This window comes from Schistocerca gregaria, chromosome 8, assembly GCF_023897955.1.
Source record: "Schistocerca gregaria isolate iqSchGreg1 chromosome 8, iqSchGreg1.2, whole genome shotgun sequence".
In the NCBI taxonomy this organism is placed as follows: Eukaryota; Metazoa; Arthropoda; class Insecta; order Orthoptera; family Acrididae; genus Schistocerca; species Schistocerca gregaria.
The window spans coordinates 487,037,368-487,109,456 of NC_064927.1; the positions used below are offsets into that span (position 1 = coordinate 487,037,368).

Below are 72,089 nucleotides of genomic sequence, written 5' to 3' on the forward strand. Positions count from 1 at the left end.
AATAATACTCAACAATCCTGTAGGCCACTTCTTTAGTGGACGAATTACATTTCCTTAAGACTTACTATAAATCTCAGTGTCCGTCTGCTTTTTTTCCTACTTCTTTCATGTGGTAATTTCACTTATAGCCGCTCTGGATATTTATTCCTAGATATTTTATGATAGATACTGTTTCCAGCAATTTGTCATCAGTAGGGTAGTTGTACAATAATGGCTTTCGTTTCCAATGCATGGTCAATATTTTACATTTACTTACGTTCAGGATCAACTGCCACTCCATGCACCATTCATGAATAGGTTGTAAGTCCTTCTTGAAATTGTTGACATCTTCCGGATTTATTACTTACAAACTACCGCATCTTCTGCAAGCACCCTTGAAGAGCTCCCGACGCTTTCTACCACATCATTCAGATAAACAACACCGTAACAGTCCTATCACACTTCCCTGGCATACACCTCCCTCCTACCCCCAAACCCAACGAACTCAACTCGCATCTGTCGATTTTGTTCTGTTAAGAGCGAAGTGATGAGTGCTCTTTGCAAGAAAGTCTTGATTCCAGTCCCACATGCAGTCCCAAAACCCGATAAGCTCCTAATTTGTCACCAGACGGCAGTGAGGGGCAATGCTAAGTGCCTTCTCGAAATCGGGTGACACTCCATCAATCTGAGAATCCACGTCTACAGCACGGTGACTCTCTTGGAGGAACAGAACGAGCTGACTTTCGCAAGATCTCTGTCAGCGAAACTCACGTTGATTTTTACAGGGGAGATTTTCGTTCTCCCAAAATGACAGAATACATGAGCATACACAAGTTGCGTAACTGTACAATAAACTGAAGTCAACGATGGTCTTTGAGTCATCAGTCTTGTGACTGGTTTGATGCGGCCCACCGCGAATTCCTCTCCTGTGCGAAACACTTCGTCTCAGAGTACCACTCGCAACCTACGCCCTCAATTATCTGCTGGATATATTCCAATCTATGTCTTCCTCTACAGTTTCTGCCCTCTACAGATCCATTATCTGCTGGATATAGGGCGGCCAGGGTGACCAAGCAGTTCTAGGCGCTACAGTCTGGAACCACGCTACCGCTATGGTCACAGGTTCGAATCCTGCCTCGGGCATGGATGAGTGTCATGTCCTTAGGTAGGTTAGGTTTAATTAGTTCTGAGTTCTAGGGGACTGATGACCTCAGAAGTCAAGTCCCATAGTGCTCAGAGCCATTTGAACCATTTTTGCTGGATATATTCCAATCTCTATCTTCCTCTGCAGTTTCTGCCCTCTACAGATCCATTATCTACTGGACATAGGGTGGCCAGGGTGACCGAGCAGTTCTGGACGCTACAGCCGGGAACCGCGCAACCACTACGGTCACAGGTTCGAATCCTGCCTCGGGCATGGATGTGTGTGATGTCCTTAGGTAAGTTAGGTTTAATTAGTACTGAGTTCTAGGGGTCTGATGACCTGAGAAGTTAAGTCCCATAGTGCTCAGAGCCATTTGAACCATTTTTGCTGGCTATATTCCAATCTCTGTCATCCTTTGCAGTTTCTGCCCTCTACAGATCCCTCTAGTACTCTGGAAGTCATTCCCTGATGTCCTAATAGATGCCCTGCCATCTTGTCCCTTCTCCTTGTCAATGTATTCTACTTGTTCCTTCCTCTCCGATTCTGGGCAGATCCTCCTAACTGCGCACCTCATCAGTCCACCTAATTTTCAACATTCGTCTGTAGCACCACATCTCCATTGCTTTGATTCTCTTCTGTTCCGGTTTCCCCATAGTCCATATTTCACTACCATACAATGCTGCGCTCCGCACGTAAATTCTCAGAAATTCTCCCTCAAATTAAATCCTATCTTCGAAATAGTAAACTTCTCTTGGCCAGGAATGCCCTTTTTGCCAGTGCTAGTCTGCTTTCGATGTCCTCCTTGCTTGGTCAGTCATTGGTTATTTTGCTGCCTGGGTAGCGTAACTTCTTAATTTCATCTACTTCATGACCATCAACCCTGATATTAAGTTTCTCGCTGTTTTCATTTCTGGTACTTCTCAATACTTTAGCCTATCTTCGATTTACTTTCAATCCATATTCTGTACTCATTAGACTGTCCAATTCATGCAGCATATCATGTAATTCTTCTTCACTTTCACTCAGGATACCAATTTCATCAGCGAATCGTATCATTGATACCCATTCGCCTTGAACTTCAATTCCACTCCTGAACCTTTCTTTTATTTCCATCATTGCCTCTTCGATGCACCTATTAAACACTAGGGGCAAAAGACTACATCTCTGTGTTACACCCATTTTAATCAGAGCATTTCGTTCTTGGTTGTCCACTCTCATCATCCACTCTTGGTTCTTGTGCATATTGAATATTACCCGTCTCTCCCTATAGCTTACTCCTATTTTTCTTAAAATTTCACACATCTTGCACCATTTCACATTATCGAACGCTTTTTATAGGTCGACAAATCCCATGAACGTGTCTTGATTCTTCTTTAGTCTTTTTTCCATTCTCAACGACAACGTCCGAATTGCCTCTCTTGTGCCTCTAGCTTTCCCAAAGCTAAACTGATCGTCATCCAACACATTCTGAGCTTTCTTTTCTATTCTTCTGTATATTATTCTTGTCAGCAACTTGAATACAGGAGCTGATTGTGCGATACTACTCGCATTTGTCAGCTCTTGCAATCTCTTGTGTTGATGAAATTATCCTAAAAGTCAGACGATATACTGCCAGTCTCAAACATTCTACACACCCAATGTGAACAATCGGTTTGTTGCACTTCCCGTAATGATGTAAGAAATTCTGATGGAATGTTATCGATTTCTTCTGCCTTATCTGATCTTAAGTCCTCTAAAGTACTCTTAAATTCTGATTCTAATACTAGATCCCCTATCTCTTCTAAATCTAATCCTGTTTCCTCTTCTGTCACATCAGACAATTCTTCCACCCTCAAAGGAGCTTAAATTTTCTATTTGCTACCATTATTTCTTTCCTCTGCATTTAACACTGTCAATGTTACGATCTGTAATATCCCTATGTAATCTAATATGATTGTAATATTCCGGCAGCAAGTACCAGCGATGATGCGCTCATATATATATATATATATATATATATATAAATTCGTGACACCAATTCTTACAAATTTCAAAACTCCGCCATCTCTCTCCCCACGTCCACCACTGCTGGCGGCTCACCTACAACTGCCAACGCTACGCGCTGTTAGCGTCCAGCTGCCGCTGCCCAACACTACAATGGCAGACAACAATGCAAACCAGCCACAGACTGCACACGGCACAGCCAGTGATTTTTATACAGAGCGCTACTTGGCGGCGGCGTTACCAATAAAAAATCTAAACAGCCTACTTACATAGCCCCCATGCTCCCCACAAAAAATTTATAAATTGTTTTGGGCAGTGGCCAATACAGATTTGAAAAATTTTTTCATAATTACAATGACAAAGAAATGAAATGCACACACTTATCAATACAATGTTGGTCAAAAGCTAAAATTTTCTCACAGTCCATAAAGACAGTCCTGATCATTCATCAAAGTAAAATTGCAGTGTTTTTCTGAAAGTCTAAGTAGTAAAAGAAAATGCATACGGAAGTAGTGGATTTCCATGCAGTCTTGAAGAAGTAGTGTTGTCCTTTCAACGAAAGAAAGTGCTGACTCTCGACATGCAGACAGGTAATGGGCGACAGCAGAGTCAGTCGACTTTGAAGACTATCGGTAGGTAGGTCCTCACAGAGCAGACCCACTGTAGTCCTGGTAGAGATTACTATTGGTGGGCCACCAGAGGTGCAGACCCACTGCAGTCCTAGTAGAAATAATGGTATTGGTGGGTCATCAAAGGTGTAGACCCACTGTAGTCCTTGTAGAGATGGCCAGCAGCCATCTGTTTGACTGTGCAGGCGCACAATCACCATTGAAGAGTCTTGCGGATAACATAGCAAGTCCATAACCCACCACTTGTCCACTCACAAAGTTTTTGGAATTGTCCTTAGAACCAGCAATGCTGTTAACCAGTCCCTTGCTGAATTATCAATACACTTGCAAACACTATCAGTCCCTACTTCTCACATATTGTGCATATACTATGACCAACAGAAACGTGTGCAGTGAAATGTAATTTACAAGTTACTTAATTTGATGAACTGGTGTCAATTACAATTTAATAACATAAGAATACAATAACAAAGGTACAAAATATATCATTACAGAACATAACAATACAGATAACATTTGTAGTAGTACAGGCTTTACAAAAGAATCGAAATAGTAAATATATCAGTGTTACAAAAATTATGACATAAGTACATACATAAAAGATCAGAATAACTTTTGAAACACCAACTTCACACATGAGCAATAAAACAGAACAGATAAATAATGTCTAAACATCTTTACAAACTAAATAACACACTATCATAAAAATTCTACTATGTAACTCTCATCAGATAAACACATAAACACAGGAAGAACACAAATACCCAAGGGTACACAAACACATAGTGGGTTAACACAAGAGGAAAGGGCAGGATTTGTTTTCAGTGTAACATTTGGTACTGCAGTCCAACCCAGAACTTCATTCCTTAGATCTTTCGTCTTATTTCAACATTTGTTTCCACCAAAAAAATCCTATCCAAGCATGCTTTCTGTATTTATATGTTCACATATTTCTTACTTCATCATTTATTTTCCAGTATCTTACCTCATCATTTATTTCCAAGAAAATCCTACCTATACCTGCTTTCTGTACTTTTCTCATATAACCTCTCAGTGCATTTCTTCAAGTCCATCGCAACTCATTCTCTTATATAGGCTACCCCGTCTTAAGCTAACTTAAATCTACTGAGCTCAGATGCTTAACTAAGAGACGAGGCAATGCAGCAGATCAAAACAATTAATACAAACAGCAATAAAAAAAGTGCAGGTAAGCAAAGCAAGCAGCAACAAATGTAATAACTTATATCTAAACATGACAAACCCAAAAGCAGAAAAAATAGTACACTGAAGACAACGCAGATAAGGGAAATGTATTTTCACATCTTAATGTCTATGTAATTAAGATGGTGCACCACTACTTATTCAATGAAATAAATTACCAAGTACTTGAAAAGAAAATTATGTATGTAGTTCCTGTGAAGGGCAATGTCTTTTTGTGCTCCCTCATTTTTTTGGAAGTATATAACGAAGTTATTCTTTACTGGGTCTGTAGGCATGAAATATTTATATTAGTACATCTATAAAATTTTACATTAACCAATGCTGCAGGGCACCTAGAAACTAGATATTAAACAAAATAGGCGAAGCAAGGCGTGAAACGTCGTTCGCTAGCCATAAGTCATTTCATAATGCAGTAAACAATCTTCCAACTAGCAAGACAATAGACATGGAATGTTTCTCATCATTTCATTTCAGTAAATATAATAAATTAAGAACTCCAAAGTGTAATCATATGTTTTCAAGTTTGAGCGTGTCGTATTTGCGACGCTTTCTACAAAGAAATGTCAATAGTGAGCATAATGCCCCCCCCTTTTTTTTTTACCTGTGCCTCTGAAAGGCATACACTAATGGCTTGTTTCCAGGTGGCTGTCGCCCTGGTGGGTGCCCACGACGCATTACGTGCAGGTGGTCACTTAACTTTCTTACCGAAATATTTACGACACCAGTTTTCGGTACAGTAGCAGTCTCATATAAAAAATTTCACACGTCAAGAATTTGCGTTACACATCTGTAGAAACAAAATTCTATTAATATAACAGTGTCCAAAAAGTTTTCGTCGGCATTGTAATACATTCAAGCATTTACATACATTTCATAACTCTTAAAGTACGATTCTTGGTTTTCAACAACCTTTTTCACAAACCAGAGTCCCTAACCTCTACTCATTATTTCTTACCTTATTCGTCGACACTTCTTGAATATTCCATCATAACAGATAAGTAGCATAATCAAATAAATCATATAGCATCAGCTTATTGCTCATAAACATACCACAACAGCGTAATACACATGGTCATCATAACATCATAAAACCTCAGCCAAATCTCAAAATCGTCGTAGCTTCTTCCAATAATTTCAAAACCTAAAAAAAATTCTCTGCTCATGTCAAAAGTGTCATCTTCCTCAACCGTACTTTAAAATCATGATCTCACACCCAATTATGTCATTCAAAGCTCTCATAGTATCACAATGGTTCCGAAAATGTATGAACAGTTCACAAAGTACAGACAAAACACAATCTCGTAAGTGTGAAGTTATCCAACTGTGTAATTACGTAAACATCTGTCACTGATGTAGTATAATAAATGTTTGTTTCTCTCAGTTAAATGACCAGATAGCTGTGTAATTTATGTGTTAGAGAAATATGGTACCGATGTGTAAAGTTGTATAAGCAAATACCATATTAGCTAGGGGTCCTTGTGCTTGCCAAACACATGGTACACAAAGTAGGCGTGTACCCCCCTGAGGATTAATGTAATTATACCCTCAGGTGTTACAGATTACAGCAATGGAATGAAATGTATCAAGAAAAACTTACTTTTTAATTCAACAATCTTGATAAATAAATGGTTTAAGCACCAAATTAATCACTCAAATGCTTGCCCTGTAATGCTAAATGTGCGTTTTGCTGTAAGATAATTCGGTGGAACTGTCGTAGTTATCGTCCTCTGTAAGCAAAGTTCTGCTGAAGTCAATGTACTTACCTCATCATAAACGAAAGTGAAATGATTTCTGTATAGATATCGTAGTTATTACGTACCTTATCATGATCAAGAATGTACTATAATGTAACGTATTGTTGTGCTACGATAAAGGCTGTCCAATTGTTGCTATACCACAAAAGTTACTACTAAAACATGTTTTACTTTCCAGAATAATACAGAAAAACTGTGCAGATATAAAACAGATACACCGCAAAAGCAACAATGTAAATCGTGTCACATATTAGTAGCGTCGTGATATAATCGTGTAGTTATCAGAGAAACCAAATGCTAAGTCATCTTTAATCTCACCGAATGTACTTCAAATAAAGAATGTATTTTCAAGTAAACCAAAATGTTGCATTAAAATCTCTTTAGCAGTACTGGTAAATGTTCTAAGTATGTAAGCCTTATAGTCGTTACGTAATCGTGCAACTAACAAGCAAGAATGTACACACACAATAACACTGTGACGTCTGTTCACTATAACAATGCACTCATAAATACTGTCTAAATAAGTTCTCTAAGTTCTAGACTGGATAGTTAACTTAAAAACATTGTTGCATGTTAACAGATTCTTAGTCTGCCAAAGTATACTAGTGACGTGATGTGAAAAGCTTTATGGCAAAGACAAAGTTAAAAAGCAGATTATCTTTCAATAAACGGTTTTACATGTGAAATGTGGTGTAAACCTTTTACCCTTTATGGTACTCAGAGTTTGAACTTGAATGCAATTATCATGCGGTATACGTCGGTAAAGAATACTGGAATTTTTCTCAAGGTTAGCGCCTATGTTATTTTTCTCTGAGCCAGCCGGCGCACGCGGCTGCCTGCGGTGCGAGTCATTGTCTTTCTCTTTGTAAAGCGCGCCGTTTTTGGGATTAGGAGGCCTAACTTCTACAAAGTGACCTTGACGAGAAGGCCCTGACCTGTTTGAAGCTCGCCAGTTCTGATGGAATTCAGCTCCGTCGTTTTGTCGGTAGTTTACATAGTTTCTTGTTTGTCGGTCATGTGGTGGAGAATTTCTCCCGGAATCGTAACTGCGCGCTTAACTGTTGCGTCTGAAGTTATTCCGTCTCCCTTGATAATAATTACTTTGGTTCCCATCTTGTCTGTTTCTCTGAGTGTCTCTGTGTTATTCATTACCGCAGAGGGGTGATCTTTCCTTGTAATAATTACTACTGTGCCAACGGTTGTCATACGGGTGGTGTCTGTTTTGGTCACGATTTACGTTGTACGAATAGCCTTGTTGTATATTACTTCTGTCATTGCGGAATTGTGACAGGTGTGACCTGTAATTGTTGTGCTCCTGTTTTCGCGTTCCTCGATTGTCAGTGTCAATTTCCAGCTCTTGTAACAGTCCCTGAAAAGCTTCAATGTCGTCTTTGCATCGTCCTGCTAAAACAATCTGTCATAAATGTTCAGGTAATTTGATTAAGCAAATGCGGATGAGTTCTGAGGGGCTGTATGGGTTTGACAGGTACTGATTCTTGTGCAACATGTCTTCAAAATATTTCACAAGACTGAAAAATTCAGATTGTTCGAAATGTTTCATCATTATGATGCTATGTCTTACTCGGTCTTGTGTAGCTTGAGACCAATATGCTGAGAGGAAGGCATGATAAAATTCTCCTTCACTGTGACAATCGTGAATGACCGATCGCGTTCTTACAGCTGGTTCATCCTCCAAGTAGCCACACATAAATTATAATCTCTGTTCTAATGACCAGTTGGGAGGAAAACAATGAGAGAATTGATGGAGCCACGCTTGTGGATGAATGTCGTTGCCAGAATTCTTAAATGTTTTGAATTTACATGTAGTAATGAACAGCTTATAGTCAAAATCATCATGTCGGCGAGTCGCATGTCGGTCATTGTTACGTCGTTTCGGCGGTTCCATCTCAAAATTCGGTGTACCTTGCCAATTTCTTTCATAATTTCCGAAGTGCCCTGTGTTATTATTTTGTGGCTGTTCCGTATTTCTATGTCCCTCTTCCCGTATTGGAGCGCGAGTGTCCTCTGAAATACGTAATTGTTGTATTATCTGTGTCAGCTGATCTTGTACTTCCCGGATTTCTCTTTGGTGTTGTGTACCAATTTGATTCAGACTTTGTTTGAATTTCCTAATTTGTTCGCACTCTTCTGTGTCATTAAAGACTACCGATTTTGTGTCATTCAGATTATCATCTACCTTCGTAGATAAATTAGTGAACTGATCCGAAAGTTCGGCTACTTTCTCCGATAGTGAACACATTTCCTCAGTGTGTTTTTCTGAACCTAGTTTCAGAGTGTCCATTTGTGTTGAAATCGAATTTACTGTGTCCTTTAAGTTTTCCTGAGTTCTTGCAAGTTGCGTAACCGAATCGGTGGATGCAACTGAGTCCATTTTAGCTTGCAAGGTGTCGTGATTTTCACGAACAACAGTTCGCAATTCTTTTATGGCTGCTTCGTGACTCTGTAATGCGTTTTCATGCCGCGAAAAAATAAGGTGGAAAATGCTCACAAATTTGTGTTTTTATGTCATTACAGATTTTTTGATATTTCGATTCAATGTTATGTAACTCAGTAGTTAAATGTTCACGTGTTTGTTCAAGTGTGGTGTCTAACTTCCGAAGATTTTGTTCCATTGTGTCTAACTTTTGAAGCTTTTGCTGTGTTTGTCTCTGATTTTGTTCCATTGTGTCTAACTTTTGAAGATTATGTTCCATTGTGTCCAACTGTTGCTGTGTTTGTCTCTGATTTTGTTCCATTGTGTCTAACTTTTGAAGCTTTTGCTGTGTTTGCCTCTGATTTTGTTCCATTGTGTCTAACTTTTGAAGCTTTTGTCCCATTTGTTGCATTAATTGTAATAACAGTGCACTGGTGTCTGAAACATGTTCCTTAGTGCTATTCGGCAATGTATTTGAACCGGCAATATTCGCAGTTTGAAAAACAGAAAATGTGTCTTGACTTATTTGAGAAACCGGTGAGGACGCAAAACCTGAATCTACAGTATTTGCAAGAATGTGTCCTGTCATTTCAGACTCCTGAGGCGAGCGGTTGCCAACCGATCGATCGATAATGCTTCCCTGTTCACTAATTGTTTCACTGTCTACACCATTGTTTGCAGCCCGCTCCATTTCCCTATGTACAATTACCAAATTACTACTTTGAATATTAGTTAATTCATTACATGGTGGCGCTAACACACTGCTTTCGTCTTCACTGTCATTTCTCAGTTTACTTTGGAGCCTAGTGTTACGTTTTTCACACGCCATTATTGCCACAATATTTCACACGATAACACATAAAAGCACAATTTGAAGAGCAAAAATAAGAGAACACATTAACATAGCATTGAAAATAATATCTAGTTAATTGCAAGCGCAGCTGCGAAATACTTCGTGCAAAACTACATGCATGCCAAAACTGTTTTACTGTACAAAAATGAAAGACTGCAACTACAAAGGAAGTTCTCTCTATGATTACATGCTACCAACAAAAGAAAGCTACACTAATTACACAAACTACAAGAAAAAATCAGAAGATTCCAGTGAGGTATCCTCGGCTAAGGGTCGACGTATGAAACGTCCCCTTAGAACAATTTATACAAGACTGTGCTTAAATTGACACACAATAGTTTTTAGCGCAACGCAATCTGACTTTCAATCATCCCTGCAAGAGAATGGCCCTGACTGACATTAACCTATATGTTTCACAAATCACTTACCTCACAAAAATCTTCGTTACTCGAACTACTGCAATACAGCGAGCGCCACTACTGCCAGCTAACTAAAAGATTCAAACTACTGAAGGCACTAACTACTGATAGGCACAGTTAGCAAATGAAAGATTTTAATACAGAACAAACAATGTATTTACCTGAATAGTCATTATATATATATATATATATATATATATATATATATATATATATATATATATATATATATATATATCAGTTCGTGACACCAATTCTTAGAAATTTCAAAACTCCGCCATCTCTCTCCCCACGTCCACCACTGCCGGCGGCTCACCTCCAACTGCCAACGCTACCCGCTGTTAGCATCCAGCTGCCGCTGCCCAACACTACGATGGCAGACAACAATGCAAACCAGCCACAGACTGCACACGGCACAGCCAGTGATTTTTATACAGAGTGCTACGTGGCGGCGGCGTTACCAATAAAAAACCTAAACAGCCTACTTACAATATCCCTATGTAATCTAATGTGATTGTAATATTCCGGCTGCAAGTACCAGCGATGATGCGCTCCGGAATTTGATACGATAACGCTCTTTGCTCTGACGACAACGCTCTTTGCTGAAAAAAAAGAAGAGCATCTATGTTTCCTTGTAACTGTTGCAAATAAGTAATGCCAATTGGACATTGCGTTTCAAATGGTTAAAATGGCTCTAAGCACTATGGGACTTAACATCTGAGTTCATCAGTCTCCTGGAATAAGAACTACTTAAGCCTAACTAACCTAAGGACATACCCGAGGCAGGATTCGAACCTGCGACCGTAGCAGAAGCCCGGTTCCGGAGTGAAGGTCCTAGAACCGCTCGGTCACAGAGGTCGGCTGGACACTGTGTTTCTGTTTGATGGAGATACGTTTTCATGTAGAAATAATGTGAAGTGCAGAGGTCAAAATGTAATCGCGGTCATCAAGAATAAAAATTGAGTTTGTGAAAAAAAAGGAAGGTAAATATCTTTACGAACCTTTAATCGATGTTGGAAGCCCGGACCTTCATAGAAACTATTAGTGTGTTTAGCAATATAGTGCATAGTGATTTCTTCGCAAACTAACAACACTGGGCGAATCTGCCACTATCACGGTCCGAACGACGCGCTATACTTTGCCGTCAGCTTGCATCTTCAAGACGTTCCCTAAGCGACCAGTTCGTTAGTCAGAAGATATCATACAGCCACTGTTGTTCAACCTTATCATTCTGAACGTTTTTCCCGAAAATAAAATCTTACAAAGACTGTAAATAGCAGTTTTTCTCCGACTTGGCCTGGCGTTCTCTGAGAACCGGAGAAGCAGAAATCGCCCACTCATCCTGTACCTAACCTGTTTCCTTCTTACAGCAGCCTCGAAGTAAACTCATTCATCTATAGTCCATTAAATTTCGGGCATTCAGTCGCGCAAGTGAAATTTTCTCCACTGATATTTCGGCCGCGCATCGTCCGGCCATCCTCGGAGTGAGTCACAAGACTGACAACAAGATGCCAAGCGAGGCCTGAGATCCTCCACCGCGGCGGTACTGTGCATTCGGGTCACAGATGCTGGTCGGCGGCAGCGTTCAAAAGGATTGGAAAAGGGCACAGGTCATCCCCGTTTTCAAGAACGGACGTCGAACAGATGTGCAGAACTATAGACCTATATCTCTAACGTCGATCAGTTGCAGAATTTTGGAACACGTATTATGTTCGAGTATAATGTCTTTTCTGGAGACTAGAAATCTACTCTGTAGGAATCAGCATGGGTTTCGAAAAAGACGGTCGTGTGAAACCCAGCTCGCGCTATTCGTCCAAGAGACTCAGAGGGCCTTAGACACGGGTTCACAGGTAGATGCCGTGTTTCTTGACTTCCGCAAGGCGTTTGACACAGTTCCCCACAGTCGTTTAATGCACAAAGTAAGAGCATACGGACTATCAGACCAATTGTGTGATTGGATTGAGGAGTTCGTAGATAACAGAACGCAGCATGTCATTCTCAACGGAGAGAAGTCTTCCGAAGTAAGAGTGATTTCAGGTGTGCCGCAGGGGAGTGTCATAGGACCGTTGCTATTCACAATATACATAAATGACCTGGTGGATGACATCGGAAGTTCACTGAGGCTTTTTGCAGATGATGCTGTGGCGTATCGAGAGGTTACAACAATGGAAAATTGTACTGAAATGCAGCAGGATCTGCAGCGAATTGACGCATGGTGCAGGGAATGGCAATTGAATCTCAATGTAGACAAGTGTAATGTGCTGCGAATACATAGAAAGATAGGTCCCTTGTCATTTACCTACAAAATAGCAGGTCAGCAATTGGAAGCAGTTAATTCCATAAATTATCTGGGAGTACCCATTAGGAGTGATTTTAAATGGAATGATCATATAAAGTTGATCGTAGGTAAAGCAGATGCCAGAATTATATTCATTGGAAGAATCCTAAGGAAATGCAATCCGAAAACAAAGGAAGCAGGTTACAGTACGCTTGTTCGCCCACTGTTTGAATACTGCTTAACAGTGTGGGATCCGTACCAAATAGGGTTGATAGAAGAGATAGAGGAGATCCAACGGAGAGCTGTGCGTTTCGTTACAGGATCATTTAGTAATCGCGAAACCGTTACGGAGATGATAGATAAACTCCAGTGGAAGACTCTGCAGGAGAGACGCTCAGTAGCTCGGTATGGGCTTTTGTTAAAGTTTCGAGAACATACCTTCACCGAAGAGTCAAGGAGTATATTGGTCCCTCCTACGTATATCTCGCGAAGAGACCATGAGGATAAAATCAGAGAGATTAGAACCCACACAGAAGCATACCGACAGTCCTTCTTTCCACGAACAATACGAGACTGGAATAGAAGGGAGAACCGATAGGGGTACTCAGGGTACCCTCCGCCACACACCGTCTGGTGGCTTGCGGAGTATGGATGTAGATGTAGATGTAGATGTCGAGAAACACGCTTACACATTCGATTCGCTTATCGACGTATGATCGGCGGCGGTGACACCATGACGACTTCTGTGCAATTTAGTTACCCCAAGAGCCGGATTCCATGTGTTGTCCAAATTAAAACCATTATCTCTATTCATTAAATTATTAGCTAATCTAATCTCTATAGATTCGTCGAAGACAGATTCCCAAAAGGAAGAGGTGGATGTTAAAATCTTCACATCACTGTAGTTCATCGAATGACCTGTATCAATGCAATGTTCCGCTACAGCTGACTTGTCTGGGTGTAATAAGCGTGTGTATCTTAGATGCTCCACACACCTCTCATGAAAGGCGCGTGATGTTTTACCTATGTATGACTGCTCACATTTTCCGCAATGAATCTTATACACACCCGCTTTACGAAGCTGTAAATCGTCCTTGACAGAGGCGAGTAAAGCTGCAGTCTTCGTGGGTGGCCGGAAGATCACCTTAACACAGCGTTTCTCAAGAATACGGCCTATCTTCGAGGAAAGAGCACCCACATAGGGCGAAAACGCACTAGATCTGAAGGAATTACTATCTTCTTCCCTATCTCATACCTGCATTATATGTTTTGCGTTGAATGCCCTACGAATTTGTTGCGGAGAAAATCCATTCGATTTAAAAATGCTCTTGAGGTATGGGAGCTCTTCTTGCAAATTATCTTTAACGGATATACAATGCGCCCTAGGCACTATGGTCTTAAGGACACCTATGGTCCGTGAAGGGTGATGGCAGCTACTGGCATGTGGATATAGATTTGTGCGTGTTTGTTTCCGATATACGGTATGTCCTAATATGCCATCAAATTTACGGTGAACGACAACATTCAAATAGGGGAGGCAGCCGTCTTTTTCTATTTCCATAGTAAATTTGATACTAGCATGGATAGAATTCAAATGCTCAAGAAATCGATGTGATTCATCCATCCTGTGCGACAAAACCACAAATGTCTCGTCCAGGTACCTCCAGAAGACCGTTGACTTAAAACTTGCTGAATCCCGTGCCTTGTCCTTTGTGTAAGCGTATTTCTTTGCCCCCGACCAGCACCTGTGACCCGCATGCACAGTACCGCCGGAGTGGAGCATGAGTCGGCGCTTGGCATGTCTTGAGACTCACTCTGAGGATGACCGGATGATACGCGGCCGAAATATCAGTGCAGGAAATTTTATTTGCACGGCTGCATGCCCGACATTTAATGGACTATTCATTACGCCGCGACAGGTAAAAAATTTTATAATTTATGCACCTATTCAAAACATTCGAAAGGGAGTATTTTAATGCAGTACCTATCTTATCTGTGTCAAAGACAAAAGTCAGCAAGCAACTTAATGAATTAATTAATTTTTCTTAATGACGTATCAGTTTCATTTCAGATCTTTGTTTTTAATTTCACCGAAGTTTAAATTGACTTTTCTATATGCTAAGGCTATCATTTCTTTTCCGATCTCTTCACATTTCGCATGCAGCCATTTCGTCTTTGCTTCCCTGCACAATCTATTTATTTCATTCCTCTGCGATTTGTATTTCTGTATTCCTGAAATTCCCTGAACATTTGTGTATGTCCTTCTTTCGTCGATCAGCGGAAGCATTTCTTCTGTTAACTATGGTTTCTTCGCAGTTACCTACTTCGTACATATATTTTTCATTCCAGCTTCAGTGATTGACTTTTTTTAGAGATATCCATTCCACTTCAATTTTACTGCTTATTGGACTATTCCTTATTACTTTATCTACAGCCTGAGAGAACTCGTGTATCTCGTCATTCCTTAGTGTTTCCGTATCCCACTTCATTGCACATTGATTCTTCCTGACTAATCTCTTAAACGTCAGCCTACTCTTCATCCCTACTACATTGTGATCTGAGTCTATATATGTTCCTGGGTACGCCTTACAATCCAGAATCTGATTTCGAAATCTCTGTCTCATCCAAGTGAAATATTCCCCTATCACCCTTCCTTTTTCAAGTATACCTCCTCCTCTTTTGATTCTTGTCAGAGTGCTAAAATTTATTATACAGAAATCAATTAATCTGTGGAAATGAATATAGACTGTGAAAAAGTGTATGAAGTGATTTACCAACTGGCCGTCAAAATTGAAGCAGACAGATGGACACTAACGAAAAAAAGGTGCGCGTACTGTCGTAGTAACTAAAAAACTACATCTGCATCCATATCGACAGATAAAGAATAGTCACGAGGATACATTAAAGTGTTTTCTATCTTCTTGTCACAGAGCCAGCATCCAGCATTATGCTAGAAATAATTGTATAACTTCTAGAAATCATCTGAAGATGAACCTGAAAAGGTTCGAAAACCGGTTTATGGAATAATAAATAATTATTCAAAAAATTGTCTGGTTGCAGTTTTACGTACTTACATTCAATTAACAGTCACTGGTTCTAAAATGTACACTCCTGGAAATTGAAATAAGAACACCGTGAATTCATTGTCCCAGGAAGAGGAAACTTTATTAACACATTCCTGGGGTCAGATACATCACATGATCACACTGACAGAACCACCGTGCACTATTCAGTGTCCCCTCGACGATCACCAGAGGTGTACGGCCAGTGTAGGAGATCGCTCCACACACCATGATGCCGGGTGTTGGCCCTGTGTGCCTCCGTCGTATGCAGTCCTAATTGGGGCGCTCACCTGCACGGCGCCAAACACGCATACGACCATCATTGGCACCAAGGCAGAAGCGACTCTCATCGCTGAAGACGACACGTCTCCATTCGTCCCTCCATTCACGCCTGTCGCGACACCACTGGAGGCGGGCTGCACGATGTTGGGGCGTGAGCGGAAGACGGCCTAACGGTGTGCGGGACCGTAGCCCAGCTTCATGGAGACGGTTGCGAATGGTCCTCGCCGATACATCAGGAGCAACAGTGTCCCTAATTTGCTGGGAAGTGGCGGTGCGGTCCCCTAAGGCACTGCGTAGGATCCTACGGTCTTGGCGTGCATCCGTGCGTCGCTGCGGTCCGGTCCCAGGTCGACGGGCACATGCACCTTCCGCCGACCACTGGCGACAACATCGATGTACTGTGGAGACCTCACGCCCCACGTGTTGAGCAATTCGGCGGTACGTCCACCCGGCCTCCCGCATGCCCACAATACGCCCTCGCTCAAAGTCCGTCAACTGCACATACGGTTCACGTCCACGCTGTCGCAGCATGCTACCAGTGTTAAAGACTGCGATGGAGCTCCGTATGCCACGGCAAACTGGCTGACACTGACGGCGGCGGTGCACAAATGCTGCGCAGCTTGCGCCATTCGACGGCCAACACCGCGGTTCCTGGTGTGTCCGCTGTGCCGTGCGTGTGATCATTGCTTGTATAGCCCTCTCGCAGTGTCCGGAGCAAGTATGGTGGGTCTGACACACCGGTGTCAATGTGTTCTTTTTTCCATTTCCAGGAGTGTATTTAGTGGATAAGCTTAATATATTTTTCTAGTTCTGAATTACGACACGAAGCATGGAATTTATTTGGGAAAACATCTAAAAAAAGAGAGAAAGAACTAATGCAAGTCACGAGTTACTAGAAAAGACAGAAAAACGAATAAACGTATGGGGAAACAGAGTGGAGTGGAAGTTGTAATGAAGATGTAAAGACAAGGAAATGGAATATGGCTAGACCATATAACAAGGCAAGTGGATGATAGATTTACTTTTATGTTCATGGCTGTATTATCATAGACAAGAAAAGACAAAGAAACGGGGGAACGTGAAATTAGCACTCTAATAAGTAAATGCTGCGATGCACATTGGTAACTCCTGTAAATTCGTTAACGCTAATCCTTCTTCTCATACAGAGTATTCCTAGATATTTTTTCTTCACTCTCTCTTCTAGTACCTCACTTTATCTACTCTCAACTTCTTAAATTTTCATGTGACAACACATTACAAATGTTGGCAACAGCCTCTAATCGAACATTCTCGTTGACCAATTTTCATTTTTATACAGCTCTTGTAGCATGACACCAAAAGGTCCACAAAATTTCTCTGTATTCAAACCAAATAATAAATAACCGACCTCCTTCTCGAAGAATGAGGCGTTGTGAAAAGGGAAGACAATTCAATGTGTAGCATTTTCTTCTTCTCCTGGAGCCCACGATAGAGGGTTATTACAATATGAAACATAAAGTGATACAGTTTTTAATATAGCTTTATGGACGAAGCTTAAAGGACACATAATTAAATGAAGTGTGGTATGTTTTGGCAATTACGTTATTAAGTTCACCGTTCTGAATTTTGTTGAATAATATTTTGTGTGCTTCTAAGAAACAGAGGAAAATTAGTTAATATTATACCGAAATAATTTGGGGTTCCTTTAATTTTTATGTAACTATTTTGAGTTTTCAATCAATTGTTTTTATCAGATATGGATTACTCTCCTCCCTTTGTGTGAATGAGGATGCTGTTGGCCCAAGGTATCTCTCTGGGGTGTAGGTGGCGGTTAGGTTCCGTCAGGGCTGTAAAGTACCCGCTGAACTCGTTCAGTAAGTTAATCTAATGTTGTCTCTAGGATCGTTCATTTAAGATGTCAGTAAGAAATACTGTACCAAGAAACTGTACCCTGCTCGTCCTAGCCTCGAGTCTTTGAATGGGATCCTGGAGGACAACCCAGTGGCACTTTGTTTGATTGTATCGCGTGTCCACGAAACTGCTTTTCTAAATATTAGAAATTCTCTATTTTGTAACCTTTACTTTGTTAAGCAGGGGAGCCTGATGGCCTGTACTAGCGCTCTCGTCTTCTTCAATTTCAGCGCAGTATATTACTTTTCTTTACTACTTTTAATTCTGTTGTGCAGAATATATTTCACTAATCGAGAAAAATTTGGGCTCTTCTTGGTATTCTGGGTGTAGTTTGATCATTCGTGTTCACCAGCTTCCGCGTGACTAACACTGATTTACCTACGTCCTATTAACGCCTGATTCACGTCTGTATGTACGTTCGAGTTCATGGTTCTGAAGCTGGCGTTAACGGAATACCCTTCCCTGGGTTAAATTTATTAAGGTTTCACTACTGTACTTCAGAACTCTGGACTCTTTATTTACAAAATTTTGATCAAAATTGTCCACAAACATTTCAGCCAATAAGGACATACAGGGGACCCCATTGTCAACAAATGTTTTTAGATAACGAGCTCATCATTTCTGAAATACAATACTGAACGAGGTTTTTGAACGATGTACTATACTTGTGGATAGCCAGCACCTGACAACCTGTTTTTGACTTTTCAATTCATACCACAGTAAAATTATGTTACCACTGCAACTGTGAGGAGACCTAACCTACTTCTTTGACAATGATGCCGACATTAACACGCAGAAACATTTACTTAACATTTACAGGAAAGTAGCTTCTACAGACGCAGTGATACCTGTCTACTGCCAGCACTAACATTACTAAAATTTTTGGCTATCGATTAACACCCATCACAGAATCCTCTCTTAATCTTTAAAAACCAAACATAGTTCTATTATTCACTCTTGTTAAAGTTGGAGTTATGTTACTCGATCTCATTCTCAAGATTGGAATGTCCTTTTCCTCCCCTTCGACATCCCACCCTTTCCTCTTCCTTTTCCTCTTATCACATTCACCGGCCTCTGTATATTCGTTTATATACCATAGAAATTTATAGCACTGCTCACTCGGTGTACTGTTTGCAGTTGTTGTTGTGGTCTTCCATGCTACTCTCTCCTGTGCTAGCCTCTTCATCTCCGAGTAACTATTGCTACCTACAACCTTCTGAATTTGCTTACTGTATTCATCTCTTCGTCTGCCTCTATGATTTGTACCCTCCACGCTTCCCTCCAGTACTAAATTACTGATCCCTTGAGGCCTCAGAGTGTGTCCTACCAACCAATTCCTTCTTCTAGTCAGACTGTACCACAAATTTCTCTCGTCTCCAATTCCATTCAGTACTTCCTCGTTATTTGCGTGATCTACCCATCAAATCTTGAACATTCTTCTGTAGCATTACATCTCAAAAGCTTCTATACTCTTTTTCTCTAAACTATTTATAGTCCATGTTTCACTTCCATACATGGCTACACTCCATACAAATAGTTTCAGAAACGTTTTCCTGAAACTTAAATCTAACTCAATGTCAACAAATTTCTCTTCTTCAGAAACACTGTTCTTTCCATAGCCCAAACAGCAAAGCTCATCTACTACTTTAAGTGTCTCACTGCCTAATAGAATTCCCTCAACATCTCATTATTTAATTCAACTACATTCCATTATCATTATGTACCGCTTACGACTTTATATTCATATACTTTTAACCTTTTAGTACAATGCAACATAAGTTTTATTTTTATCCACGTTACTCTATATTTGTGATACTCAAGTATGTATATAGTTTATAGACATTAAGTAATAACTGTATAAGTTACGTAGCACAATATATTTAGGTCAGACAACAGTGGGTTTAGGATTTTAAACTCATACCTTTAGATTGTAAAACATTCAATGCACCATTAGATGATATTTCTTGCTCCGTACTCATGTCGAACTCAAGCCTTGAAAATTTCTGTTTTTCGTGTATGCATGATGTTCAAATTACAGACGTTTGGAAAAAAAGTCTTTTTACAGATAGAAACTCTCGCTGATGTGCGACTAGCTGTTCAGTCTTCAACTGCTACACTAGTTTTCAAAAGGCGATAGGAATAAGAGTATGTCGTTATGAAACATTAATTCCTTGTGTCTCAGTTTTTGGTATGTCTTTGTTTCTACAATTACCAACAAAATATTCCATAAACGTTAACAGTCTTCTGTCGTCATAACGATCATCATGAGAGATTTTAGAAGGACTGCAGTTAAGTTTTCAACAAAAGCTTACTGAAGAAAGATATTTATTAGAGTGGCCAGCCTTGTGTGAGGTACAATTATCTTCTGAATTCTACATGTTCTCTGATTTTAGTACTTCAAAGTGTTTAACATTGAGTCATAATATAGACCACAAAATCAGTGCTGAGGCAAGCTGGGACAGTATTGCTGTATAACCCGTTTCTTTGTCATCAACTCCTCCTTTACGATCATACTGCAGGTAAACGCATTCTCACGTATACAAATTCGGTATCTTGCCATGTATCTACTCATTCTTCTGCTTTTCCCTTCATTTACACTTGTTCTTTCTCAGCATGAAGTCGACTTTTCCCATGACCAGCTCTTTCTTAATACCTTAGCAACCTACGCCATAATTCTGAACTGCTGCTTTGCGCTTTCTTTATTTACAGTGCTCAGAATACGCCATACTGCGCTGGTTGTTTCTTGTCTTACCGTTTTCATACTTACATTCCATTCGTTTATCAATAATATGAAATATTTCCTGAGTTATTAAAAGCGTTCTCATCATATTATGTCTCCACCAGTGACAATTATTTCCACATTTATTATAGATCACGAAAATGTTGCTATGCTATGACCCACATTCTTATCGAACCCAGCCGTCATTACTGATGACAATATTCCAGAATGAGATTTTCACTCTGCAGCGGAGTGTGCGCTGATATGAAACTTCCTGGCAGATTAAAACTGTGCGCCCGACCGAGACTCGAACTCGGGACCTTTGCCTTTCGCGGGCAAGTGCTCTGCCAACTGATCTACCGAAGCACGACTCACGGCCGGTACTCACAGCTTTACTTCTGCCAGTCTCCGTCTCCTACCTTCCAAGCTTTACAGAAGCTCTCCTGCGAACCTTGCAGAACTAGCACTCCTGAAAGAAAGGATACTGCGGAGACACGGCTTAGCCACAGCCTGGGGGATGTTTCCAGAATGAGATTTTCACTCTGCAGCGGAGTGTGCGCTGATACGAAACTTCCTGGCAGATTAAAACTGTGTGCCCGACCGGGACTCGAACTCGGGACCTTTGCCTTACGGATACTGGCCGAAGTAAAGCTGTGAGTACCGGGCGTGAGTCGTGCTTCGGTAGCTCAGTTGGTAGAGCACTTGCCCGCGAGAGGCAGTCTGCTTTCGACCGGTGAGCGGCGAGGACGTCTTGTTTACGTCCCGTCCGCAGAGTCGCGAGCGCGCGTAGTTTGTTTACTTCGTCGCCGCAGCCAATACTCTCGCCCGTTAACACTGAGTCGCCATGGCTCATTCGTACAGAAAAGCTACCATCAAGATCACCTTCAAGCCTGACTACGCACGACCACGAGCCTTTGAAGTCGAACGATTCATCCGTGACGAAGTTCAAATACCAACACAGCACATCATCGGTATCCACCTATCCAACACAAGTAGCGTCGTTTACGTCAAGATGGTCGATGACGAGTTATGTCACGCAGTTGTGAACAGATGCGCAAATACTCTCAAGTTCAAACACTCCGATGGTCACATCGGAGAGGTTACTGTTGACCATGCTGGACTAGGATTACGCACACTAAGAGTCTTCGAACTCCCTTTCGAAGTACCACCGGACGTCGTTACCTCAGCTTTCCGACCTTATGGGACGGTAATTAGTCACGTGACCGAAAAATGGAACACCTTCGAGACGTACCAGGTCCTCAATGGCGTCCGTCAAGTGAAAATTGAATTAAAGAAACATGTGCCGTCCTACTTAGTCATAGGTGGCTGTCGAGCAATAGTAATGTACGACGGACAACCTCGTACTTGTTCTGGTTGCGGCCAGGAGGGTCATGTGCGCTCGGCGTGTATTCAACGTCGGGTTACACAACTTCCATTGCATGACACGACACCACCTCCTACGCTCACGGCCCTCCCCCTCAATTACGCAGAGGTGACACGATCGACTGTTATGACAGACGACAACCCCCCCAGGAAGACAGGAAGCGTTAGACTGCGCGCCTGTCGCCGGTCCTGGATTGACCAACACCATTATGGTGTCTGCAGAGGTTGCAGAACGCCGCCCATCGACTCCACATGAAGATTCGGACGAGAGAATGGAACTCGACGCTAGGGTTGTACCAACCTCTGCCTTTCTACCTGAGGGGGTTGCTATACGGGAGCCACAAGCTCTTTCGGACACAGAAACCCACGTCCGCAAACAAAGGTCACCGAGAAAACATAAAAAGCGACGTCGCACACCCTCAGACGATTGCCTCCAGCGGACGTCTTCTCCAGTTGACGACCGGACGGCCGACGAAACGACGAGGAAAATAGATGACACGAGATCGCCCTCACCGGTCACTTTGTCTGATTTTGACAAACCCGATTCCGCTCTCTCGGGCAAACGGATGGCCAACACATTACCCGCCGTTGGTACACAACTGTAAACAACTGCGGATTCACCCTTAGTCACTGAGCCCACAAGTGTTCTACCGCAGCCACCGTTAACTTACGCACGTTGGGCGGATGACATTGAAGACGATTCTACAGCCGCTGTGGTGGATGAGAAGAGGGGTCTCTCCTCCCACAACTCGGCCCCTCCCGAGTAGCAACAGATGACGGCGCGGACGCGGCCAGCAGATCACAGGCCCCACCTTTTACGGCGACACTGACGGCGGCCCCCAACGCAGGAGACGATCTACAGACCTATCGCTTAACGACCATCAACATTAACACCATTCGGACACGTACGAAGCTGTCGCTGCTCCAAGACATGCTCAATGCAGCAGACGTTGACATTGTCTTTCTCCAAGAAGTCTTCGTCGCCGATTTCCGGGGTATGTATGGTTATACGGCTCATGTGTCCCACGCCTCGCCAACTAACAGTGGAGTCGCAATTCTCCTCAGAGAGGGCCTCGAGGCGGACGAAGTCCGATATCTCCCCGACGCTAGAGGAATGGCCGTAACGGTGCAAGGCGTCCGCTTTATCAATGTGTACGCCCCTTCCGGAACGAATCGCCGTCGTGACCGATCGCTCTTCTTCGCAGAAGGAATAGCACCCCTTTTTCAGGGCAGGCACGATGACTTGATATTAGGGGCGATTTCAATTGCACCCAAGCAACTAAAGATCAGCTGCCACGCCATTCACCGTGCCCCGAACTTGGGACACTCATTTTCGATCTCCAGCTGGTAGATACATGGGAACATGTTCGAGGAAATGGACGTGGATACACCCGTTTCGAGAGTCACTCGTCTAGTCGCATCGATAGGATTTACGTCTACCGTTCTCTCGCGCAACGGTGAGTGACGCGGAGGTGTGGCCAGTAGCCTTTTCTGATCACGAGGCCCATATATGTGCCGTCACCCTTCGTCGCCAACGGGTGTGGCATAGCCGACATCCCTGGAAATTAAACCTTGCTCATCTCGCTTCTCCGGATTGTCGACGCGCCGTCGAAGACACGTGGAGTTTGTGCGTCCGCCTCCTCCCAAAGTATCCTACGTCGATTAAATGGTGGTTAACCTGCACCAAGCCGGCCCTACGGCGAACCTTTATTACGTATGGTCGTGAGACTGCTGCTTGGAGGCGGCAGACCCTTGATTTTTATTTCACCGTCCTTCGCGAATGCGCCTCCTTGCCACCCACACCGGAACGACAGTTGACAGTTCAGCGTGCGAAAGCACAGATCGTAGCCCATATGCGCCGCCACCACGAAGGGACGATCATCCGAGCGCGAACACAAGACAGACTCGCAACGGAACGACCCACCATGTACCACGTCATCCGAGAACGTACACTGCGAAGACGGGCGCTGATAGATGCCGTCACCACTGAGGACGGCCTTCGTCACACCACACAACGCGATATTGCTGCAGCCTTCTTCGACCATTACGCAGGACTTTATTCTGCTCGATGTTCCGACCCAACGACGGTGACAGCAGTCTCACAACTGGTTTACGTCGTTGTCCCACAGGATTTACAAACTGAATTATTGAACGACATTACGGAAGACGAAGTTATCGACGCCATCGGTAAAGGAGCGGCGAATAAATCTCCTGGCCCGGACGGGCTCCCTGTGGAGTTTTATAGAACTTACCATTATTTACTGGCTCTTAAGTTAACAGACATCTGTCGGGAACTTATGTCCCCCGCGGTGCCGCTCCCTGCGACCTTCGTAGAAGGAATAATTATACCGGTTCACAAACCTAAAGGTGGGGCTCGAATACAAGATTACCGCCCGCTAACACTCGTCAACTGCGACATGAAGATATTCACCAGACTGTTAGCAAACCGTCTACGACCGACCCTACCTTACGTCATCTCGCCAGATCAGACTTCCCTAGGGGGTATCAACAACATCCACACAGCACTGTGTCGATACCGTGACTTAATAGTCAGGGCACACCGCATCCCGGGAGCGCTGGCATCACTAGATTTTAGCCAAGCTTTTGATCGAGTGGATCACGCGTACCTAACGTCCGTTCTCCAGCATATGCAGTACCCACAGCAATTCACAGACGTCGTGTTGCGCCTCCTCCGAGGGGCGACTTCCAAAGTACTCGTTAACGGGCGTCTCTCGCAGTCCCTCGCGATTTACCGCTCCGTGCGTCAAGGCTGCCCCTTGTCGACGTTACTATATGCTCTGGCACTGGAACCGCTCCTCTGTGGCCTCCGTCAACGCCTCACCTGTCTTACCCTACGTGACGTCACATTTCGCTGTACAGCATATGCAGACGACCTGGTCCTCGTGTTCCGCAATCGCGACGATGTCGACAGAGCACTAGAATGGATTACCACGTACGGTGTGGCTTCCGGCAGCTGTTTCAACGTCGCCAAATCCGTCGCCATGGCCATAGGAGACGGGTTGACCCCAGCGTGTGTCGAAACCCTACAGCTTCGTTGCACTATCAAATGTCTCGAAACAGAGTTTCACAACGACATACGGCGAACTGCGGCTCTTAACTACCGCCGCATATTACAACAAATTCGGGTCCTGATCTTCAACCTTCGTCTGCGGACCATGGACATTCTCCAAAGGACACACTTCGTCAATGGTTACCTCGCATCGCGCCTTCCACACATAGCGCGTGTTCTTCCAATACCGTTACTGATGGCTCGCCGTCTATTAGCGGCATTTGGAGCCTACGTCAGTACAGGCATGCTCTTCAAAGTCAGTTATGAGTCACTGACCCTTCCCCCAGAAAGGGGAGGTCTTCGTCTAGTCCATGTCCACGACGGAGCTGTGGCCCTGTATGTCAGCTCACACATCAAGCTGTGGAGCCACCACCCGGAAGGTTTGACAGGTTTGCTGTTGGAGTCCTTAGCTCCGCCCTCCCTTATGCCCCCACTGACGACGCAAGACCCACCATTCTATTACTTCGGGAACTTTTATATTGAACACAGCTATGTCCGTATCGCAGTAGCACCGACGAAACAGGCGTCGGCGCGGGGTATACACTTCTGGAAATGGATAAAAAAAAACATTGACACCGGTGTGTCAGACCCACCATACTTGCTCCGGACACTGCGAGAGTGCTGTACAAGCAATGATCACACGCACGGCACATCGGACACACCAGGAACCGCGGTGTTGGCCGTCGAATGGCGCTAGCTGCGCAGCATTTGTGCACCGCCGCCGTCAGTGTCAGCCAGTTTGCCGTGGCATACGGAGCTCCATCGCAGTCTTTAACACTGGTAGCATGCCGCGACAGCGTGGACGTGAACCGTATGTGCAATTGACGGACTTTGAGCGAGGGCGTATAGTGGGCATGCGGGAGGCCGGGTGGAAGTACCGCCGAATTGCTCAACACGTGGGGCGTGAGGTCTCCACAGTACATCGATGTTGTCGCCAGTGGTCGGCGGAAAGTGCACGTGCCCGTCGACCTGGGACCGGACCGGAGCGACGCACGGATGCACGCCAAGACCGTAGGATCCTACGCAGTGCCGTAGGGGACCGCACCGCCACTTCCCAGCAAATTAGGGACACTGTTGCTTCTGGGGTATCGGCGAAGACCATTCGCAACCGTCTCTATAAAGCTGGGCTACGGTCCCGCACACCGTTAGGCCGTCTTCCGCTCACGCCCCAACATCGTGCAACCCGCCTCCAGTGGTGTCGCGACAGGCGTGAATGGAGGGACGAATGGAGACGTGTCGTCTTCAGCGATGAGAGTCGCTTCTGCCTTGGTGCCAATGACGGTCGTATGCGTGTTTGGCGCCGTGCAGGTGAGCGCCACAATCAGGACTGCATACGACCGAGGCACACAGGGCCAACACCCGGCATCATGGTGTGGGGAGCGATCTCCTACACTGGCCGTATACCTCTGGTGATCGTCGAGGGGACACTGAATAGTGCACGTTACATCCAAACCGTCATCGAACCCATCGTTCTACCATTCCTAGACCGGCAAGGGAACTTGCTGTTCCAACAGGACAATGCACGTCCGCATGTATCCCGTGCCACCCAACGTGCTCTAGAACGTGTAAGTCAACTACCCTGGCCAGCAAGATCTCCGGATCTGTCCCCCATTGAGCATGTTTGGGACTGGATGAAGCGTCGTCTCACGCGGTCTGCACGTCCAGCACGAACGCTGGTCCAACTGAGGCGCCAGGTGGAAATGGCATGGCAAGCCGTTCCACAGGACTACATCCAGCATCTCTACGATCGTCTCCATGGGAGAATAGCAGCCTGCATTGCTGCGAAAGGTGGATATACACTGTACTAGTGCCTACATTGTGCATGCTCTGTTACCTGTGTCTATGTGCCTGTGGTTCTGTCAGTGTGATCATGTGATGTATCTGACCCCAGGAATGTGTCAATAAAGTTTCCCCTTCCTGGGACAATGAATTCACGGTGTTCTTATTTCAATTTCCAGGAGTGTATATCATGTCCTATAGCAGAGTCGCCCACCAAACATGGTGGAGACCAAAAGCCCTCAGATTAATTGGAAGGTGGTGTGGAAGATGATTCACGCGGTTACACTGGACACAGCCGTCCGATCCACATGGTATATCACAGTCAATGGTAAACAGATCACCCGATCACGGCTCCACAAGATAAACATGGCGGAATCGCTTCTCTGCGTAGACTGCGGGATACCAGACACGGACGAACACCGTCCCACATGTGGCGCGGCAGAAGACGTATGGCGCTTTGTGCGACAAATTTTGTCGTATTTTCTACTAGTGACTCCGGAACACATTACACCTCAGTTTCTACTATTTCCGGATCAACAGTATTTCCCGCGCCAAGACCAACGCTGTTACGTGGATCCGTGCGCATGCGGTACACTACTTATTTCACGATGGACCTAAAGATGTATTCGACTTTTGGAACTACCTACAAGAACGTCATTGCAAGATCGTACGGAACTCAAAATACAGACAGTATTTTTCTAATTACTTAGGGAGTGCCCTACGCGACCCTCCACGCAGCTGGATCATCAACAGGTAGGAGAAGACACCCATTGAGTGAGCTGACAAGACTAAGTTCGATTCTCGGTGGAATAACATGATATACGTGAAGACGTACCTGGATGATGAAGCGTAAGAAGAGTAGCGACACACCCTTCTACATCCTGTATGAAGCACTCTTTTTTTTTCGTTTTCCCCATATATATTACCTCTGTGTAGGAACGTTTTTTTTTTTTTTTTTTTTTTTACTCAGGCCACGATGCGGTGCTAGATACATTTATTTTTGTTGCGGTATAAAATAAAACCACATTACCTTTTTATCAAAAAAAAGTAAGTAAAAAAAAGACAAAGGTCCCGAGTTCGAGTCTCGGTCGGGCACACAGTTTTAATCTACCAGGAAGTTTCGATGATAATATTCTTTGCCCTTTCTTTGTTCGGTACATGTGAAAATTATTTTCCAAACAACTGCTATTTCTAGTCTTGTATGGTAAAGACAGAACGCATTGCTTCAGTATCAAATATACAGACACAGCTTTAATGGAGCTGAAAATAAACGTTATAGTCTCCTTGATGGGCCAATGCTGATTGATCACTGTTTTGATGTTTGTTGTAAGTTCCTGTATTATGCTTGATTTGAGAACCTTTGTTATAAATATGATCCTACAAGCAGTACAAAGATATACAAGTTTACATATTTGCCGACCCACACGGCAGTTAATTGTTTAGACGCGTGTTCCATGGATCATACTGCACAGCATATTATAATATTTATTGGATACTAATGTATATTTTGTGATGTATGAGTGAATGCTGACCATTTATCGATGCGTTCACGTAAGAGAAAACAATATTTGTTATAGTAATAGAGAAATTTATATAACTTTTCAGATAAATAGGATAAATGTTTCTAAATAAACATTCTTTTGTGAAGTAGAAAGAATGGCTCACAAGTAACTGTTTTAGCTTAAGGTTTCTGGTAGCAACCAGTTTCTCAGCTAAAGTCAGTTCTAATTAAGTGTGACGAAGAGTGCTTCCTTTTACTTTTGAGCTTTAATTTTCAGTATCCCTACTTAAAGTCTAATGGGTTAGTTAAACCCAATTTTATGATAAAACATACGTACTGTGAATGTGTCGTTCAAATACCCAACTCCTTAAAGCTATCTACAATACGTTTGTATGTAAGCATCACACATTATTATTGTGGCAGGCTCTGCAATAAAAATGTCGTTCGCAGAGGTGAGTTTCGCTTCAATATAATTCCTTATCGTGTTGTTATAATGAAAGTAATAGATGTACGTTGGGTTAATCATTTATTTCTGTGTAAAGAATTATAATGGAAAGAAGTGCAAAATGGGCCAAACAGTTTTGAGGAGGTTCCACTTATGTTCTTACCAGTTTGTTATACAGTTACTTTTAGGGTTCTATCTTCCGTACTGATGCTTCAAATTTATCCCTTGTGTTGTATCATTCTTTCTACACATTTGAGTATTCCAAGTCTTTTAGATAAGACTGTAAACATTCAATTCCGTAATAATGTAACACAAAACAAGCATAAATAAAAGTAGTGAGATCCTCATAGCATTTACGAACCTGCAGAATATCGATGAAAAATTGTGGTAGAATATGGTGGTTAACACCGAAGAAGAAAACAAGTTCACGAGACACGAGAACGTGCAATGACTTCGAACTCAAACAGTAAAAAATGCTTTCGACAACACTTGCAGGAAACACATACCCAACAATGTGCGAAAGATGGTGGTATGTCTAAACGCAGGTCATTTTACAATATTAGTGCAAACTGGAGGGAAACAAACGTATTGAATACTAAAAACGAGAATTCGGTGCTACGAAGAGCGAAAGCCCTGTTACAAGCAATTGCCACTGATTTGTGTGGATAGAGGAACGAAGCAACAGAAAATTTGAGAATGATGTTAAAACTAAAGCAAACAAACAGTATTGATACTTTTTGTGAACGATATAGTTTCTCTCGCAGTGGAGCGAAAAACATTATTAATAAAGCTAAACGACCAAGAACCGAAGCCATTTTATTATTTGTTTAGCTACGGTATTTTTATTTTGTTCTGCTCAACTTCATTATTGTGTTTATAATTAATTACTGCGCTATGGTAAGAATTCATACACGCATGTCAGTAGGCTATGAAGTCATGAATGTAATACAGATTTCCTCTTTGGTTGCCGGTCTTTCATGATGTCCATATGTTGAACTCTAACCTTCCGTTCTTGCTCTGATGAAGGGTTTCCGAAAGGTGACCCACGTAATGACAGAATTAGTGAGATGCAAAAGTGAAAAGAAAAAAACCCAGATGTATTCAGGAACAATTTACGTGCGATGGGCAATTTTCTCCAGCACTGGTCGGTCCTTCGCACCCGGTGAATGAAAGGGAAAGGGTCTGTTCGACACATGTGCCTTATGAATTTTTGAGGCCTCCGTATTTGCACATCTGTGGGTGGAATAAGCAGTAGCCGCCCACTCCCTCCTCCACGGTGGCAGGGTGTTCTGCATAATCAAAATTTAAATATTGCATCCACTCGGCTGGCTCGTCCACGTCGCCTTTCGAGCGTAAATCTCACACGTAACGTACTTCGCGGGACAGATTAGGTTTAAATTGCCAGCAGTGCTCTCTGGGAATGAACGAACACGGGGCGATGTTAAATGATACTAGCACAAGAGCGGACGGTTTATTCATGGGCGTGTGTGAACTACCACCGTGGAATACCCCGTAAGATTAATTAACGTCATATATTGCGGTAGTAACCAATGTTAAATGATATACATAATTTTACTCTGCACGATTACTGCATCCGTACGTGTATCAAATGTGCACTTTCCAACAGTAGTACGTGGCCAACAAAGCGATAGCTTTATGGAAGGAGTGTCAACAGTGAACGTGGTGGTTAAGTGATGGGAAGGAAACGTTGAACTAATTAGGATTTTATGTGATCAACGTTAATTTTTTTATACAAACGGGTAAATACTAGTATCACGACATGCTAAAATATGTTTGTTATAAAAAAAACTGGCAGAACACCAGGATGAGAGAGGCAAACAAATTGATTTTAGTGAAACGCGTATACTGGCGAAACAACCTCTTACTTGCAGGGAGAAGATTAGAGAGGCAATAGAAATAGCCAAGCGACCCGCCAACACGAACAGAGAAGACGGGTACCGACTTCCGACATCTTGGCTGCCAGCAATAAAGGCGGTCGAGGACGAAAGTTAACGTGAAGCAATACACATAGGCGCGCGGAAGACCGCAGTGGCCTCAGCCGGCGCTAGAAACCAGAAAAACAACGCCACGTCACAAGTGCCACCTGGTGTCCCATTCACCGTTTCCCACTAATAACAAGTAGTAACGCAAAGACCAATCAAAATTTCGGGTTTCCAACAATGAAAAGAAATGATAAACACACCAATAAGGACTCCTAACATACCTCCCCTTCATTCTTAACAGCCTGTCAGAATTAGATATCAGTGACGCCCTCAGGTATAAAAGAAACAAAGGTTTCTCGTTCAGCAGTAAGCAAAAAACAGCCTGAAGAAGGTCACGTACAACAGGGACCGAAATGCTGATAGTCTTACATACTGACAATGAGGTCATAAGCCCAGAAACATTTTACTGAAAAAGCAAATGCTTCCGAATTAAGGAACTCGCATATTATGTCTCCCTACACAGCCAAAAATTCACAGATATACAACACTGATCAACTGTTACAAAGTAAAGGAAGAAAGTAAGTCATGCATTTACAGGGGGAGTCACTAACTAGTGCCACCTAGAATAACTCCGAAAGTATGATAGGAGCTGAAAAGTTTGTGTGATAAAAATTGCACGAGACAACAGGAGCCATAATATGACGTTGCTTTTTTTCCTGCTAGTGGGGTCGCTTCGGCGATATGAACGACAACATTTTTTTTTAATGGGCTGCTATAGTTTGGTACTTATTTTCTGATAGCGGCTATCGAGACGAAGGTCTGAAGGTTATGGAAGGTCAAAATGGTGGCATGAACGTCCATTTACAGAAGGTGTTAGAAGTTATGACCATTGGTATCAGTGCAGTGCTGCACTCGTCTTATCATGGATTGAGTGGTAATCTTTATCACGTCGTCACTTACCGAAGCACACGCTCTGACAATTCTCTCTCGCATAGCTTCCGTTGTAGCTGGAACGTCTTTATAATCAATGTCTTTTACGAAAGCCCACATGAAAATATCCAGAGGCCTCAAGTGTGGCGAACGAGCCGGCCACGACACATCTCCTCCGCGTCCAGTCCAACAATTTGGGAATTGTCTCTGCTACTCATTTCTGGCCATCAGCAAAAAGTGAACCGGACATCCATCGTGTTGATACCATATTCTGTTCCTTGTTCCTAAAGGCATTTCTTCCAATAACAGGCCTAATGTTTCTCGCAGGAATGTGGTGTACTTAATACCATTAAGATTTCCTTCGATGGAATAAGGGCCTATAATTCTGTTGTCCGGAATCCCACACCATACATTCACCGACCACGGTGTTTCGTGTGGAACTTGCCACCGCCAACACGGATTTTCAGTTGCCCAATAATGGATGTTATGCAAATTAACATTTCCATGGTTCGTGAATGTAGCGTCATCAGTAAATAAAATGAAATTAATAAATGTGTCACCAGTCTGAGTCTGAAGTTGAACCTATCGACTGAATTCAATGCGACGCATAAATCCGTACCAGTTAATTCTTGGTGGAGACTGATATGATAAGGTTGGTGTTAATTGCGATGCAGAACACGAATAACACTACTCTGGCTCATGCCAGACTCCCTAGCGATGTGACGCGAACTGACACAAGGATCTCGAACCACAGTGGCGAGAGTACCAATTTCCATTTCCTCGTTAGTTTCTATTCTTTGCCGGATATACTTCCAATGAGTTAAGGATCCAGTTTCTCCAAATTTTCTCATACACATGTTTAAATGTACGACGTGCAGGGTGAGTACGTTGAGGATATCTTTGTGCGTATAAGTCTCTAGCTCTCAGCGAATTTCGTTGGCATTCTCCGTAAATGAGAAGCATATCGACTTGTTCTTCGAAGGAATACATCATTCACATTCGCTGGATTCGATGACATTAGTTTTACCGTTCCTGTTAGTGTTGTATTGTGAAACCGTCGAATGGTGTTTACATCTCAATGGAACGTTAGATGGATACTCTGTCATATTATGTGCTTCGATAAGTGCAGCAGTGCTAAGGAACACCACTTAATCCTTGATAAGAAAATTGCAGCACTGCACTGATACCAATGGTCATCACTTTGAACATCTTCTGTAAATGGACATTCATGCCACCTTTTTGACCTTCGTTGACCTTGAAAGACCTTACTGGATTCGTCTTGAAAGCCGCTACCAGAAAATAAGTAACAAACTATAGCATACCATTTAGAAAAACAAAGTTAACCTTCATATCTCTGATGCGACCCCACCTAGCAACAAAAAACCAACGTTATATTATAATGCCCGTTGTCCGAAGCAACATTTGTCCCACAAACTTTTCAGCTACTATGATACTATCGGAGTTATTCTAGGTGGTAATAGTTAGTGGCTTACCCTGTGTATGTAACTGTTACGTCTATGACTGAACAGGGTAAAATTCACAGATTGTTTAACACTGATAGTATAAAATGGGTGAAGACTCTGCGATACAACACCATTAATTGTATAGTCTGTGGGCACTCTTCACTGAACCAATGATAGTCTCACGCCCACGGCTGTAACCACACTTGTTCTTGCCTCCTTTCCAACCTCCAAACTGTGCCATCTAAGGCAATTTAGGACTGATTTCTTGACTCGATTCATTAAGTACTGATATCAAGTCACAAGCTTGACGACTATCATTAGCAGTAAAAAACACATATGATGTTCCCGTTGACTGAATGTGACCAGTTCGTCGAATTGTGGGTTTATAGTCCTCTGATGAGTTAGAAAAGTCATAGTTGATGAAAAGTTTTATCCCACCAACATCTAGACCACTTGCAGCAACATCAGTAGCAACAAGGATACACTCTCTTCCAGTGAGAAAATCATTTAAAAACTAGGCTCTTTCTTGTTGTGATTTACCCTCATGCATGCAAACAGCTTCAAACCCATATTTTCTTACACTGTTTACTACGTTTTGTGCTTTCGTTTTGTTGATACGAGTGTTATGGTTTTGTTCTCAATTTTGCTAGAAGTTTCTTGTAAGATACGGCAGAACTTACTTTCATTCTCATGTTCCTGACAGACATCCACAATCTGTTCAATATTATGAGTCGCACGAAGTTTAAGAGATCCTACGTTGATCTGAATATAGGAAATCTTCTGCCAATTTTCGCACCTCTGCAGGCCATGTTGCTGACCACGTGAGGGTCTGGCGATCGGGCATGATTTGCAGAACAATTCTGCAAAAAAGTGGCCCAAATCTCATATCCAGCATTCTATGTGCCTTTTCAGGAACAAGATATCTGCAACGTCTGAGGCTTGTAGTTCCATGTTCAAAAAAGCCATTTAAATGCCCAGGGGTTAAAATTACAATTTCAAGAACAAGTTGAAGGGTACGTTCCTGTGGATATTTTGGAGCGCCACCAAAAATGTATAAGTTCCTTATGAAAGCATTTCTACTAAAATTTGTTGCAACTGTTTGAATCTGTTGGGCTAGTTCTCTGGTTGGTGCTAGAATAAGAGCAATGTGACTGTCTACAAAGTAGTTGTTCCTGATTGTTTATGTCTATAACAACTGGAAGGATTTATGCCAACGTCTTTCGTGAACCATTTCTCGTAATTCCAACCATGTTCTTCCCACTCATTGCGATTGGCCATCCTTGAAGCTTGAATAGCTCTAGGTTCAGAGAAATTCTGCATCCTGATGCTTTCCATTACATAATCAGCAAAATTTGACTCCTCGAAGTATTGAATAGGATTTGGGACATCCATACCCTTAACTGGTATTTCCTTTGATCGTATATAATCATCCACTTCAAACTTTTTCCTGTTTGCCACATTAGGGTGTGGGACACAAACCTCCTTCGTTATTGGTGAAAGCATACTCATATCCCAGGCATGTTTCCTTAGTCCACCACCAAGTTAATCATCTTTTCACCGGAAGTTTGTAACTCTCTGGGATCTTCAAATTTGTTCCCTCCTCGATAGCCAACCCCGTCTCTTTAGAAAGACATATTCGCGGCAATTACCATCCTTTCGTGAATCGTGTAGACGTTAGTTCCAATGCTTACAACATGCGGTGTTACTGAGACAAACCTGTGACCCTTCAACACGAAACTCATACATCGTTAGCTATTTACCTACCCATGCACGACTCAGGCCACACCCAAACCCCCATACGTCGTCAACCATGCGTCTACTACCCGTACTCGCATATCCATTATGCATATTCCTGTACAGGTGAAACGATTTGCTTGAAAGTCCCTCGCCGACGTCGGCGGGTAAATACGATATTGCAGTGCATGTGTTATTCCAAATTACTGTGTTGTTTCGGACATACATGCGTATCGAAAGGAAGTTTGCATCGTATTTCAGAATACTAACAGAGGCACCGCATTATAGCAATTGAAATTATTGCAAATAGTGAGGACTACGATACCTACACGTTGTGAATAATTTAAGCTTCTAAGTCTACGCAACCAGAAGGTACTTCACAGATTTTGATAGTCGCAAAATCACTCCTCAAAACCTAATCAAGAATTAAAGGCCTTGTATGTCACTTATGTTATACTCGTACACTCACTCATGGAAAGCAGTCCTGGTGGCCTTGTGGTAAAGGAACGCAGTGGTAGTGGGATCGATTTTCGGTCCAACTACAGATTTTTTTAGTCTTGGTTTAACCTTGACCTCTCAACGACGTGAAGAGTCACCAGAAATAACAGGTGGTTGGTCATATTTCCCCGGTTGGATAACTAGGATAGGTTAGAGACACGCACGTTGCCAAAGACGTGGCCTCCAATACAAAGGCTTACGCGAAGCCACTGAGACACATGAAATCATTATCATTATCGTTATTATTATTATTACTATTGCAATATTAATAACAATAACAATAATAACGTAATAACAATTATTATTATTACCTATAAAATCAAGTTTTTACGGAACCCTCAGAGCACGAGTCCCACTAACATTTCTCTGATTCCCCCACACCCGCCCCACCCTTTTCGCTTTATACAGTCTATACAGCTTCAGATATCTTCTTCTTAGTGTATAACGTAACTTTGTATTACTTTTGATATGTTATGATACAAAGTTATTATACTATGTTGATTTGATTTTGCTTATTTTTTGAGTTGTTGTTGTTGTGGTCTTCAGTCCTGAGACTCCCTATCCTGTGCAAGCCTCTTCATCTCCCCGTACCTACTGTAGCCTACATCCATCTGAATCTGCTTAGCGTATTCATCTCTTGGTCTTCCTCTTCCTCTACGATTTTTACTCTCCACGCTGCCCTCCAGTCCTACCAACCGATCCCTTCTTCTAGTCAAGTTGTGCCACAAACTCCTCTTCTCCCCAATTCTATTCAATACCTCCTCATTAGTTACGTAATCTACCCATCTAATTTTCAGCATTCTTCTGTTGCACCACATTTCGAAAGCTTCTATTCTCTTCTTGTCTAAACTATTTATCGTCCACGTTTCACTTCCATACATGGCTACACTCCATACAAATACTTTCAGAAACGACTTCCTGACCATTAAATCTATACTCAATGTTAACAAATTTCTCTTCTTCAGAAACGCTTTCATTGCCATTGCCAGTCTACATTTTATATCCTCTCTACGTCAACCATCATCAGTTACTTTTCTCCCCAAATAGCAAAATTCCTTCACTACTTTAAGTGTCTCATTTCCTAATCTAATTCCCTCAGCATCATCCGACTTAATTCGACTACATTCCATTATCCTTGTTTTGCTTTTGTTGATGTTCATCTTATACTCTCCTTTCAATACACTGTCCATTCCGTTCAACTGCTCTTCCAAGTCCTTTCCTGTCTCTGACAGAATTACAATGTCAAAACTTCAAAGTTTTTATTTGTTCTCCATGTTTTTTAGTACCTATACCAAACTTTTCATTTCCTTTACTGCTTGCTCAGTACACAGGTTGAATAGCATCGGGGAGAGGCTACAACCCTGTCTCACTCCCTTCCCAACCACTGCTTCCCTTTCATGTCTCTCGACTCTTATAACTGTCATTTGCTTTCTGTACAAATTGTAAATAGCCTTTCGCTCCCAGTGTTTTGAGTCTGCAACAATTTTTATTTCATGATATGAGTGCTGCAAACAGAAATGCCAATTGACATGATTGTTGTCTGCTGGATAAATTGTTTGCAGTGGACTGAAATGTAGGAAATAATGTATTCCACCATATTTCATTTGCAACTTCATGAGGGTTCACGTGCGTTCAGACACTGACAGTGGCTATGTAGACAGCTAGGCCGTTTTATGCGAATTCGTGAACGTGACGCAGGTCGCAAGCGGGTGCACTGTAATTTCACGTTCGTGGAGTTAAAGTCAATTTTGCGTGCTTCACATTAATAATGACATCGATTGTGCCTGCACTGTTATCGTCGTACACGTACGAACTTCTATCTATATACTAACAGTTGCTTCGAGCAGGCTGAACCCAGACGGGAGAGGGGGGAGCGAAGGGTGGGGGGCAAAGGATTAATATTATCAGCAAGTAGACTGTGCACCAGGCAAGGGAAAGTAAGCGTTGCGTATTATCACCGACGCAACTAGTGTAATTTCGCCGCTACAAAGGCGAGTCGCTGACTTCGTATATCACTTCCCACAAACACATATGCATCTCTCTCTCAATAAAGACTCAGAGAGCATTTTAAACAACCTCAAATGCAATTTCTTTTCTGTTTATGACAAACATTATTCAATATGAGTTACCTTCTAAGAAAAACATAGTTTTGCAGTGAGTGGTTTCAAAATTTAGTATTTAAGGTGTTTTCCATATTATTACTTGTTTCCTATTAGTATTTGTTAACACGACCTCCCTTTTTCTTTATTTTTATATCTGTTTCATGTATTTTCACTCTTGTTTTGGGGATTTACTTCGTGTATAGTGAATTTATTATGTAATTTTAAGTATTTAAATATTGTATGTGCTAAGTTGCGTGATCTGTGCCGTCCGCCATTAGTTTCCGGACTTCAGTCAATAGGAATAAAGCAAGTTATTTCCTCATTTGTGGGAGGAATTAACACAGTGGTAACTTTGAATCTAACATACAGCTGACCACTGTGACCGAGCGGTTCTAGGCGCCTCAGTCCGGAACCGCCCTGCTGCTCCGGTCACAGGTTCGCATCCATGGGTGTGTGTGATGTCTTTGGGTTGGTTAGGTTAAGTACATCTAAGTCTAGGGAACTGATGACCTTAGATGATAAGTCCCAGAGTGCTTAGAGCCATTTGAACGATTTCTAACATAGTTATTCATGTTTTCGTTCATAAACTCATTATTGTACAGCGTTCTTGAAGCCGTGAGTGAGCTTACTTGCTGTAACAGATACCGCTGAGTGATATTACAGCTTGTTGACTTCTTTTTCTCAAAGTAATCAAGGGATTTTTGTAATGCACATTCTTGTGCTGCTTTGTTTAGTACATTCTAACGTGAGTTTCAAAGTAACTTAGGTAATAAAACGAATTCCTCCTAGTCCACATTCATTTCGACTTCACTTCATTACGTTTCCTAGGTAACTATTTACATAGATACTTTAGCAGTCAACATTCCATGCTTAAATCTTTTCAAAGCCGGTTACATTACGAGACATTTATGGTCTTCTTTCACTGGAACAAAGAATAAGCTTTTTATCTCTCACTGGTTCGAATAATTGTGCAGATAAAAGATTTAGCCCCTGGAGGTACCCAAAAACAGTTAACAGATACAGTGAGGCCATTTAGCACTCTGTAGGCACCGTGAAATACGTTTCCTTAACATGTTTGGCGCGATCATACAAATGTGTCGCAATATAAGGGAGTATGCTCGGGGCTAACAGTGCTTGCATGGGTAAAAGATACAGTGCTTACGATCCGACTATGCTGAAATTGAATGGTCCTTACAAATGCATGCAATCCGCGAATGTTACTTATTAATACTGTTTTTGCAGCGTATCATACGTTTTCATTACTTGAGTAGTCTCTGCAGCAGAGAGTACCCACTAAAACGTAAACAGTCAAACTGTCGTCCTGACTACAATCGTATTCCACTGGATAAGAGAACATACACAAGAGAGTCTTCTTCCTGTACCTGTCTATCTTTTGCATTCAACGCAGCACGACGGAACGACGAATGCACTGCACTTCATACGCAGTAGTTACCTTTCTGATCAAACATCATTGGTATACGTGATTTCATTGACGTTGTGACGGATGTGTGTTCTGATTGGAAATATTTTGGAAAAATATCTCTTCTAATTACTCTGATGGCATAATATATATGAGACGATTATATTGATAGTTTATAATTTACTGCAAATTCTCTTCTCGAAAAATCATCTCATGGAGTCTTCCGTTCACCGAACGAAACTGGCGGAAACCATTTGATGATGATGAGGTCCCACACTCCGAGCAGCGTAGAGGAACGATGCGGGAGACCCGCACAGCCGCACCAGGCAAGGTCCTAGGGGAGGTGGTTCGCCGTTGGCTTCCTCCGACCGTAGTGGGGATGAGTGATGATGATGAAGACGACACAGCAACACCCAGTCACCTCGAGGCAGGAAAAGTCCCTGACCCCGCCGGAAATCGAACGTGGGACCCCTTGCGCGGGAAGCGAGAACGCTACCGCAAGACCACGAGCTGCGGACCATATGGTCACAACTGTTGGTATTGAAAAAAATTATGTTGCTTAATGAAGAGTGGATTGCATTTTTTTTTCCTTTTTGTATTTTCCATACCGTCATGTTTCGTATTTGGATTTCAGAATTCTTTCAAAACTTCTTATATATTGGGTTACTCATAATGGTATCCCAGGTGTGCCTTTAAAATATGATATACAAGATTTGGTTCCTGTTCCTTGTTCTGCTCCTTTAATCTTCTAAATCAAACATTTAAATAGTCGCTATACTGAGTCATGAAGCACAACCAGCAGACGAAGGTACATACGAATTGAACAGATATCATAAAAATTGACTACATGAATTAAGTGTTAGAAAAGTTAAAAGTTTATTGAGCATGATTTTTCACAGTGATATGTAAATGAATATGTCACTGCTCTACACCTAGTTAGTAAACTGAACTTTGTAGTAAGCATGAAGTTCATGAAACACTGAAATAAATAAATTGAAAAGAAACCGCAGCAGAAAAAAATTTAATAAATCGAAAAAAATGTAAGGTGTCAGGCAAATCCAACACCTTCCATGAAAACCCTGACATGATAAGCAAATCCAGTAGTATGTCACATAGCTCTGAATAAATCGTGACATTAAATTAACCAAACTATTACGAGTAACGAGTGAGCAAATGGAATACCACAGACTTCCCACTTTCCACTGAGAGACCAACGCCGTTCCGAGGGGAGAAACGAGGACAGAAGCCGAGAGCAGAACCGTGTTAAGCTAGAAGGACCTACGATAAGGGATGAACTGGACACCCACTTCGCCAGCTAACCACTAGGGCTCACCACCCGCACGTTTTAGCGTGTGACTTTTTCGCGTCCCTGTTACGTAAAGGACCACCCCCCAGCCTTTGTTAAAAGCTAGAGCCCTCCAGAAAAACAGTATAGATCTTACGATAACACAACAAAGGGCCGCTACCACCCGCAAGTTTTAGCGTGAGACTATTTCGCGTCTCAGGTACGTAAAGGACCACCCGCCCAGCCCATGTCAAAAGCTAGAGCCCTCCAGAAGAACAGTATAGATCTTACGATAACGCTAAAAGGACCACACCAGCTGCAAGTTTTAGCGTGAGACTTTTTAGCGTCTCTGTTACGTTGCAAACTTTAAAAACATTGCCCCACCACGAAAAGTATAACGTTTCTCATTGGATAGACAGAATGTTTGTAGGCGGAGCTTAAGGTTAACATTGAGACCCTGATTGGTCAGATGAAAACACAGCCATATAGGTTTGTTTAAACCAACTTCGGTAAATTGTAGTAAGGGCAAGATAGGGGAGAGTTGCTTCCGAGATAGCGAGGTGAGCGGAGCTGTGCTACCCGCCGCTGCCCTGACGCTGCCTAAACACCGACAAGGTAATGAACGCACGCGATGCCGCATTTTTGAGCGGATAAGGCTTCACTCAGAACTGCAGAAGCCTCATCTGTTACACCCCCTTTTTGCGTAATACTAGTGTCGATCGTCAATTAAAGTTCATGGTGTTCACATTTGCCTCTTGAAGTGAAAATCTGAAACGCGATGATGTTTCTGTTATATAGTTATTGAGAATCCACATCAGCCACTGTAATTTACGACAAGTTAGATAAGTTGTTAAAGATAACTGAGGGTCACTGTAGACCATTTTGATAGTTTTTGTCTTTTGTGAAACCTAATTTAAACCTAGGTTATAGATGTGATATGGCATAGGTCATCCTTCGATCCATTGTAGAACTTGGAAACCCACTCAGGAAATATTCGTTCACATTTTCGTTGGACGCTGTTGGTTTTTACCATCCTGTATTAAAACACTTCCTTTTATCAATAGTGCAATTTATAAACAATGTTTTGTGAATAGAATAAAATTTCCAATGGTAAACTTAACTGCTTTTTCGACGTTATTTTACCAGCTAACTAAAAATAGGAAAGCCTTGAACCCTTTCCACTAAATTTAGTTAGTATTAAGATTCTTTTACAGGGAGTACAGTGGAGCTGACGCTGAGATCATTTAGTATTTGGTTATATCATCGCTAGTCTCGCTGAACTCTTCTGAATTCTACATGTCAAGTGTGGTCTGGCGTCTCCTTACCAGCAACAGGTCCCAGGTTCAAAATAGTTAATTCCCTAAAAAACACGCTCAGAGCGTCGTTGCGCGAAAGTGGTAGGGAGACTCGATATAGAACAAACAGACACCACCATGAATGTTTAGAAAAAGTACAGCGCCAGAAGCAACATACACTTTTAGTTTGTCCCATTCATCATCAAAGCCTAAGTATCTGTAAAAGAAAACGCGATTTTCTCGTCATATTTGCGTCATACACTTGGTAGAAAGTAGATTAATGGGTTGTATCATAGAAATTAATACAGGAGTACATTATTAACAATTAAGTTAACTGTAATAAAGTTATTCGTTAAAAAGATACTTCTGAATAATGGAGAGGCACTCCTCCCCCTTTTCCTATGGAGCCTAAATGAAGAAGAACTCAGTTTTTGTCCTATGATACCAAACTAGATTGGAGCAAAACGAAACAATTCAACCTGGCAAATGAAAGGCTCCCTAACGGGCATGTTTTATTTTTGAAATGAATGCGAAAATCGTCAATAAACTATCTTACTCTACAATAAAAAGATAAAATGTTATCTTAAATACTGGTACTTAAACGAATCAGATGAAACCTAGAAAATCTACAAATAACAAAAAAAACTTGGGTTTTGATAAGTATGTGTTCTACAGTTGAGGAAAGTGACGAAGAGATGCACCGTGGTTGGCACTGTTCGAACATACAACCTACGTTTGCTATACTTCCACCATCTGTGACTTACGGCTTGTCTGCTAGAGAGTTTTTATCAAGGAGTAAGTGGACACTGAGTACGGAGCGAAAGGAAGGAGGGGATGGTTGTGGCGGTTTTCCTCGTCGACAAACGTGCGTAGCTGATCTGGTGTATGCTCTGAAAGTCTTTATATCGGACTTCTCTATCCTGCTTGACGTGTATGACGGAAGAGTGTGCACTTATGAAGTGTGCAGCGAACTTGGATTGCGCTTACTCTTAGTGCGAAAAGGTATTGCCATATTTACTGACTCCCATCTTGGGCGACAGTGAGTTGTATTGAGTTCACCGATAGAATGTTACAATATTGAAGCACCCTGAATGCTTCTTTGGATGCAGACATTTGTGCCTGCTATTTATTAATCCTGGTTGAACTCACGTGATAAATTATTACTGACTGCGATGTGTACTGATATTTACGTTCGCTGCCAGTTGTAGTGAAAGGAAGAAGTGCTGAACTGCCTTTATGTTAAGTACGTAGATTGCTGACGAATGACTATAGTCTGCTGCAAGTTCGATTCCCTTTATATCTATTACATGAAACAATTTATGAGCTAAATGCCTGTCACGTGCGGGAAAGAGGGTGACTGTTGAAGCTAACGTTGTTCAAGCCTCGTGGCTCAAGTGTTGCTGATTATTTGGCTAATGGGGTTAAAAGGATGAAGCAGCTGACTGAGCTTGGGTCACGCATCGTTGGAACTTGTATTATATCTCAAACTAACCCATTTAAACATACCAAAGCCAATTTACTTGGACTCACAGGTTTATGAAATATGAATTAAAGAAGAAGCCAAAATTAATTTAAGGCTTGCACCTTCACGTATACGAATCACATGAGGACACAGTTCAGCAAATAACCTCTCATCAAAACACCTTTAGCCAAACTGTCTTTCAATTACTTAAACAGATTTGGCAGTAACAATGATTCAGATACCACAACATTGTAAGAAAGAAAGAAAAGGTGACACGTAACGTATCAGTAAAAAATTATTGTCTGAAGAAAAAATTGAAGCATTAGTTATTAAGAAACTCAGAAGTAATATCTAACTGTGTCGTGTAAACCATGATGTCCTTGAGGAAAATATATTTTAGTTAAGACAGGACACCAAATATTGTTTATGGTTCAAATGGCTCTGAGCACTATGGGACTTAACATCTATGGTCATCAGTCCCCTAGAACTTAGAACTACTTAAACCTAACTAACCTAAGGACATCACACAACACCCAGCCATCACGAGGCAGAGAAAATCCCTGACCCCGCCGGGAATCGAACACGGGAACCCGGGCGGGGGAAGCGAGAACGCTACCGTACGACCACGAGATGCGGGCAAATATTGTTTATCTGTAAATAATTCAAACCTAGCCAGGACACATATACAATCATAAGCACTAACGGGATCTCTTCATTGTATGATTCTCTTCGTCATATCATTAGGCATACATAGGAAATGAAGCCGCTTGGAGATCGTTACAGAAATTACAAGAAAAACTATCTTTCAACACGTCCAACAAATATTAAAAAACGCTGTTATAATTGATACAGTAGATTCGTGATAATTCATGGCGTAAACAACGTTAGATTCCCTTGTTAACACTGTGTGCTGCACCGGCGTCGCTCTCCTTCCCACATATGGCAGGCATTTATCGCATCGATTCTTTCAAGTAATAAACATAAGGGAAATCGAATCTGCAGCGGGCTACAATTAAAAGCCAGTAACCACTGTTGTCAACATCAGTGCAGTTCAACACTTCTTCCTGTCAGTACACATCCCAGTGGTTAATCACGTGAGTGAAACTCCGATTTAGAAAATTACCAAGCAGAAATGCCAACAAACAAAGACACACTCTGTGTGCTTTAATACAGGAACACAGACTATCGGTGGACACAGTACAGCTCACCTGCCACCCATGACGGAACTTAGCAAATACGAGAGTTTTAAATTTTTATTATTTATGGGGGTCGAATGCTTGAATGCATTTGAGAATGAAAACTTGGTCCAGCCTGGTTGTATTCTTTCTATTATCTATGGGTCTGGCCAGTTTCAACATTTGGTCATTTTCAAGCACATACCTTAAGCTTCCAGCTTCATTTTACATCATAATACACAGGTGTTCAAAATTAAAGCAACCAACCGTTATTTCCCCTATCTGCGTGTAATTCACGATGTAATCATAGAAACTGTCAACAGAAGTCAGTACGATCGTATTCTGTAGGGAAGATGGCATTCCGGTCAACGGAAAACCTTGACAAGAGCGACGTCAGGGCACTTACCAAACAGGGTAGTCTTTGATAAATAGTCCCACGTCTGCACTCGCTGCCTATACAGTCATAGACGGTGCAGTATGGCACTGAGAAGAGACCTAGCAGGCTCTCTGCTGTGGAAGCCCATAGAAAGAATGGAAACAGGCAGTCGCAAACTGATGTGGCCCGTTTGCTTAATGTGAATCGTTCTGCTGTTTCTCGGACGTGGCGACATTTCATAGACTGAAGCGGTATCCGAAGATAAGGGCAAGGCCGACCACATGTAACACCAGATAGAGTGGACCGTTCCTTGGCCGTAAGGTCAGGGAGTGATACACCCGCTAAACCACTAGGCAGAACAGGTAATAGTATTGTGGAAAGGGCCAAAGTTTGAGGTCAGTTTCTCCTCTTAATTGTCATTTATTGTAATTTAATAACCTTTACAACCAAAGCGGCACATAGCTGGACCTTTACCGAATGCAACTCTTTCACGGCTGAAGGCCTCCAAACAAAAAATCTTAACAAATCAACAAGATAAAATCCAATTAAGGTAACAATAAAATAATTTGAAAAGAAAACCAGGAAACATATGCAAAGTGGAATACAAGTGGCTGAGGGCCACAATTAAATTTCATAATTTTTAAATATATTTACAGGCAGAAGGCCTGAATCTTTAACAACAAGAAATCTTAAAAATCATCAAGATTAAAAGCAATTAAAGCGGTAAATCAGATAAATTTTAAAAAAAAACGTATCACGGCTACGTTGAAAGCCTTAAGACAAAGCAGATAGAACATACATATGCAATTTGCAATACCAATGGCTGAAAGCCTCAATTAAGTTTAAAAATTTTAAATATATTACCATAACCTTTTAAAGGCAGAAGGCCGCAATGTTTAAGCTTGAAAGATAAATTTAAGAATTAATTTTGGAAAATTTTAAGAAAATTTAAAAAAATTTACGACAAGCCTAGAATTTAAAGTAGCTGACAACAGATAATTAAACACCGTTGTCACTCAGAAGCCTCCAGGGAGGTCGGTCTGCACTCGTTCACTTAGGCAAGACAGGTGGGGTTTTGGCCGTTGTTGGGTGCTACCTTTACGTCCCTTTTGAATGATGTGTTACAGGGTAGAGTAGTGCCGACCTCAATCAAAATGGGAAAAATGGTTTAAATCACAAAACATCCAGGACTGTCTGCCTCTGATAGCTTTCGCCCAATTACTTTGTTGAACCTTGATTATAAGACTGTGGCGAGGACAGTTAATAGTAGGAAACGGCTCTGATGGAAACGATTGTTGCAAAACATTAAAGCTGCGTATCTGGTTGTACCATTCTTACCCCTATAGTCGAGTGTCGTGATGGCACGACTGCTACGATCACAGGTTCGAATCCTGCCTCGGGCGTGGATGTGTGTGATGTCCTTAGGTTAGTTAGGTTTAAGTAGTTATAAATTCTAGGGGACTGATGAATGGTTCAAATGGCTCTGAGCACTATGGGACTTAACATCTGAGGTCATCAGTCCCCTAGAACGTGGAACTACTTAAACCTAACAAACCTAAGGACATCACCCACATCCATTCCCGAGTCAGGATTCGAACCTGCGACCGTAGCAACCGCGCGGTTCCGGACTGAAGCGCCTAGAACCGCTCGGCCAGGGACTGATGACCTCAGAAGTTAAGTCCCATAGTGCTCAGAGCCATTGGAACCATTTATTAGTGTCGTGATGTGTTTTCGGTTGCTGCTGTAGCCGACGTCCCTTTGTGCCCTTGCTTTTCTAGACTTCGATAATGCATTTGATCGCGTTAATCACGACTTTTTGCTTCGGATTCTGGAGGCAGTTGGTTTTACTGTTGACACACGGCGAGTGCTCTCAAATCTGTTTAAGGGGATTTCGGCTTCGGTGTTTGTTAATGTTCACCTGACGTCCCCGATAAATGTGTGTGTGTGTGTGTGTGTGTGTGTGTGTGTGTGTGTGTGTGTGTGTGTGTGAAATCTTATGGGACTTAACTGCTAAGGTCATCAGTCCCTAAGCTTACACACTACTTAACCTAAATTATCCTAAGGGCAAACACTCATGCCTGAGGGAGGAGTCGAACCTCCGTCGGGACCAGCCGCACAGTCTGTGACTGCAGCGCCCTAGACCGCTCGGCTAATCCTGCGCGGCCCCGATAAATATCCGTAGGGAAGTGCCTCAAGGAAGCCCGCTGTCAATGACTTTGCTTTTATTGCCTGTGGAGCCCTTGCTTCGGATGCTAGCATCCCAGCTGACAGGCTGGACGCTTTACGGCGGGAATATAAGTGTTCGTGCAGACGCGGATGACTTGACGGTGGCACTTCGCAATCCTGCGGAAATACCTCGACTGAACCCTGTAATCGATTCTTGTCGGAGTTCAGGTGCATTACTTAATGATGGTAAATGCAGGCTTCTTATCTTGGGAGGTTTTGATGACGCGGTTGTTCCATCGGCTACTGCAGTGGATCGGCGTACGTCTCTCGGTATCATCACTGATAGTTGTCCACTCAAAATGGCGACGCTCAGCTGGAAGCCTGTCAAGGAAACAATTCATGGAGCGATACTAGAGCATGAAAAGAATTCTGTTACTCTGTTCTAGAAAGTCCGAATACTGTATACGTATGTCTTATGCAAAGCGTATCACGTGGCCCAGCTTTATCCGCTTCCCTCAATGATGGCGAAGAAACTACAACATTTGCCTGGTCGTTTTATGGAAAAGGCATGACATATATTTCGATTACGGTATGAGGTGAACATGGCACCAGGTTCCTTTCCAGAGAGGGGGGGGGGGGGGGGGCTGACTGATATACCATGGAAGACGCAAATGCTGTATGTGAGTCGTACTGTTTTGACGATGACTCAAGAAACTCAAACAATGGAAAATCCAGGATGGAATGTAACAATACCAGAGAATGAAAGTTGCTACTCACCATATCGCTCAGATGCTCAGTCGCGATAGGCACAACAAAAAGATTCACTCAACTATAGCTTTCGGCCAGTAAGGCCTTTGTCTGCTGTAGACACACATACACACATGCACACACACACACACACACACACACACACACACACACACACACACACACACACACACACACACACGCAAACTCCACTTGCACACACGTCTGCAGTCTCAAAGAGCTGTGGTTTCAGCAACTCAGCATCTCCGCTATGTGGTGAGTAGCAACTTTCCTTTTCAAGAAACTCACACATTTACGTCTCGTTTATTTCTCTGTGCCCGTCCTGCTAGTCTTGAATCCCCTATTGATGCTGGTCGCTTAAATTATAATTTAAAACACGTTCGTGGCTCCTATCTAGCGGCTAGGTATTTAGGGACTGATATTTTATGGAGACTCGTCCTTACCATATAATTCCTATGGACTCGTTGGGAAGCAGTCCCTTGCCCGAACCTCGTTGAAAGAGAATCGCCGCAAACGATATGGACGAGAGTGTGGTTCAGTATGAGTCTCCAGATTTTGCAGATGCGCGTAGCGTCCTCATGGTATAACGTAGTAAATAACTGGAGTCCAATGAACCAGCGAGTTTTCCGTATTGGGCTTAGAGACATGGATTTATGTAGTCGTTGTACGTCGACATATACGATACCACTTGTGGAGGACATACGGTCAACTGGTCTTCGAGTAGAACACAATTGGTCTTCCTTAGTCGATCTTCCGGGACTGTAAATACAAAGGATATCCTATTGCGCCCAGATTGTTCCTTCTTTCCATGGACGAAAACCCATACTGTTATGTGGTTACTGGGAAATTCGTTCATTATGTTGTAGAAGGCGAGGGGGAAGGTCACATGTAGTTCATGAAGTACATGATCACGGCCGCTTGAACATGCTTGTGAATGCCTCGATATCGAGACCTCTTCGCAAGCATATTGAATCTTGTTTTCCGTCCGTGAGGTGTTGGTTAATTTCATATTTCTGACGACAGGTGTTTTCCTTTGTTGTGTATGTTCCCATACGATTTGCTTCGGCTTGTTTTCTCCTAGTTTCCCTGTTCGTTTCCTTTCATGTTTTAACTCAGCACCGCCCCAGTTCTATTGTAAAATGTGTATAAATGAAATATATATACCCAAGAGTGTATGCAGTCCTTGCAGTCAAATCGGGATTCTTATTAGTTTGCTATTTACAATATAATCTGATTTGGTTGTCCTTCTGCTTTTACGTTCTACATAAAAACTAAAAAATAAAGAATATAAAGTAACAAAATTTAAAAAATTACAAAAATAAAAAACTCTATAAAATCAATTGTTGATATGTATTATGTGAGCTTGGTGGTGGTTTGTTGGCTATGTTCTCGGTATTTTCTTCCTTCATCCTTCTATTTATTATCTGTTTTCATAGTTAATTTTTTCTCCCGTTTGTAGCTTATATTACATGATGATTTGACTGTTGTCTACTGAAGTGTCATTCATCATAGTACCAACTCATTCTGATAATTAAAAAAAGGGTTACGCGACCGCTCGCGATAAGCGAGATATCGTGGTTGGAGTCCTGGTCCTGCACCAATTTTCATTCTCATCATTCCATTATACAGCTGATGGTAGTCCAAATTCGCAACTGCGAATACACTTCATATATTTATTGAAAGTCTAGGGCCTGGTATTGTATAAATACGAAACAGTAGTGCCTGTGTTATGAGGAAGTATGATGGACGTGGATGCATGGCTTGCTGAGTATATACAGCATATATAACCGTCAAGCCTGGCGATAGTTCTTTGACAAGGCTAAAAGTTGCCTAGAATAGGTGATTTCTCATAATGGCAATAAAATTTCATCAGTATCTTTGGTTCATCAAGTGAATGCATATGAAAGGATGATCCTGCTTCTTGACTTCTTCTGATGTAATGATGATATGTTGGGAACTAAGTTGCTACATTACTTGCAGCTTTACGGAGCAGTTCCCCAAAATACCGGTATTGTCTGTGGTTTTGGGAGAGTAGTGAACTCGAAAATCAGTCTGCTGTCAAGTAATGACTTACGAGGCAAATTTATATTCTTGATCAGAAAAATACTAAGAGTCATCTGCAAAGGCTATTGAGCATTTCATTCATTTGAAACAAGTGTTCCACAAGATACAGAGACTACTTTGAATGAATGTGTGTGTATATCAGGACATGTCACGAGTTTTTATGTTGATAAGACCTTTGGCGGTAAAACCAAGAGTGTCGAATTACATACCGGGCCGTCTCTCAAAGCCATTTACCATGTCTTCCTCGGCTATACTTGAGAAAAGAATTATGTTTCAAGATCGGCTGAAGTACTGGACGACCAAAAAGACGTGTGGTGTAGAAAATCAATGGAAGCGAACATTTTTACAATCGCATCTAGACATCTTCCCACGAAACTGAAGTAACGCTTTCATGAAGATTTTCTTAACAGGAAACATCGCTATCAAACGCGCTGGAAGCCTTGGCTGATGAGCGATTAATAATAACTTCGGTGCAAACTTTTTGTATAACATGACGACTTGTTTGCAGTTTTATGTGAATGTTTGTATGTTATTACCCACTGGATAGAGAAACGATACGATTTTAGTATTATTTTGTATCCCAGAAATGTGACGCCATAGACTGCTGAATACTATACCCCAATACTTGGTAAACTTACCATGAAAAACTAGATACAGGGGAAAGGTTTTAGTGTTTTTCCTAATGAAATTAAACTGAATAAATTATTGCGTCTAGTGTCAGAATCATAGGTGCCGTAAATAATTACACCAAGAATGAAATTCGTCCCACCCATGAATCGTGAACCTCGTCGTAGTGGGAGGGTTTGCACGCCTGAATGGAAGAATCAGCCGTACTGTATGCACAGCCACAATGGAGTAGTATTTGTTGAGAGTCCAGACAAAAGTGTGGTCCCTGAAGAGCGTCAGCAACCAGGATGAATGACTGATCTGGCCTTGCGACATTTAATAACATCGCCCTCCTAAGCTAGTATTGTGAATGGGTACAAGTGAGCCGTTCTTTTCCCTGAGGACACACAGCTCAACTAATCGCTTAATTATGATGGCTTTCTCTTGGGTAAAATCATCCCCATCTCGTATCTCCGTGCGGGGACTACCGATGAGAATGTCATCATCTGGGAAAACAAAACAGTCTTTCTGCGGATCGGAGAGTGGAATGTTAGATCCCTTAATTAGGTATGCAGGCCATAAAAATTAAAAAGGGAACTGGAGAGGTTGAAGTTATATATGGTGACAATTAGTGAAATTTGGTGGCAGGATGAACAGGACGTCCGGTGATGTCAGTAAAGGGCTAGACATGCAAGATTAGAGGTAGCTCAGGGGTAGGTGTAACAATGTATGTCAAAACAGATATGTGGATCCGCTACTGTGAGCAACAAAGCGAACGCAATTTTGCACCCAAGATAGACACAAAATCAACACCCACCACAGTTGTACAAGTTTGCATACCAACTAGCTCAATGAAAAAATGTGTGATGAGATAAAAGAAGTGGTTCAGATTGTTAATGCGGAGGAAAATTTATTTGTTCTTGTGGACTGGAATTCCATATTGGGAAAAGGTAGAGAAGAAAAAATAGTAGGTGAATACGGTATGGGGGAACGGAATGAAAGAGGAATCCACCTGGTAGAATTTAGGACACAGGATAATTAAATCATCGCTAGCACCTGGTTTAAGAATAGTAAAGGAATGTTGTGTATGGGGAACAAACTGGGAGACACTGGAAGGTTTAAGATTGATTATGTAATTGTAAGGCAGGGATTTTGTTACCAGATTTTAAACTGTAATAATATGTAGGGACTGGTGTGGAGTCTGACCACAGTTTATTGGTTATGAAGTATAGACTGAAACTGAAGAAATTGCAAAAAGGTAGGAAATTAAGAATAAGGATAAGTTGAAAGAACCAGAGGTGTTAAGAGCTGTAGAGGTAACATTAAGGCAACGGTTGACTGAAGCAGGCAAAGCAGAACAGTAGAAGATGAATGGGTAGCTTTGAGACATGTAATAGTGCAGGTAGCAAAGAATCAAATGGTTGCAAAGGCAAGGCTTAATAGTAATCCTTGAACGTCACATGAGATACTGAATTTAATTGCTAACAGGAGAAAATATAAAAATGCAGAAAATGATGCAGGCAAAAGGATAAACTAAAGACTAAAAAATTCAGTTGTCAAGGAAAGCAAAGTCGCTATCACCACTACTAGGGAAGAGATAAATACCGCCTTTTTCAAATTAAAGGCCCCTTTGGAGAATAGAGGGTCAGCTGTATGAATACCAAGAGCTCAGATGGAAAACCAGTACTAAACAAAGACAGGACTGCTAAAAAGTAGAAAGTGTATATAGAGGGACTATAAAAGGGAAATGAACATGAAGGCAATATTGTAGGAAGAGAGAAGGACGTAGACGAAGGTGAGAGAAATGATACAGCAATAATAATTTGATAGAACGCTGGAAGACGTAAGTCGACACAAAGCCCTAGAGAAGCTGTCGTGTCAAAACTATTCCACATGCCATGGAAGACGTATGAGACATGCGAAATAGTCTCATACTTCAAGAATGGTGTAATAATTCCAATTAGAGAGAAGTAAGTGCTGATTGGTGTGAATATCGCCAAACTATCAGTTCAGTGAGTGATTGTTGCAAAATACAATCATGATTTCCTTGCAGAAGAATTAAAAAACTGGTGCAATCCAATCTCAGGGATGATCGGTTTTAACTCTGGTTAAAAGTAGGAACACGCGAAGGCAATACGGCCTCCCTCAGGATAAGGGAGGATTAAACGATTCAAATGGCCCTGAGCACTATTGGACTTAACAGTTATGGTCATCAGTCCCCTAGAACTTAGAACTACTTAAACCTAACTAACCTAAGGACATCACACAACACCCAGTCATCACGAGGCAGAGAAAATCCGTGAACCCGCCAGGAATCGAACCCTAGTAGGAGTGTTATGGAGCCCCTTAGGCAGATAGCGTTCAGGGCTGGAATGAAAGCCAATGTGCACTTCTTATGTTTACCAGATGGCCTCCTCCGAGATGTGAGGGCGGCCTTGCCTGCTATCGAACGTGCAGGGTGCAGTCGTCTGGAAGTTGTGGCTCATTTCGTCACCAACGAGACCTGTCACATGTTTTCTGAGGTCATTCTTAGTTCGTATGGGCATCTGGAGGAGGTGGTGAATACTGCTCACCTCGGGAGCGGGATCCAAGCAGAGCTCTCTATTTGCAGTATTTTTCCCAGAGGTGATCAGGGTCCTTTGGTATAGAGCCGGGTTGAAGATCTCGACCAAAGGCGTCGTTCGCTCTGTGACGATCTCGGCTGTAGATTTCTAGACCTACGTTATCGTGTAAGGATTTGTAGGACTCCTCTTGTTAGGTCAAGGGTGCACTACACAAAGGAAGCAGCTACTTGGGTAGCAGAGTACTTGTGGAGTGGACATGAGAGTTTTTCTTTACGTTAGGTGGTAGTTTAGGGCGTTCTGATGAACACTCGCCAGTCGATAAGCAGAGAGGGACGTCAAACGGTGTTCAGAACAAAGACACTTAAATTGTCATAATTTTATCACTGACCTGTCAAGATATTCGTAATAATGTCCCCGAACGTAGTGCCTCCCAGAAACGTTCTCGTGCTCAAATTGTACTTGGGACCGAGAGCTGGAATGAAACCGGAAGTGTCAAGCTCTGCGATATTTAGCGAGACATGGAACGTACATCGGAAAGACAGATTAGAGACCGTATGAGGAGGAGTGTTCATTCCAGTTGACAAAAATATTGTCTCAGCGAGGTCGAAGTTGAATGTGACAGTGATCTTATCTGGTCGCGTATAAAAGGTGTATGTAAAACCAAGTTAATTGTTGGATGCTTTCCACCGCCCACCAGAATTTGCTGCGACATTCACACCGTCATTCAAAGAAAGTCTATGGTCAATAGCGTAAATACCCAAAGCATGCAATACTAGTTGGAGGCGGCTTTATCCTACCGAGTACAGACTGGGGTGTCTATGGATTCGTTGCAGGGGCTACAGACAGACAAACATGCGCAATACAGGGTGTTTAAAAAAGAATGTATGTACAAGGCTTGTCCAGGAAGTAAGTCCCGATCAGTCGCGAAATGGAAACTACATTGAGAATTAAAAAAAACTTATTTGCGACAGTTGGCTCCACCTTCCAGCTACTTCGCTACATAGTCGCCGCTCCAGCTAAGACATCTGTCTTACCGTTATACCAACTTTCCAATATCCTCGTCATAGAAAACAGCCGCATGTGCTTCCCGTCAATTCTCTAAGCTCATCTATAGCTCGTTGACTGTGCGGAAAATGTTGTCTTCATAGTCAGTAGTTAATGTAAGCAGAGATGAAACACAGAGGGAGCCAGTTACTGGTTGTAGTGCGGATGATCGAACACTTCCCATCGAAAATGCTGCAGGAGCATTTTCATTGACCATGCAGATTGCGACCGAGGAATGTCACGAAGTAGGAACCGTATGGCAGTTCTGTAATGTGGGCTGCATAACATCAGGCGAAATCTCTCACCAGGACCTTATACTTGGCGGGAGACACTCTTTTCTACGCATCTTGATGTACTCACCATACGCTCAAAATGAAAAGAGAGAAGTGATGAAACCGACAGGGATACTAGAGGGTGTAACGTTTTATTAGATTTTCACAGTGGCTTCCATTTCTTGACCGATCGGAACTTACTTTCCGAATATCCCTCGTATTTCGATTCATATATTTATTAAACTGTTAAACATTCATCTATGAAACTTGGTACACATGCCTACCATACTCTCACGTTTAGATTATATATGTTAAATAAGTGCTCTAAACGAATAATATCACTTCGATAGTCCGATTCGTCCCATACTCGGGCAAGCATGTCCATCATCACTGATGTTGGGGCAGTACAGATCCGGTTCTTCAACTCTTCTAGGTACTGCTATTTTATACTGGATGAAATTCTTACAGGAAGACGTCACAGGGCGCCATGACAGTGGAGACCAGCTGAGAAGTGCTAAGTCACCGGGTTTTTGACGACCAATCCAGCGACTCAGTCGAGGTTCGTTCAGATATTCACGCACTTGGTGACTCCAGTGAGGGGTGCAGTGTTATGTTGAAAAATAAAGTTGTCTTTATTCAGCTTCGGAACAAGCATTTTTGTAACATAGGAAGATACTTTGACCATTAACCGTGTTTCCGTCAAACAAGAACAGGCAGTAAACTCATGGGATATCGCACAAAGCACATTGACTTTGGACGAATCTCGTACATGCTCATTGTGTGCATGTGGGTTCTGTACGCCCCAAATTCGAATATGCTGTTTGTTTATTTTCCATCTAAGGTGGAAAATCGCTTCAACACTTATCACGATGCGTTGTGCAAATGTCTTATCACTGACAATAGCATTCTGAGCATTCTGAAACTCTACAGAAAATGCCACACGTTTTTCATTCGTTGCCATGACGCAGAGGCTATAGCATCTGTAAGTTGTATGGCTTCATTAGCAATCGATGTGTCAAAACACACAATATTGTTGTAGTAGGCAGCTGTAGCCCCAGACTGGTACAACGAGTTGATTTTGTAGGACTACTTTGGAAAGTGTTTTCAATTCGTGCGACTTTTTCGGCGGAAACACGACAGCGGCCATGATTTTACTTTACATGCACATCCTGTGTCTACAAGTTGTCGATACCATCTGCGAATGATCCATCCATTCGGAAGATCAGTTTGATACCTCAGCGTGAAACGACTTTGCACTGTAAATTTGGAATTACACTTCGCAAAGTCAAGAACACAAAATGGATTCTGCTGTGGATTAGCCATTTTGCAACATGTGATGAAAATGAAAGACAGAAGACAACGAATATAAACTAGATTATGTATAAGTTCCTCGAATAACCGAGCCGTGGCGCATCGATGGATAGTTTTGGCAAAATAATGCTTTGTAACTGATGTGTTCTTTTCGAAAACACTGTACTTTTGAACGCGTTTAATGAGAACTGTCTTGAGCAGCTAGCTCGGCACCCCACACGCAATGGAACTATCTTAGACCTTGTAACTACAAATAGGCCGAATCTTATCGACAATGTAAATGCAGAAATTGGGATTAGCGGTCATGCTGTCACTATAGCAACTACACTACTGGCCATTAAAATTGCTGCATCAATAAGAGTTCCAGATGATAAACGGGTATACATTGCACAAATATATTATACTAAAACTGGCATGCGATAACATTTTCTGAGAAATTTTGATGTTGTTGTTGTTGTTGTGATTTTCAGTTGAAGCCTGGTTTGATGCTGCTCTCCATGCTATTCTACATCTCCACAGATACTCCGCGAGCATGGCAGAGGGTACCGTCTACCACTACAAGTCAGTTACTTTCCTATTCGATTAGCAAATAGAATGAAGGAAAAGTGGCTCTCTAAATGCCTCTGTATGAGGCATGGTCCTTAGGCTCAACGTATTTTGGCGCATTAGAATCGTTTGGCAGTCAGCTTCAAATGCTGATTCTCAAAAATTACTCGAAAAATTAAATCGCCTTCCCACCAGCGATTCCAATTTGAGTTCCCGACGCATCTCCATAACACTTAAGTGTTGTTAGAACCAATCTAGCAGTCTGAATTGCTTCGATATTTTCCTTCATTCCGACCTGGTATGGATCACAAACACTCGACCAGTACTCAAGAATAGGCCGCACCAGCGTCCTATATGCGTTCTCCATTACAGGTAAACAACTCATTCTTAGAACTCTCCCAGTAAACCGAAGTCGAACATTCGCCTTCCCTCCCAAAGTTCTCACATGCTCGTTACATTTCATATCGCTTTACGACGTTGGTGCCAGATAAAACGACTCTAATGTGTCAAGCCGGACATCACAGATCTCTATCCGAACATTACAGGTTTCATATTCCTACTCATCAGCATTAACGTTTTTATTTTTTTCCACATTTACAGCCAGCTTTCATCCATCATAGAAACTGGAAATTTTGTCTAATTTGTCTTGTGTCTTCCTTCAGTCACTCAACTTCGACACCTTACCGTACATCACAGCATCATCAGCAAACAACCGCACATTTTTGCCTACAGTGTGCGCTGTAACATTTATGTGCATACAAAACAACAGTGATCCCATCACACTTCCCTGGGGCACACCCGACAATACCCTTCCCTCTCATGAACACTCGCCGTCGACAACAACGTACTGATTTTTATTACTGAAGAAGTCGTCCAGCCACTCTCATATCTGTGAGTTTATTCCATATGATCGTACATTTGCTAATAGCCTGAAATGGCCACTGTGTCAAATGCTTTCCGGAAATCTAGAAATAGGAAATCGGCATGTTGCTCTTCATACACAGTTTCCAGCATATCATGCGAAAAAAGTGCAATCGAGTTTCGCAAGAGTGATGCTTTCTAAAGTAATCTTCTCATTCTCAAGAAAATTTATTGGATTCGAACTGAGAGTATGTTCAAGGATTCTGCAACAAACAGAAGATCAGGGTGTTGGTCTGTAATTATGCCGGTCTGTTCTTTTACCCTTCTTATATACTGGAGTCAACTGCGTTTTTTTCCAGTGGCATGGGACTTTGTGCTGGTTGAGAGATCGCGATAAATGCAGGCTGGGTAAGGGGCCAATGCTGTAGACTACTCTCTATAAAATTGAACTGGGATTTCTGCCGCATCTGGTGACTTAATTTCTCTCAAATTTTTCAATTATTTCTCTACGCCAGGGACGCTTATTACTGTATCATCTGTACGGGAGTCTGTTAGATTGTCAAATGAGGTATGTCTGCATGATTCTCCTGTGTGAACGATTTCTTGAACGCGAAATTGAACACTTCAGCTTTCGTTTTGCTCAACTGCCACACCAGACTGGTCAACAAAGGATTGAATGGAAGACTTACACCTGCTTAGTGATTTTACGTCAGGCCAGAATTTCATCGGGTTCTCTGCTAGATGTTTGCTAAGGTCACGCATATATCTTCGCACAGACGCCCGAAGCTCTAATAACCATTGCTTGTCGTCATTTGTGAGATGCCTTTTGAACCGAGAGTGCGAAAGACTCTGCTTCCTCAGCATCCTCTCAATTTCCATATTAAACCATGGTGGGTCTTTTCAATCCTTTATCCACTTACTGGACACATCGCTCTCCAGCCCACGATTTACAGTCTGCTTAAACTTTGCCCATAATTCCTCTACATCCACCTTAATGGAACTAAGTGATGCCAATTTATTGTCTAAGTGAGATACAAACAACTGCTTACCTGCTCTATCTAGTAGAAACACTCTTCTAGCCTTCTTGGCTAATTTATTAACTTTCGTAATCATACACTACTGGTCATTAAAATTGCTACACCACGAAGATGACGTGCTACAGACGCGAAATTTAACCGACAGGAAGATGATGCTGTGATATGCAAATGATTACCTTTTCAGAGCATTCACACAAGGTTGTCGCAGGTGCAGACACCTACAACGTGCTGACATGAGGAAAGTTACCAAGCGATTTCGCATACACAAACAGCAGTTGACTGGCATTGCCCGGTGAAACTTTGTTGTAATGCCTCGTGTAAGGAGGAGAGATGCGCACCATCACGTTTCCGACTTGTCGCGATCGCGGTTTATCGTATCGCGACATTGCTGCTCGCGTTGGTCGAGATCCAATGAATATGGAATCGGTGGGTTCAGGAGGGTAATACGGAACGCCGTGCTGCATCCCAACGGCCTCGTATCTCTTGCAGTGGAGATGAAAGGCATCTTATCCGTATGGCTGTAATGGATCGTGCAGCCACGTCTCGATCCCTGCGTCAACAGATAGGGACGTATGCAAGACAACAACCATCTGCACGAACAGTTCAACGACTTTTGAAGTAGCGTGGACTATCAGCTCTACGACCATTGCTGCGGTTACCCTTGGCCCGTCATCACAGACAGGAGCGCCTGCGATGGTGTACTCGACGACGAACCTGGGTGCACGAATGGAAAAACGTCATTTTTTCGGATGAATCCAGGTTCTGTTTACAGCATCAGGATGGCCGCATCCGTATTTGGCGACATCGCGGTGAACTACATGGGAAGCGTGTATTCGTCATAGCCATACTAACGTATCACCCGGCGTGATGGTATGGGGTGCCATTCGTTACACGTCTCGGTCACCTCTTTTTCGCATTGACGGCACTTTGAACATTCGACGTTACATTTCAGATGTGATACGACCCGTTGCTCTACCCTTGATTCGATCCCTGCGAAACCCTACATTTCAGCAGGATAATGCACGACCGCATGTTGCAGGTCCTGTACGGACCTTCCTGGATACAGAAAATGTTCGACTGTGCCCTGGCCAGCTCATTCTCCAGATCTCTCACCACTTGAAAACGTCTGGTCAATGGTGGCCGAGCAACTGGCTCGTCACAATACGCCAGTCACTACTCTTGATGAACTGTGGTATCGTGTTGAAGCTCCATGGGCAGCTGTACCTGTACACGCCATCCAAACTCTGACTCGATGCCCAGGCATATCAAGGCCGTTATTACGGCCAGAGGTGGCTGTTCTGGGTACTGATTTCTCAGGATCTATGCACCCAAATTGCATGTCAGTTTTAGTATATTTGTCCAATGAATACGCGTTTATCATCTGCATTTCTTCTTGATGTAGCAATTTAAATGGTCAGTAGTGTAGTAATACAGCAGTAATTTTGTCGACTTGACCGTAAATAAGTGTTCCGCTGATACGTTAGAAAGTCTGCCAAACGACGTTCGCACAGTAAAGGCAGTAACTTAAGGTAGTGTTCTGTGTTCGTGTGTGTGAGAGCTTATGCCATAAAGAGAGTGATAAAGCGATACTCTGACAGAAGACTGGCGTAAAATGGGCGGGGAATCGGCGCTTGGCGCGAGGGGAGGGAATGGCGTAACGTGGGAGTTTCGGAGAAGGCAGTGAGGAAATCAATACGTGCTTGCGTTTTCAAATACCCGGGGAAAAGGAAGAAAGGGTGATGGCAAAGAAAAAAGAACCTATGGCGGAACCATGCGTGTGTGGCGGGAAAAAAAAATCCTCAGGAAAGCGGTGGCGGCCGAAGGCGTAATTTCCGCCGGCAGCATCAGAATTTCAAATAGCATTGGCCACTCTTTCCCTTCCGCTGCTTTGGCGTTCACTCGTTCACCGCCTCTGGTGTTGCGCTACAGCAGTAGCTTCAGTCTTTATATCGAGTACAGAACAAAAGATTAACTAAAGTTCTGTCATCTGACATGGTACTTTCTCGCTTTACGGAAATTATAAAATGACAGTTGCCTTTCTCACAATATGATGATAGCACAAGATAAGTCGAGAAAACATTAAAAAAATGTGTCATAAGGAGAGGATTTCAATGGCCATCTATCCGCTTTTTCAGCACGGTGAACTTAGGATTCCGCACAGTTAAAAGGAAAGAGGGGTCTAAACAAGACAACTCGACCCGTCCTCCGCAGAGTTTGGATGACTTCCTATCTATTACCAATTTAATGAGCATTTCTAGAAAAAATATTTGTGAGTGAGTCTACAAATGGACAGATTTTACGTATTCGGTCAGCACAAAACACGAGGCTGATGGAAAATACTGTGACATCAGTAATCGCCACTTAGCTTTTGTTTGCTTCTCGTGCTGTACAGGCAAAATTACACCGTCTTTGTGGCATAAAGATGGTTTCGGCGCTATCCCACAGTCAAACCAAAGCTGAAACATTGCATAAAAGTTTTGATAGCATTTTTCTTTGCACCGGTCACTAGACTTTTGACTCTGTAAATCTTACTGGAACCTCTAAGTTTTAATTGACACGCCTATAAAGCTATAGAATTGTTGACGTTCTACATAGCAAGACGACTGTGGGAATTTTGCTTGAGAATTCAACGTATTCATTATTTTTCTTTTATTATGGGAAATCAGTAATGAAGTTCCTAACTATTCAATGTTAGGTCTGATAATGTTCCCTACGTTTCAATGACCTTCCATTTAACACTCAATTAGCAGAATTTGCTCTGTTCTCAAAGCAGACAAGTACTATAATCAATCGCAATATAAGTACACGTACAGCAATGAAAGAAGTCGTAAATAATGTATCTAGAAGTATTGCCTGGTTTTCTCGATGCGGTCTCTACCGTAATAATCTACAAAAGCAGCGCTTCATAATATAAGCTACCAGTAACAAATTTAAAATGTGAACAAGCATTCATAAATGAGTCAGAACGCTCCAGATTTTGGGATTTACATATTGACGCGAGATTTAATTGGTGAGAAACATATTGCAGAGTTTATTTTAGTGACTTTTGTACTTTGTCTCTTTACGAGACTGTGAGAGAAATTACGTAGCAGACTAAAATATTCTGCTTATTTTGTTCCATAATATCGTACGGAATTATATGCCGATGTATTCATCTTTAAAAAGAAAGTTTTCATTCCACTAAAGCGTACGATGGGAACAATGTATCGCAGTTAGCATGTTCGTTTTGTAGAATATTTTAAAGGGTTAGCTGTTCACTAAAGCTTTACAGTACAAAGTTTCATTCATGACATTTATTGCAGGTATTCTATAAATCTCAGAGAAAAAAATCCTTTTACATGACTATAATAGTATGAGAAATAATAACGTTCATTACTCTTCATTATAACGGACTCTACCTCGGCAACTAAATGGATAATGCTCGTATAAATTGCTTGTGTGAGCTAAGAGTTCATCCTGGACAGTTTCTGATTCATAGAAGAGTTTTTATTGAACATTCTTGTAGCTGATTTAATGAAAAAAATGTTACAACCCCATTTCTGCAATTCATTTAAATATTCCGCTGTGTGAACTCGTCTATAAACGGTCAGCAAAGACCCATATATTGGGATGGTGCATAAGTTCGTAGTGTTTTTCCGTAAATGTAATAAACACAACAGACACACGTAACAGGGACTTTAGTCATCAATAGTATTTACAACAGTCTGCTAATGCTAAGGTAACTTTTCTATTTCCCGACTATAGAGGTCACATGGTTTTGAGGCGAAGAACTCGTCTGACATGTTCGGAGTGCATCTTCGTCCAGAAAGACGTTTCTTCAAGATTATTTGATGGAGAGCGGAAAGGGTGAAAAGTAGAGGGAACTAGATCACGTGAACAAGATGGGTGTGGAATGACTTCCCAACACATTTCCTGTATACTTTTTTTGTCGTCAAGCAGAGTGCGGGCAGGCGTTATCGTACTTCAGCAGTTCAAGCAGTTTCAGGTCGTTGTTTTTGGATTACGTCTGCAAGACGCCTCAGTTGCTGACAAATGCGTGACAGCAGCAATAGTTACACCTCAGGGAAGCTATTCGCAGTACGTCACAACGTTGCTGTTCCACTACATGCATGGCATTGTCTTTTGTGGAGCGCGCAGTTCTTCATATAGGGAGTTGCTGCTTATTTTTTGGTTCAACCATTCCTTTCTTTTCCTTAATGTTAGCGTGTCGTTGTTGTTGTAGTCTTCAGTCCTGAGACTGGTTTGATGCAGCTCTCCATGCTACTCTATCCTGTGCAAGCTTCATCTCCCAGTACCTACTGCAGCCTGCATCCTTCTGAATCTGCTTAGTGTATTCATCTCTTGGTCTCCCTCTACTATTTTTACCCTCCACGCTGCCTTCCAATACTAAATTGGTGAGTCCTTGATGCCTCACAACATGCCCTACCAACCGCTCCGTTCTTCTAGTCAAGTTGTGTCACAAATTCCTCTTCTCTCCAGTTCTATTCAATACCTCCTCATTAGTTATGTTATCTCCCCATCTAATCTTCAGCATTCTTCTGTAGCACCACAGTTCGAAAGCTTCTATTCTCTTCTTGTCCAAACTACTTATCGTCCATGTTTCACTTCCATACATGGCTACACTCCATACAAATACTCTCAGAAATGATTTCCTGACACTTAAATCTATACTCGATGTTGACACATTTCTCTTCTTCAGAAACGCTTTCCTTGCCATTGTCAGTCTACATTTTATATCCTCTCTGCTTAGATCATCATCAGTCATTTTGCTTCCCAAATAGCAAAACTCCTTTACTGCTTTAAGAGTCTCAAATGGTTCAAATGGCTCTGAGAACTATGGGACTTAACATATGAGGTCACCAGTCCCCTAGAACTTAGAACTACTTAAACCTAACTAACCTGAGGACATCACACACATCCATGCCCGAGGCAGGATTCGAACCTGCGACCGTAGCAGTCGCGCGGTTCCAGGCTGAAGCGCCTACAACCGCTCGTCCACAGCGGCCGGCTAAGAGTCTCATTTCCTAATCTAATTCCCTCAGCATCACCCGACGTAAATCGACTACATTCCATTACCCTCGTTTTGCTTTTGTTGATGTTCATCTTATATCCTCCTTTCATTACATTGTCCATTCCGTTCAACTGCTCTTCCAAGTCCTTTGCTGTCAATGACAGAATTACAATGTCATCGGCGAACCTTAAGGTTGTTAGCATAAAGACACCATTCCTGGTCACCAGTAACGATGCAGGATAGGAATAGTCAGTGTAGTTTACGAGCCAATTGACAACGAGTAACCAGACATCCGTATATGGCCACCCGGTGATTTTGGTCATTTTGGCTTAGAGCATGCGGTACCCATACACCCGATTTTTGAATCTTTCCCACTGCATGCAAATATCGGACGATGGTGGAGTTACCGCAGATGATTAAATTAACCCCTTCTCCAGTACACTGACGTGGATCATTCAGTATTAATGATTTAAAGGATCTTCATCAAATCCGAAGCTCTTCCTGAACGTGGAGGGTCACTAATGTGAAACGTATCTTCCTCAAAATGAGAAAACTATTTTCTTGACGTGCTGTGTCCATTGCTATATCCTTTGGCATTATCCCCATACACAGCACAAGTGTTTATGGCTGCCTCACCTGCTGTCACCCCTGAATTAAACTCGGACAGAAAATATGTTGGAGATGTTCTGATTTCTCCAGTCGGCTCTTAATTTTCTACCGTCCACAGCTCCTCTCACTATCACCATATGACAAAATGACAATATGTAAAGTGAAACAGCAACAGTTAACTACAAATAAAAAATGACTATCGATAAACAAACCCATAGCAACCGGGATACCAAAATGCAAAACAAAAGTTCTACAAACAGTTCCATCAAACTAATGTTTCAGAGTTTGTAAATAACTTCTAAACTGACAGTGAATGGCTCCTGCCACTGCACCACACACCTCCTCACCTCACCTAAGAGGAGTGCTACAACATTGCAGAGCCCGGAATATTCCGCCATGCGTCAGGGCAACTCCCCTTACTGTGTTATTGCCCGCACAAAGTAAGCATGGTTGCAGTATAACAGACCGCCGTTCTTCGTAAATTCTAAATCTGTGTTTATACTTGCTCACCTTGTAGCTATTCACTGAGCGAATGTTGCTTGCCCCACACGAAGTAGACGCGTGCATTCTGAACACAGTTTTGAACGTACGTCCATGTTGAGGAAGAGACATGAAATCTACAGGCGTGCCTCTGCTTGTGTATGGGGCAAGCACAGCCTTACGACGATTAGGCGCAAGGCGCATAGATGTAAATGCACTAAAAGTGGGGCACTTACCATCCCTCCCTCCTTCCGACCTCAGAAATTGAAGTACGAGCCTAGCATTCCATTTCACGGTGTGAATCCTACTCTTGCACCGACTGGCTGAGGCCGGCCGTGGTGGTCCAGCGGTTCAGGCGCTCAGTCCGGAACCGCGCGACTGCTACGGTCGCAGGTTCGAATCCTGCCTAGGGCATGGATGTGTGATGTCCTTAGGTTAGTTAGGTTTAAGTAGTTCTCAGTTCTAGGCGACTGATGACCACAGATGTTAAGTCCCATAGTGCTCAGAGCTGGCTGAGACTCGTATATTCTTGTTGCCTATACATATCAATCAAAATGCATCAGTTGAAAGGGGAATAAGCTATTTCTCGTCGCTGAATTGAGTATAACATTTTGTGAAGCTTTAGCCAACATCGAAATGGTGTCACCTCTCGTACTTGACAGTAAATCTAGGTCTATGTTGAGCCAACGACGCTAAACACGTAATTGCATAATTATACAGAATGCAGACCACTGGGATTGCTGCGTCAAACTAAGGAAGTGAAAGGCTCGTTGTTGAGTGCTGCGATGTTGCTGTTTGACTGTGGATTGGTGATGTTCCCCAGATCATCTAGGCACTGGGTTGGTTGCACTTCCCACGCATCATAAATGTAGATATATTTAACTACTGGTCAACTTCTTTTGTGTCGGTCTACGTCAAACAACATGTTCTTTAACATTATCAGACATAAATTATAAAAGCAAGCGAAGTGTTTGAGATAAGACGGTAACACTTTTTTTCTGCTATTTTGGTTGGAATACAAAATGTTTGCTTCTGCTTTTCTAAAACTTTTTTCTATCGTATTATTTTTTTCTTTTTTTCTAATTTTTATGCTCTTAACTATATATTACAATTATCACCTGTTACAAGGGGCATTTAATTAAGAAGTCGGCTCCGTTGCTGTCAAGTTTTGGTCACCAGTCATATGTCATTTACTGCAAACAACCGCATTATCCAGATAGTCGTTTAATTCCCTCACTGCACAAATTAATTAAATATCAGTGCTGCCAGTGAGCAATCTCCATTGTTTCCTGATTCTGACCTTTCGTACAATTCCATCAGTGCTGACAGACGCTGTATCGTTCGAATAAAGAGAAATAATTACTCCTCTGCCAATTACTGGAAACTTTATTATCTAAGAATGTAAAATATTTTAATCTATTCCAGATCATAAAAATCTTTCAGCAAATTTCCAAATGCAATACATTTTTCTCCGTTCTTCCTAAATGCTCCTTCTGTTATTAAACTCAATGCTAAAATGGCTTCCCCTGTGCCCTAGCGCCTCCTAAAACCAAATTTGTTCTTTTCCGGCGAATTTCACCATCCCCGGCAGTTCTTCGATAACATAGTCTTGGAAATATGTCCAACACATATTATCCTTCAATGATAGAGTGGCTATTTTAACATCTATTGATTCATGCCTTCTTCTAGAACGTAAATATTACATTTTTTCAAAATACAGAGTAACTTCTGCAATTGGAAAAATTTTGTTCCCGAGCTTTAACAGTCGCTGTACTTTTTACTCTGAGTTCTGGGCATTTCTTCCACTCGAATTCAAGAGAAGCTTCTTAAAATTGAGAAATAATGATTGAATCTCTCTTTTTCCCCTTTCTGCATTGTATCTTCGATTTCCAAATCGCCTAATTTCTTAGGGGAAACTATAAGGTGTCACTAGCTATTGTTTAGGAAAGTAAGAGTGTGTTCTGGTATTGTTTCCAACTGCTAGCCTCCTTCCCCAATATCGTTACACTTTCCATGTGTAGTCATTATTTGCATCGTAACGTGATTCTTCGATACTTTATGACAAGAACGTATATTACGCTATTTCGAATTTGCGTCTATCTCATGACCTACATCCGTTATTTTCCTGTACATTCCGGATAATTTAATTTCTCACAGACTTACATGTTCGCTGTTTACTTCAATAATTCTTCAATTTATGTAATTTCTATCTCATAGACAACAGCTACAACTTATAGCCATTGTTGCAACATCAAACAGGCTTAGCGCTTGGAGTTCAAGAACATCAGCTTTAGAAGTAACTGTTATTTACTTTTATCCTCTCGAATGAATAAGACGGCGATCAAATTTTAAGGGTGGATAGCCAGTGCTCTGCAGCATTTGTAAAGTTAGTGCAAATCGGGTACAGATCACTGGTGTTATGCATGGAGCGACATTTTCAGTTACGCTGGTATCTCTCACCGATCGTCACAGGTGGTATTCAGACCTGAAGCCAACATGTATCATGGACTGTAGAATATTTTAATACGCCAAGAAACGAAAACCTGTTATTAGCAGTCAAACATCAGTGAAATAACCACCATCACAAAACATATGGAGTCTAACCATATTAATGTCACCACCTCCCAAAAGTCTGAATAACCAGTGCGGACCACTGCAAGACGAGTAGAAGAAGAGTCAGTGAGGTTCTGGAAGGTACCGACAGGGATGTGGAGCCCTGTCGAGTTCAGTGCCGTAGGCATCAAGCTAGGTTTCTCGGTTGAGGATCGATGGTGTGAACACCCCAATCTAGATGGCCCCACAAGTTCTGAATGGTTTTAAAATCAGGATGTTCCATGGCCATGGGAATACGATAAGCTCATCCTGTGCTCTTCGAACCATGCACGTACACTGCGAGCTGTGTGCGACGTTGCATTGTCCTGCTGGTAGATGGCATCTGCCGAGGAAAAACGAAACTGCTTATGGGGTGAACATGGTCCCCAAAGGGAATACTTGTGTTCATCCATGGAGCCTACCATAATGATATTACCCAGAGAATGCCAGAATAACATTCCCTCAGACTATAACCCTCCCCCACCTGGTTTTGACCTTTCCGAATATTGTTGCAGTGTGTTAACTTTCAGATGTTGTTTCATTTCAGATGTTTCACGCCTCACAAGCCTACGGCCATCTGGTCTACGGAGTATAAGACGTGATTTGTCCGAAAAGGCCACCTCTCACCACGCAGTAGGCGTTTAGTTGCGGCACTGGTATGCAAATTCCAACCTTCGTGGCCTATCAACAGCAGTCAGGATGATTGCATGAACCAAGTACAGTCGTGGGCAAAACGAGCGAGACCCCTCCCCTTTTCGTTATGCTGATCCGCACAGCTTTGAAGCCTGCTACACAGCATAACAGGCAAGACGACGAAGTGCTACCAACATACTATGCACAGGCGTGAAATTGACAAACTATCCGAACTTTGTCAAACTGTTTTCAACCATGTGTATGAGTATATTAATGGTGATTAGTGTGTTATTCCCAACAAGTAAATATAAGATGTAAATGAAAGAAGAAAAGCTAATTAGTATGAACTGTACTAATAAAAATGAATTTCAGCTTATCGAGATAACATATCTGTTACAGTAAGACAAAGTACCCCAGGTCGTTACTAATTAGCAAAACATTATGCGCATTAGGCTGCGAAACGGTCTGTGTCAACGTTCAGACCAGTCATACTGGATTACTGTTGCTGTCCTACCATGAAAGTGTGCAAATTCAGCAATGCGTGTGAGTGGATAACGAAATTCAGTTAAAAATCATTCAGTGCGACACATACGTCAAATCAATTATTGGCTGAAGCGGAAAATGTAATAAGTGACAAGTATGAAATTCTACAAGATCTTCGTATTTACATCCACAGGGCGCCAGTACAGAATAAAACGCATTGGGGAAGCGAGAATTCCCTTAAATTGCTTTAATGATAGTCTATCTGTCTCCATCGAGATAGAACCGAAAACAAACCAGACCACCCTTGCAGTAGCAAACACCTTTCAGTACGCTACCAGACAACCCAAGCAAGCAGCACTCTATTATTACCCCAGACTTGAATAAGTTGGCCACTTCGCAATGAAAATGGCAAAATGATCTGCAATTTCTGTTCCATAGAGCTGTCTGGACTGAAAAATAAGAATTTTCTACCTTTATGTCACCGCTTATGAGACAATCATTCGGGATGTTTATCGAAATAACTAAATGCTGTTATTAAGCGAGTAAATTTAGTAGGATAATTCTGCACCACCTCAGAAAATACACAGCCTCATAGCTGCCAAACATATTCTACAATGTTTCGAATTCTCCATTAGATTCGATACAGCCCGAAAACGTTCATTAGCCGTAGTGTTTCTTAAGCTTGTTAGCAATGGGAATGAGTGCACTTCTAATACGTGGTGGTATTAAAAGTGGATCTGAATTACCACGTGTATAGGCAATTGGATTTTATTTGCATTCCTGTAAACGTGTTTTTGATCGAAAGCGTATCTACGAGTAATATGCTGCTGTCTCGACTGAAACCAGAACATTTCCAATAAAGAGTAGGGGGAATTATTTATGCATCCCTTATCTTCAGTAACAGTAGTAGCTATTTTCGTTGTTAGGAATCAGCATTAATGTAGTCCCACACATGATTGAAAACAGTCTGAGATAATTCGGATAACTTGTCAGTTTCACGCCTGTGCATAGTATGTTGGTAGCACTTCGTCGCCTTGCCTGTTATGCTGTGTAGCAGACTTTAAAGCTGTGCAGATTAGCATAACGAAAAGGCGAGGGGTCTCGCTCGTTTTGTTTTTTTTGCCGGCCGTGGTGGTCGTGCGGTTCTAGCGCTGCAGTCCAGAACCGTGGGACTGCTACGGTCGCAGGTTCGAATCCTGCCTCGGGCATGGATGTGTGTGGTGTCCTTAGGTTAGTTAGGTTTAAGTAGTTCTAAGTTCTAGGGGACTGATGACCTAAGATGTTAAGTCCCATACTGCTCACAGCCATGTGAACCATTTTTTTTTTTTTTGTCCATAATATGCAGCAACATTCGCTGAACAGTGGTTGAGGAGACTCTGCCGGTATCCTCTTGGTTAACTTGGACTATCAGCTGCTCGAAAGTTGCACGTCTATTCGCCCGTATACATCGACGCAGCAGTCGATCACCCGCGTCATCTGTGACCCGTGGTGCAGTACAGTTGCCTCGGCGCTGTAAGGCAATGATCATGCACTTGGGGACTTCAGATAAACAGCTCGGTTACCGCATTACGATGACGACTGTATTGTTACTCCGCTTCCTCCTGATTTTTTATATCTTCCACTGCCAATGCTGCCACCCACCATCTGTGGATGGTTAGGACAGGAACTGGTTGCTTCGCAGAATCTACAGCCATAAACCTAGCGATTCAAGGATCTCCCTTCGTACACAATAGGTAGCAGGCAATTAACTTGTCTGAGTAAACCGGGTGACTGTTGCCCTCTGCCCCGAAAGTAGAGGGTCAAATGGTTCAAATGGCTCTGAGCACTATGGGGCATAGCATCTGAGGTCGTCAGTCCCCTAGAACGTAGAACCACTTAAACCAAAATAACCTAAGGACATCACACACATCCATACCCGAGGCAGGATTCGAACCTGCGACCGGAGCAGCAGAGTGATTCCGGATGGAAGCGCCTAGAACCGCTCGGCCACAACAGTCGGCAGTAGGGGGTCACTGGCGTTCCAAAAATTAAACGACAAAAACGGAAAAACAAGGATGCAAAAAAAACGGAAATGTGAAATAATTTGGGTGAAGGTCGCGGTTAAAGCAGGCTCAGACATGGTATTTGGATGTCTCTATAGGCCCCTTGGCTCAGCAGCTGTTGTGGCTGAGCACCTGAAGGATAATTTGCAAAATATTTCGAGTAGATTTCCCCACCATGTTATAGTTCTGGGTGGAGATTTTAATTTGCCGGATATAGACTGGGAGACTCAAACGTTCATAACGGGTGGCAGGGACAAAGAATCCAGTTAAATTTTTATAAGTGCTTTATGTGAAAACTACCTTGAACAGTTAAACAGAGAACCGACTCGTGGCGATAACATATTAGACCTTCTGGTGACAAACAGACCCGAACTATTTGAAACAGTTAGCGCAGAACAGGGAATCAGCGATCAAAAAGCGGTTACGGCATCGATGATTTCAGCCGTAAATAGAAATATTAAAAAAGGTAGGAAGATTTCTCTGTTTAGTATAAGTGACAAAAAGCAGATTACAGAGTACCTGACGGCTCAACACAAAAGTTTTGTCTCAAGTACAGATAGTATTGAGGATCAGTGGACAAAGTTCAAAACCGTCATACAATATGCGTTAGATGAGTATGTGCCAAGCAAGATCGTAAGAGATGGAAAAGAGCCACCGTGGTACAACAACCGAGTTAGAAAACTACTGCGGAAACAAAGGGAACTTCACAGCAAACATAAACATAGCCAAAGCCTTGCAGACAAACAAAAATTACGCGAAGCGAAATGTAGTGTGAGGAGGGCTATGCGAGAGGCGTTCAATGAATTCGAAAGTAAAGTTCTATGTACTGACTTGGCAGAAAATCCTAAGAAATTTTGGTCCTATGTCAAAGCGGTAGGTGGAGCAAAACAAAATGTCCAGTCACTCTGTGACCAAAATGGTACTGAAACAGAGGATGACAGACTAAAGGCCGAAATACTAAATGTCTTCTTCCAAAGCTGTTTCACAGAGGAAGACTGCACTGTGCTTCCTTCTCTAGATTGTCGGACAGTTGACAAAATGGTAGATATCGAAATAGACGACAGAGGGATAGAGAAACAATTAAAATCGCTCAATAGAGGAAAGGCCGCTGGTCCTGATGGGATACCAGTTCGATTTTACACAGAGTACGCGAAGGAATTTGCCCCCTTCTTGCAGCGGTGTACCGTAGGTCTCTAGAAGAGCGAAGCGTTCCAAGGGATTGGAAAAGGGCACAGGTCATCCCCGTTTTTAAGAAGGGACGTCGAACAGATGTGCAGAACTATAGACCTATATCTCTAACGTCGATCAGTTGTAGAATTTTGGAACACGTATTATGTTCGAGTATAATGTCCTTTCTGGAGACTAGAAATCTACTCTGTAGGAATCAGCATGGGTTTCGAAAAAGACGGTCGTGTGAAACCCAGCTCGCGCTATTCGTCCACGAGACTCAGAGGGCCTTAGACACGCGTTCACAGGTAAATGCCGTGTTTCTTGACTTCCGCAAGGCATTTGACACAGTTCCCCACAGTCGTTTAATTAACAAAGTAAGAGTATACGGACTATCAGATCAATTGTGTGATTGGATTGAGGAGTTCCTAGATAACAGAACGCAGCATGTCATTCTCAATGGAGATAAGTCTTCCGAAGTAAGAGTGTTTTCAGGTGTGCCGCAGGGGAGTGTCATAGGACCGTTGCTATTCACAATATACGTAAATGACCTGGTGGATGACATCGGAAGTTCACTGAGGCTTTTTGCAGATGATGCTGTGGTGTATCGAGAGGTTGCACCAATGGAAAATTGTACTGAAATGCAGGAGGATCTGCAGCGAATTGACGCATGGTGCAAGGAATAGCAATTGAATCTCAATGTAGACAAGTGTAATGTGATGCGAATACATAGAAAAATAGGTCCCTTATCATTTAGCTACAAAATAGCAGGTCAGCAAGTGGAAGCAGTTAATTCCATAAATTATCTGGGAGTACGCATCAGGAGTGATTTAAAATCGAAAGATACCAGACTGAGATTCATTGGAAGAATCCTAAGGAAATGTAATCCGACAACAAAGGAAGTAGGTTACAGTACGCTTGTTCGCCCACTGCTTGAATACTGCTCAGCAGTGTGGGATCCGCAACAGATAGGGTTGATAGAAGAGATAGAGGAGATCCAACAGAGAGCAGCGCGCTTCGTTACAGGATCATTTAGTAACCGCGAAAGCGTTACGGAGATGATAGATAAACTCCAGTGGAAGACTCTGCAGGAGAGACGCTCAGTAGCCCGGTACGGGCTGTTGTTAAACTTTCGATAACATACCTTCAGCGAAGAGTCAAGCAGTATATTGCTCCCTCCTACGTATATCTCGCGAAGGGACCATGAGGATAAAATCGGAGAGATTAGAGCCCACACAGAAGCGTACCGACAATCCTTCTTTCCACGTACAATACGAGACTGGAATAGAAGGGAGAACCGATACAGGTACTCAGGGTATCCTCCG

General features: G+C 42.4%; 1 pseudogene; it reads right to left on the reverse strand.

The window, feature by feature from the left end:
* Positions 1-33,402: 33,402 nt before the first annotated feature.
* On the reverse strand, positions 33,403-34,670 carry LOC126285258 (ATP-dependent RNA helicase p62-like; annotated as a pseudogene).
* Between the last annotated feature and the right edge of the window lie 37,419 nt (positions 34,671-72,089).